The 60510-nt window shown below is 41.5% G+C and overlaps 3 protein-coding genes and 1 pseudogene across 5 annotated transcripts; 2 read left to right on the top strand and 2 right to left on the bottom strand.

Annotated features, from left to right (window-relative positions):
- Positions 1-5561: 5561 nt before the first annotated feature.
- LOC139213372 (uncharacterized) lies at positions 5562-8046 on the top strand (annotated as a pseudogene).
- An 11042-nt stretch (positions 8047-19088) lies between these two features.
- ltn1 (listerin E3 ubiquitin protein ligase 1) lies at positions 19089-31506 on the bottom strand. 3 transcript variants are annotated; one of them, XM_070843549.1, is made up of 32 exons: positions 31383-31506; positions 30996-31202; positions 30713-30811; positions 30218-30448; positions 30077-30129; positions 29789-29969; positions 29315-29488; positions 28870-29060; positions 28080-28227; positions 27727-27984; positions 27264-27575; positions 26860-27063; positions 26705-26746; positions 26409-26598; positions 26030-26269; positions 25786-25939; positions 25519-25669; positions 25133-25343; positions 24878-25034; positions 24015-24128; positions 23766-23905; positions 23555-23690; positions 23320-23464; positions 22899-23112; positions 22482-22719; positions 22205-22282; positions 21900-22086; positions 21543-21708; positions 21235-21455; positions 20684-20878; positions 20299-20466; positions 19089-19967 (listed from the first exon to the last, which is right to left on the bottom strand). In XM_070843549.1, exons 1-32 carry the CDS (start codon positions 31422-31424, stop codon positions 19905-19907), a joined length of 5310 nt encoding a protein of 1769 aa, XP_070699650.1. In that variant the 5' UTR covers positions 31425-31506; the 3' UTR covers positions 19089-19904. The 3 variants fall into 3 exon arrangements, with proteins under 3 accessions (XP_070699650.1, XP_070699651.1, XP_070699649.1); XM_070843550.1 differs by having other exon boundaries at positions 23778-23905; XM_070843548.1 differs by having other exon boundaries at positions 23555-23905.
- Positions 31507-34374: 2868 nt separating this feature from the next.
- tmem135 (transmembrane protein 135) lies at positions 34375-41852 on the bottom strand. The gene is made up of 15 exons (XM_070843916.1): positions 41701-41852; positions 40942-41069; positions 40415-40507; positions 40169-40202; positions 40013-40078; positions 39320-39366; positions 39151-39192; positions 38700-38876; positions 38508-38577; positions 38236-38403; positions 37926-37989; positions 37724-37800; positions 37113-37211; positions 36942-37009; positions 34375-36558 (listed from the first exon to the last, which is right to left on the bottom strand). The coding sequence occupies exons 1-15, from the start codon at positions 41836-41838 to the stop codon at positions 36423-36425; spliced, it is 1407 nt and encodes a 468-aa protein (XP_070700017.1). The 5' UTR covers positions 41839-41852; the 3' UTR covers positions 34375-36422.
- Positions 41853-45241: 3389 nt separating this feature from the next.
- Positions 45242-58470, top strand: hephl1b (hephaestin-like 1b). Its single transcript, XM_070843349.1, has 20 exons — positions 45242-45424; positions 47321-47565; positions 48935-49147; positions 49477-49695; positions 49998-50252; positions 50778-50946; positions 51806-51945; positions 52052-52183; positions 52309-52514; positions 52806-52950; positions 53101-53313; positions 54522-54738; positions 54856-54995; positions 55074-55199; positions 55332-55438; positions 55578-55812; positions 56273-56412; positions 56688-56841; positions 56941-56955; positions 58261-58470. The coding sequence occupies exons 1-20, from the start codon at positions 45252-45254 to the stop codon at positions 58338-58340; spliced, it is 3324 nt and encodes a 1107-aa protein (XP_070699450.1). The 5' UTR covers positions 45242-45251; the 3' UTR covers positions 58341-58470.
- The last annotated feature ends 2040 nt before the right edge of the window (positions 58471-60510 follow it).

Below are 60510 nucleotides of genomic sequence, written 5' to 3'. Positions count from 1 at the left end.
TGTGAACTGAATTTTAAAATGACTTGTCAACTTTTCCAAAGGTCGTTTATGTCCTCACGTTATGGTAAATGGACTGTACTCGTATCTTTAACACTACATTGACATTCACTATTCACAAATCATTCATACACTGAGGACAGGTTGCCAATCTGGCATCAGTAACAAAGTAAGGGCACATTTTCTGCGTAAAGCAGAATTGATGTTTAACCGATGTAATATCTTATCAGTGAAAAACATGATTGAAATGTAATTGCACGTACAGAATGTTGATATTTATTTAACTTTTTAGTCTTGTATCAAACCAGAGAATAACAACAACAAGTGCAGCATAGCAAAGATCAATCTATTTTTATTATCTAGGGTTATTCACTATCGTTTTGCTGTTTGGGTTATTGAAATACATCACAAAATCTCACTTTGTATTTAAAAACTGGAACTGTCAATCTTGCATCTTAGCTATATGTGGAGGGCTTTGAAAGATTTCTGTCGCCTGCATCAAAAAGTGGTATCAAATCAAAAGTGGTAAATGGACTCTACATATAATCTAGTCTTTTCGAGCATCAAGATCTGCCATCAAGATAATCATTCACATGTACACTCACACACCGAAACGCAGCTTCAGTGCCACTTCAGCATGAGGACTGGAGGATTTTCTGGAGGATTTTCATGTGCGTTTTGGATTGCCATTGTCTCTAAAGCTGCAATACGTTCCTCTTAATGGAGTTGCAGCACGTTCGCCCTTGTCAGCCACCACAGCCTCCTAATGCCTGCCATATTAACAGGTTCTAATTGTGCTTTCAGCTGTGAATTTGGTAAACTTATATTTGTGTTTTTCTATTTTTCACACATATCGTTTGAGCATTGTTGGAGGCAGCCTGAGATTTAAGCTTTTCATTGCCAGTGATAGCTTCATTGTAATTGCTGAGCACATGACAAATAAGGAAATTGAGCTTGAAACATGCAAGCATCCTTTGGCCTCGGGTTATGAACTACTAGTCCGTGAGGGGAAAGCAAAATCAATATAAACTTAGGGTGGACTACTTATTAATTAGCTTTGTACAGCCAGGCTGAATCTCACAAAAACAAAATATTTTCTTCAGTAATGCTCTTCTCTGAGAAACTGCCCTTCTTTTGCCCTCAAGGTTGTTACATTCATTGTTTACATACGTAGACTGTGTAACAGACGTCTATCACCCATGTCCTTGCCAAAGTCATCTGTTGGTCTGCCATCACTAAACAAACGACTGTCTTGCCTTCATTCTTTCACCTCTCCTTCCTTTTCTAACTCTACATAGATCTCTATCCTCATGGGAATAAAGCCATCTTAGCATGTCATGTTTTTTAATATCCCCCAGTGCCTCCTATAAATATTTATTAAAGATGTACTATTAAGATGGGGCAAAAAGGACCCAGTGCTAGACCGTATGCAAACACCTTCTGTTTGACTTCTGTAATACACTTCTAGTTTAGAAGCCAAACTGCAAACGTTGTAAGAGAGCAGACATGCTCCAGCATCATAAGGCATAAGGACATTCGTACCCCTTTACAGCTCTTGTGCCCCTTTAATTCTAGTCATGACTATCTTAGCAATTCAAAACTCAAAGCCATGTGAGAAGACAAAGCAATGCAAGATTTAGAGGTAAGAAAAGGAAAACAAAGTGTTCCACTATTTAAATCATTGGCAGATAGAGGTGCCCGCAGGATACATATCTTGACATAATGTGTAGACATGAGTCAGCATTTCAGTTTTAGCAATTAGACTCTTGTGGCCAAACGCTGAGGTGAAATGTGTTTCAAGGAATTTTGAAGGAGATGAAAAAGAAACCTTTAAAGTCACTATTTTTTTAAGCTAAAGTGGCTACATAAACGTTGTCCTCTTTCTCTCCCCTCTCACGTCTCTCTTTCCCATAACCTTTTTCCTATTTCCTCCTTTTTCCCCAGTCACACCAGCCCTCTGGCCCCTCCACCTCTCCATTTGGCTGCTATACTTTCTGTCCTGCTTCGTTCTTCCTCCAAGGCCCTGCCTGGCCCAGTTTAGATCAGCTGCCAAAGTGAAAGTGTGTGTGTGATTCAGTGTGCCTTTGCACCTTTGTCTGCGCATTAGTGTGTGTTTGTGTAGGTGTGTGTGTGTGTGTGTGTGTGTGTGTGTGTATTTGTGTCTGTACAGTAGGTGCTTATGACCACCTTTGCTCTGATTAGCTTACATAGACTACTGTAAAAATTCTATTCATGTTAGTAAATTATACTTTCATGCCCATACCGAGGGAACGTGAGGTGAAGCACAAACAGATACATATACAGCAGCTGCAGTGACACTGACATCAAGGTTTCCACTTTTTTGGAGTGCAGTTCAAAAGTGCAAATAGGATGTCAAAGTACCAGGCGCATAATTTTCATGTAATCCTCACATCAATACACATAATTATGCACAGTGCAGGGGAAGTATTGAAAGGCAAATGCGTCAGTGCATCCAGATTTAAAGCTAAATGTAAATCAAAAGGCATATAACACTTCTTAAAATCAATAGAGATCACAAGGGCAAAGCATCTGACAGTTTCAGTTAAAGTAAGCAAGAGTTCAGTGCAAAACTGCATATAAAATAAATGCCAAAATATTGTGAAACATGTCCTATCTTCCAGGCAACGTGAGCTTGTGAGCACTGTGTGATTGTGATGCATGAGTTTTGAGCTGGCATATGATTGAATTAGCATGGTGTTTGACAGTTTGACACCCTGTTCTTCGTCTGCATTTGCGTGTGCTTATTTTACAGGGAGGTGGTTAGCACTGATGCCGCACAGCAGGACGGCTCCACATTCAAACCGTTCGGTCTGTGTGGAGTTCGCATGTTCTTCCGGTGCTTGCGGGGGTTCTCTCTCCACTGTCCAAAGACATGCAGGCTTGGTTAATTGGTGACTTTAAATTGCCCGTCGGTGTCTGAATGTGTCAGCCCTGTGATTAACTGGCGTCCACTCCAGGATGTACCCCGCCTCTCTGCTGGGATTGGCTCCAGCCCCCCATAACCCTTAAGGATAAGTGGTACAGACAATGGATGGATGGTTGGGGTGGTTGGCAGATGTACAAAGTGAAGCATTGTCACATCAGAGTCCAGAGTTCACATCCATTCTCCAATCAGTGCTTTCATTTTGGCAACAAAAGCTCTTTGGCTAAGGTTTGAGAAAAATACAGAAAACAAATCAAACACACTGTCAGTGAACATTTTACTGATACATTCAGTATCAACACTTTCCCGACTTGCCAGGCACATTTCTTCATTATGTTCATAGAAAACGTAATTCGGCCGGCTTTACATTTCCTTCAAAACGTATTTGTTGTTGCAAATTAGTTGTATATAAATGTAATTTCTAGGAGACAGGGCTGTCATTTGACAATGCAAATAAATCTGAATTTGTATTGTAAACACAATTTACGCTCAGCACAAAAGAGTGAAATGAGTGCAAAAAAGTGCAACATTTGGGTCATTTGGGACATAAAGCAACGTGATTGTCAAAGGGCTCTTATCTCTGAGAGTTACCAGCACCCCATCTGGAAAAACAGACTTTTTAATAAACTTTAATTTCCAGTTGTCCGAACTTTAATTTGATAGCCATAACCTCCAAGAGTGACTACATTCAGAGTTTCCTACAGTGGCAGATGGCAGAACAAGTAAAAGACTGAAAGATCACTTTGAATATGTTTTCACTCTTAACTGGCTATCAAGAAACATTGGCAATACCAAAACCACGACTATGAGAAAATTGCCAAACAACCTGATTTCTTTGGTGCAAATCAATGTTCTACATTGTTACAGAGAAAATGTTGCTAAAAACTTTGTCTCTGTCTCTGGACGTCCTCTGTTAAAAATAAGAAACATCTGAGAAGTAATTTTATTGTCCAATCCAAACTGATTTCAATCTTTCAGCAAGATGAATACTAATGACAAGACTGCAAGCAAGTCTTAGATGTGTTTTACAGCCCTTCTGGTGGCTGTAAAAGAAGTTGAAGAGAAAAATGATTATCCAATCTGTCTGTAGGACATGCAAATTAGACAAGGTCGAGGGAGGGTCATGGGAGAAGGTGAAAAATATTGAACAATAATGAAGTGAAGGAAATTGTGCCCTCATAGTGTCCATAAAAACACCCAAGGCTAATTGTTTGAGCAAAGCTGAAAGTCTGGTGCAGGACCACAGCCAGCACAGACATTATTTCATCTTTGAATTTCTACATTAAGGGTAAACTGTTGGCTCTGCGGAGTGTGTTAAGTAATTAAATCAAACTAAGTAATTTTACTTAGATTAAATAAAGTTTAGAATAAAAGAAGGAAACAAACACAATAGAAGAGAGAAAAACTCAAAGTGATACCTATGATGATAATAGTAATAGTAAAGGCCTGTGGTCACACAGAGTCCATGGCGACACAAACCGTGGTTAGAGACAGTTAAAAGCTAGAGAATAAAATGGTTTTTAGTCTTTTAGGATGAGTCTTGAAGTCGGGGAGTCAATCGAATGGAGGAAGGAAGAGAATTCCATTATTTTGGAGCAGCAGTAGAGAAGGCATGGATCTTAGTCATGGTGGGGTCACTGGGTCAGATGATATCAGCTCTCTGACATTGTAATATGGGAACTGGGGTTCTGTTATGTAAAACGGGGTGAAACTATTTAACACCTTGTTAACACACAAAAACAAGGATTTTAAAATCAGTTCAATATTTCTCAGGCAGCCATCGTATGAAGGAGAGAATGGGAGTGATGTGATCTCTTTTTGTTGATATTGTCAAAAACTCCTGCTGCTGCATTTTGAACCAGTTGGGATAAACCAAAAAATAATAAATTGCAATAATGAAGACAGGAGAATATGGGGGCATGGATGGCTTTATTTGGCTCAGAAGTGCAGACAATTCATCTGACTTTGGAGAAGATGCAGAGCTTCATGAAGCTTAATTTTAGTACTTGATTGAATTCTTTGTCAAACTTTAATCCTCAATCAAATATGACTCCAAGATCCCTTGCATGTGGTTTAACAGAGGGGACAAATGGGCCAAGATTAGGAGAAATTATGCTGGTTAAATGCTGAGGTTCAAGCAAAACAGCATCAGTTTTAATGTCATTGAGCTGGAGAGAGTTTGCAGCCATCCAACATTTGATGTCTTGGAGGCAGTTGAAGACAAGTCAGTTTTCTATAGTTATTAGGGTCTAGCGGGAGGTAGATCTGCATGTCATCTACTTAACAGTGAAAAGAAATGTTGTGTTATTGGTTAATCTGACCTACCGGATGCAAGTAGATGAAGAAGAGGATTGGACAAAGTATGGCACCTTAGGGGGAGACCAGAGGACATGGCGGCAGAGGAAGAAGATGAGTTGCTGATAGAGACACTGAAAGATCTGCGGGATAAGTTTGAAAAAAAATTCAGTCTAAGGCTTAAGCAGAGACACTCAGTCATTAGTTTAACCTGTGACAGAGGATGAAAGGAGGAACTGTATCGAAGGCTGTTACCTGGGTCAGCTGCTACAAGGATGTCATTAGTTATTAGTTGTTAACGGACAACAGCAATGGACAAACGTTGATGAGTAAAGAGTGCTTGTGCGGAAAGATCTGCAAGAATGAGAAGGGCCTAAGGATCCATCAAACAAAGATGAAATGCAAAGAGCGACTGCAAGCACCACAATGCACAGGTCTAGCACCTGGTGAGAAAGAGGAGGAGACCTACAAGGTCTGTAAGCACTGTCCCAAGTTGCTACACCGGCTCTGGAAGATATTGAGGGTCATCTGGAGAAGGGGGAAGACAGCACAGCAGTGGCGCTTTGCAGAGGGAGTGTGGATTCCTAAAGAGGAGGACTCCAAGACGATCAGCCAGTTCATAATAATCTCGCTGCTCAGTGTTGAAGGGAAGATTTTCTTCAGTATTGTAGCTAAGCGACTGGCTGATTTCTTCCTCAAGAATGGATACATCGACACCTCCATGCAGAAGGGCGGTATTCCCGGCGTACCAGGGTGCTTGGAGCACACTGGTGTCGTCACGCAGCTCCTCAGAGAGGCAAGGGAGAACAAGAGCGATCTGGTGGTGCTGTGGTTAGATCTGGCCAATACCTACGGCTCAATGCCCCACAAGCTGGTCCTCGAAACACTGGAGAGGCACCATGTTCCAGCTGCAGTAAGAGAGCTCATCCTGGATTACTACGGTGATTTCAGCTTGAGGGTCTCAGCAGGATCATCAACATCTGAGTGTCACAGATTGGAGGTGGGAATCATCACAGGCTGCACCATCTCAGTGATCCTGTTCGCTTTGGCGATGAACATGTTGGTGAAATCGGCAGAACCAGAGTGCAGAGGTCCCAAGTCCAAGTCTGGGATCCACCAACCGTCAATCCGTGCTTTCATGGATGACCTGACAGTGACCACCGAGTCAGATGGATCTTGACGGGGCTGGAGAGGCTAATGGGATGGGCCAGGATGTCATTCAAGCCAACAAAGTCAAGATCCTTGGTCTTGAAGAAGGGCAGAGTAGCAGACAAGTTCCGCTTCTCTATCGCAGGAACACCAATCCCTACCATCTCTGAGAAGCCGATAAAGAGCTTGGGGAAGTTCTTTGACAGCAGCCTCAGGGATTCAGCCTCCATCAAGAACACCTGTGAGGAGCTAGAGGGATGGCTGAAGGATGTCGACAAGACGGGCCTTCCAGGAAAATTCAAGGCGTGGGTTTACCAGTACGGGATTCTGCCAAGGATACTGTGGCTTTTGCTTCTCTATGAGTTCCCGATCACTACCATCTCAGATCTGGAAAGGAGAGTCAGCCATTACTTGAGGAGATGGTTAGGACTGCTGAGGAGCTTGAGCAACATCGCCCTCTATGGAAACACCTGCAAACTGACACTCCCCTTGAAATCAATTGAGGAGGAGTCCAAGGTCTTGCATGCAAGGGAGGTGCTGCAATTCCGCGAGTCAGCGGATCCAAAAGTATCTGGGGCAGGAGTAGCAGTCAAGACTGGCTGGAAATGGAGAGCAGAGGCTGAAGTGGATCACGCAGAGTCCCGGCTACGCCACAGAGTCCTGGTGGGAACAGTGGCCAGAGGAAGGGCTGGACTAGGAACCATCGCAACCCCCCGTTTTGACAAGGCTCGGGGAAAGGAGCGGAGGCAACTAGTACAGAATGAGGTGAGAGCAGTGGTGGAGGAGGAGAGATCCAGCAGAGCAGTGGGAATGAGACAGCAAGGCGCCTGGACGAGATGGGAGCAAGTTGCGGAGAGGAAGATCTCGTGGACTGACCTCTGGCGGGCAGAGCCACACCGAATCAAGTTCTTGGTCCAGGCTGTCTACGATGTACTTCCCAGCCCTTCCAACTTGCACTGCTGGGGTTTGGTTGATACACCAGCATGCCCCCTTTGCCAGAGAAAGGGGACCCTCGAGCACATAATGAGTTGCTGCCCAAAAGCCCTGGGGGAGGGCCGATACAGATGGCGTCATGATCAGGTGCTCAAGACCATCGCAGAGAGCATCTGCAGTGGCATCGCCAGCTGTCAGAGGTCAAAACCCACGAAGAAAGCCATCAACTTCATCAGAGCTGGGAAGAAGCCAAGAACAACATTGAGAGCAACAGCAGGGCTTCTCAACACTGCACAGGACTGGCAGCTGTCAGTGGACTTGGGCAGCCAACTCAAGTTCCCCCAGCATGTTGCTAAAACCACCCTCAGACCTGACATCGTTTTGGTGTCAGAGGCAACAAAGAATGTTGTCATGCTGGAGCTCACTGTGCCATGGGAAGAGCGAATGGAGGAGGCCTTTGAGCGGAAGAGGGGTAAGTATGACGGCTTAGTCAGCGACTGCCACAGACAAGGCTGGAAGGCTAGGTGCTTGCTGTGGAAGTAGGGTGCAGAGGCTTCGCCGGACAGTCTCTGTGCAGAGCCTACACTGCACTCAGCATCACAGGAGAGAGAAGGAGAAGGGCCATCCGTAACAACACAGAGGCAGCAGAGAAAGCCTCTAGGTGGCTCTGGATAAAGAGGGCGGATCCGTGGTTGAATGCTGCTGGGGCACAAGCTGAGGCGTCATGAACCTCAGCTGGGCCGCCTGAGAGAGGGTGTCTGATCGAAAGGCCCGAAACAACCAGTGACCTCAGGTCCATCACTGATGATGTGCCCCAGCTATGCATCAGAAGATGTTTCACTACAAGTTGCAGTACATAGATTGTATAAAACAGTACTGTGATGGGTTCTGAAACCAGATTGGTATTAGTAAACTCTTGTTTTCATCTATCTTCATTAAACATGTCATAACACCCACATGTTTTTTCTCAAATTCAAGTGAAGTCAAGTTAAATTTTATTTATATAACACCAACTCATAACAAATGTTACCTATATAGAGCAGGTCAAGACCATTCACTTTAATTAAGAGAGAAAATAGAGAAAATATCTGCTAAAACTTAAAACTCCTAATTGTGCAAAGAAATGTACTGAATGTGCACAATAAAACCTCTGCGTGCACTAAACATAGAACGGATAAAAGGGTACACTTCCTAATGGCGGGCACACACACTTGAAAATAAACAGCAAGCACTTAGTTTGGGAATGCAGACTTCAAGGTAAAAGACAATAATGGAAGAGAAATAAACAGGTTAAAACACAATAATACGAAAACTTATTTTTTTAAACCATTAAAGTGGAAGTTTCTGCTTCGGCACAAAAAAACAAAAGGAAAAAGAGATTGATGTTTTAATGTCTTCAAGACTGGAAATTGCACTTAAACGTAAACTAACCCACATTATCTTTCTGGGCAGTGACCTTTAAAATCCTCCAGTGACCACAAGTGACCTTTGAGGAATAGCACAGACAAAGAAAATCCAAACCCAGTTCTTCAAAGTAAACCACTTCTCCATTCTTCCCAGCGGTTAGCATCCTCTCTGTCTTGGTGCTGCAACATTAATTGCACTGATATGCGATGGACAGTGCTCATTAACTTCAAGCCTTAGTAGAGACATTTTTGACCAATGACAATGTTGAGGAATACATTTCATAACAGCACAATCTACTGATTGATGAGTCATGAAGAATAAACAACCACTGGCTGCCATGTCTGTGTATCTGTGATCAGAAAACACACTTCCTTTAAAGATGTACTTTCTATAATAAAACTGTTATTGATCAATAGGATGTCTGAAAGCAGAATGGCCATAATGAACATTTGATCCAGTTCAATTGTACATTGATACAACTGTAGTCTGCCCTTCAAGCAGTTACTTTATTACAATCTGAATCTTGACCATTAGGCTCAGTCTTGAAGGTGCCTTGGTATTTTAGGTTTAATGTATGTATTGAATGCAAATTTGGATGTTGACATATTTTATTTGTATCTCTGAAAATAATAGTGAATGTACAGCGAGACTCGCCCTGTTTTGTTATGGAGCTGTTAGAATCATACGTTTCACGTTCATTCATGATAGTCTAGTTTCCCATTGGCCTATTTTTCAAATGTTTTGCAGCAGGCCTGGTGTCAGAAATGTTCAAAGCCAATCCTCCTGACTTAATGTGATACCCATATATAAGCAAGGCATGTGCAGTGAACAATGCGCTGGGGTTCTTGTCAGAAATGCTCTCAGTCACTCTTTGGGACTTAATGTGATTGACATGACACACAAGGTCACGGTGGCTCTCGGCCAAAACGGCATGGCAAACAAAAAGCTGCTTTTGTTGCATAGGCTTAGTATGTTATCAACAATATAATTGTGTCATACGGCTCACAAAATAATGCTGTATGGGAGTCTTTATCTAACTTTTACCAACACAGATGCACCTTTCCTCCACAAAAATATCTCTTACAATAAATCAGACAGGGAGGAAGGAGACTCTAACAACAAACTTGCTTTTTATTGCCTCACTAAGTGTGTGCTGACTGGACAAGATAAACTGCCTAAAAAGGAGAACATTTGGGACTGTTTGCATTAAAGCACTCTATTAAGTGATTTAACTCTGACAAACAAAAAGAAAAGATTTACACAGTTACAGTTTAAATACTCCTGCTATGATAGCTCTTTGAATATACTTTTGCTATGATAGTGCAATGAAATTCACATTATCACAGACTTTGGTTCATATATTCAGGTTCAAAGAAATAATTTGGCAAAGGTGACAGACTGATGTTGGAAGTGTATATATGTGCAGTCTGCATGCATGTACTTGTGTTTGTATTTGTGTATATATGCGAGTGAAAGAGAGACACAAAGGGAAGAGGAGTATCTGCTTGCGGTTTTGCCAGTGGCCATGCATTAATGCATGTGTGCAGAGTGTGTCTGTGCAGGCTTGCATGTGAATCTGATTACATACGTCTTTTGTCTTCTGCAAGGAAATCAACAATAACATTATAACCCAAGGGAGCCTATTAAGGAGTAGGTCTCTCCAGTGTGTGCGTGTCTGCGTGTGTGTGTGTTTAAAAATAGGAGCCACGTGTTAGAGTGATGGGTGAACTTCCCCAGCTTACTCGGGGGGATTCAATTAAAATGAGCATTTTTTTGCTACTGCCCTCACCTGCAGTACAAGGGCTCAGGTGCAGGCCTCAAGCATGGCGAGCGTGCGTGTGTGTATGTGTGTTTAGTGTGTAATCTACCCAGTAAAAGTACTGAACATGGTTCTCTTCTTCCATTCTTGATGTAAAATATGTTATTGATTGTAAGAAAATGGTCTGTGCATTACAGTATGGCCCCTTACATTCAAACAGCCAAATCCCAACCATCCAATTGGTCAATTTAACTGTAGTTGTCATCACTGAAGATACGCCTGTACATTTTCTATACAAAGCAAAGCAAGTGTTCCTAGTCCTGAAAAAAGGTGGCTGAAATTAGGTAATGTCACACTAATTTTTGCAAGAAGCCCTCAGAAAAGCCTAGAAATTGAATGAAATTAACAATAGTGGAATCCAAATAAAGCTAAATTCAGCCTACTTCACTACAAACCATCTCACATGTTTTATTGGCATTATTATGATCTTTCAACAGAGTGTGGTGTGCTATCACAGTGGGACAGCTGTGCAGTCATGTCGCTGAGGCATACCACTACAGTGACACCATGCTAATTCGACTGTCAGCATGTTTATTATGATACAAGAGAAAACGGAGGAAGGACAGGGATACATTCTGTTCTGGTAAAATCCAACCAACATGTCTGGTGTAGTGGTAAGTGTAGTGACTGTGACTGTGTGTGTGTGTGTGTGTGTGTGTGTTCATCTCCAGTTAAAACACTTTCTGTGCTGAAAGGGAAAATATCCACTCTGAAAAAATGTGCAAACAAAAAGATGTTTTGTGCAGTGTGCAGTGAAGTGAAGCCAAACGATAATGATAATAAGGGCACAACTTGTTTTTTTTGCATAGATTGCTGTTGCCAGTCCATACAAAATCCATAATCTGATGATGATAACCTATTTATAGCCTGTATCTTACCTACATCTGGACCAAATTCTGCACACACCTTTCTCTATACTTCTCTGTTGAGGTTTGATAAAGGTCTTTGTCTTTACCAAAATGTGACTTGAGTGTTTTAGGGTTCAGAGAGTGGGCTGGGAGCTATTTTGTCTTGTGTTCTTTGCCCTTTCAAGTATTGCATTTCCACACCTTAACTCAGTGTGTAATATGGCAGGCATTTAAATGGCAGGCAGGTGAATTGATAAATACGTGAGGGATTTGGGGTGATTGTTTACTCGAGTTTCAGTAGTCATGAAACACTAATTAAGTACTGATTTGCATATTCTGCAATATCATATGATATGAATGCTTACCGAGCTGGCTAGTGTCAACATGATTTGACAAAATTGCAAACACAGCAAACAATAACAAGTGTAAACCATGAAAATACATTATACATGTTGAATATGTAATGTCAGCACAAATTATGTGAGAAATGTTTTTCCATATATGCCTTTTTTTTCTCCTTTTTTACGAAAAGCTCAGTTGTACCATAAACATTATAATATGTCACAATAAGTGAGTTTCCCATGTTATCGTCGTGTGACCACTGACTTTTAAATCTGTCTGACAGTTCGTGCAGACAGAGTCACAAAGAGAACGGTATCTGAAATTAACTACATCTCAACATTGACATTTCTTCCAGGATTTGGAGAGCCTGCTGTGTTGTTTCCATCAGCTGTTTATCTGTGCACAGTAAGCAAATGATCTAATGCGTTTGTCTGTTAGATGCCGAAGCAATTTTGCTTTACTTCCTTCTCAGCAAACAAAAACACACTTTACTGCAGTGATATAATCTGTGTTTTATGAAGATTCTATCAAAAGAGATTTAAGTCCATACTACACTGGCTTAAAGAAAATATTTCAATCTATTGGAATTTGTATCCCCACAAACAACTTCCTTATTTATACTGTTGATGCAGTCGAACGCATTATACTGTTCATTTGGAGACAGAAGCTTACAGCAACCAGTGGGACACCACTTTGTAGCTCCCACACTTGAGCCTCAAATGGCATTACTAACTCTGTAATCTAATCACTGGCCAGAGTAGTAATGCGGTCCACAGCACAAGCCCCAGGAAACTCCTGGGCATACAAGCAATTAATTAACTTAATTGCACAGTTAACTTAATTGATTACCTTGTTATTTTTCTAGCCTTGATATGGCTCTATTGCACAGTGAGATAATGTAGACATAATGTGAGTATTAGCCCACTGGCACCATTGGTTTCAGGTATCTTTCTCTCCCCTCTGTCTGCTCTTGACTCAGTGAAATGCCAAAGTGTCCTAGTTGTGCAGTGAGTGAGTAATTGATGTCGAATTATCATTCCATTATCATAAGCTTAATTAGTTTTATTTATAAGCCATTTGCTGAATACATCCAACCCAACACCAAAATGATAAGCAGGGCATATGAGTGTACATGAGTGCTGCTGACTGGTGCCAGCATGGCTGAGTCGCGCTAATGTCACTAAGATAAAAGGCCGTGTACGAACACAGCACGAGAATGAATAATGTTTCAGATCAGCCCATAATGGTGTTCATAATGATAGCTCAGACATAAGTTATCTGAAGTGTTACGAAAGAGTCGTTCTCTCAGATAGCGAAAAAGAGGGGGGAAAGTGGTGCGCATGCATCTCTCAGTGTGAAGGTTGGTAAAGCCAGGGGCATTTATCAGTGGAATGAGTTGGCCTCAGATCTGGCCTCAGACAACTGTCATATCAATGCTGCTTTAGGGTAGGGCAGCCAACTTCTCTCTTTTCCTCTCCACTCTTCATCCCCAACTCCCTGCTCCAGTTCTCCATTATCTCGTTGCCTCTTCTCTGTGTCTTTCCTGTCTGACTTGTCCTAATCTCCCATTCTCCCCCTCTGCTCACTCATCTCCATTCTTTCCCCGGTCTCACGCTGTTCCTCCCTCCTCGCTCTCCTCCAGTTCTCCGTCTGCTGTGCGTATGAGGGATGACTCTTCCTCTTGGCCTGAGTATATTAGTTCCCCGGCCTCACTCTTTCCTGACAGTTCCGACCTTGTTAGAACTGTAGACTGAGACGTCCAGTTTTACAGCCGTAAAAGCTGCAAGGGCAACTTTTTTTACCTCTTACTTTTACCCTTGGAGATGGGTGTACATAAACACATCATCAGGGGATGATCATTAAGAAGAGACCTGCCAGGACCAAAACATCTCACTTCAAAACTCCACGTGTGTCTATTTTTATCCAAAGAACCACAGCTGGGGTTTTGAGATTCTTTCCTGAACTTCTTTTGTGGAAAACTTTCTCTTAATGCTCCATAATAGCTTGGCAAATATGTGGCACCACCCACCTCACAAGCACACCTTGATTTTTACACTTCTTATAAAAACCAATTACCATACTCTATCATGCTCCATGGCACCATTAAATGAGCTCATTAAATACCTTTAGGATTACAAATCAAAGTAATTGCCAATTAGGATTTACCTAATTGTGTAAAACTTAAAGGATCTGATGCCTTCTCACTTAGTTTGTGGCACTGCACCGAGCTATGTCTTGCCACATTCTTGTTTATCAGCTGAGCCATTGTAATGATTGATGCAGACAAGCAGAACTAGCCTGGATCAGATTTTGATATACTCACCGCAGTAAATACTACAGCCGAGGCAGAGAGGGACAGCTAGTCCAGTAACTAACAAAAAGGTAAACTTGTGCCTCCATCTCTTTGAATGATATCAGCAAAAACATCAGCGCAACCTTGATGTCAAGATGAGAAACTGACAAGTTTTGTTTGAGCTTCATGTATTTTTCTTACAGTGACTCTCTGCAAAAAATGTGTCATTTCTTCTGAGATAAAAAGACTCACAGTCACAGTCACAGCCATGCCTCCAGCACTGTGAGGCTGCCTTTCTATGAGCTACATGTCATGGATGTATCATAGGGAATGCGGTGGAGGCGAGTCCCCGTTAATAAAATAACCCAGATCATCCGCAGTGTACGGCCCATTGAGCAAATGCACTAAAGAGTCCTGCTGGTCAAGCCAGCTAACTTCTGGTTTAGCCTTCTACTAACTTGAATGGAGATAAAATAATTCAATCATACGGCTCTTTTAGACTTACTAAATGTTGTCAGACCAAAAGGATCAAACTCTGATGGTGAAATGAGTCCATCTATGGCGCAACGTCCTTTTGGGCCCAATAACATCACATTGTTATGCATTCAGGTTGGCTACTATGCAAATTTGCCTAAAAGCCTGACGCTCTTCTTGGGGGACATGTTGGAAAAATGTTTTCCAGATAATGTTCACCATCTGCATCATCTTAGTTTAGCGTGCTAGCTTGATAGCATTTGCTAAGTAGCACTAAAAGTACAGTTGAGGCTGATGGGAATCCAAGCAACCTACATTGCTATACCCTAAAGCCACTCTGCTTGCCTGGCAAATATATATATATATATATATATATATATATATATATATATATATATATATGTACATATATATATAGCAGTAAAAAGCTTGAAATTTGCTCCTTGTAAACAATAATAACTTCTTGTATTGATTAAAATGGAATGTTACAAATTTTGTGGCAGGAAAAAATGACCTAAACATGGCCAAAATGTGAGATTCATCTGTATGATTTTGGTGAGGTAAGTGCAGTGTTTTCCTCTAAGTGTATATTCTGTGCTTTAAGTTACAACCACCTTACAACCATGTGAGGGGTAGACTATATGCAAATAAACAATGTTTAACTTTACATCATGTCACTTGCACCAAAAGCTCCCAGCAGCTCTCAAAGTCTGCCAAGTGCTGCAAAACGGCAGAATTTATGCTCTTGGCAAAAGGCTGCAATATTACACATTTTGAGAAAGTTAAATACTATTCATTTGCACATGCTGCAGACATTGTCGTGATACAAAGCTGGTTGAAAATCTGTAAAGTACCCCTTTAAATGTCTTGTTACTTTCCAGCAGGATGTATCGAAACATCCTTTGAGCTTAGCTAAGGAAACACCATTCTTTCAGTGTGGCCATTTAAATAGCTAACAGTAAATCAGATTTTGCCACAGGGTATAGAAGTCCATTTTCTTAGCCTCCATCACAAAATATTGAGCATTTGTACAATATATGGGCATGCCTGTGGGTTACTCTAAATTTGGGGAATGGGGTGTGATAGAGGTCTGCTTTATGTGAACTCTTGGTAACTAATTGCTACCCCTGCATTGTGAGTCATAAAGGAGTGCACAGTAGATCCAGCCTGGGTACTTTATATAACAATAACACTGCAAAACACAGTGAGCTACTGCTGGACGTGTTAAGCCTTTACTATCCCTATTCCCTGCTTCTATCTGGCTCATGTGCAGGAGTTAACACACATGCAAAACCTAAAATATTCAGGAAGTACCACTCAAGTGTTTGTAACAGTTGGATTTAAAAGGATTTGGTCATGCTCGGATTCCTGTGCTGTTATTTCCATGTAGACTAGGGCCCCACTTTGGGTTTGGTTGGCTGAAGACACATGCAGAGTGTTTTCTGGTAGGACAAAAAGTACACCGCCAGTGTTATTTGTAGGCAGACTTGTGCTGCCGGTGCTTGACTGTGAACTTAGGCAGTGCTTCAGAATACTTAAATAGCCCTTTGCCATGCATTGCCCCTGGGCTGATAAGTTTCATCATGGGAAAGAGCTAGGTCAATTGGGCTCAAAATGCTCCTTTAAAAGTGTTTGGGTGGATTCGCAGTAATTCTGATAAAATGTTTTATCATCATATGTGTATATTTAATAGTCTAGACTTGCGGTTTTTAATTTCTATAGTCTTAAATTATAGAATTTGCTCTTTAAATCTTCTCGCTGTGTGGTTTAAAACAGCCCACTCAGCATGTACGTGGCGTACTCCACTGCTGCTATAACACGGCAGTGGTAATAGAAAACCATAAAAGGTCTGAGCGTGATGACAGAGTAATAACTGTAGATTTAAACTGTGGCGGACCAGGCAGCCTTTCCCAGCAATAATGACTAATACAAATGCATGTCTATGAGCCAATAGATTGAGGTCAATAATCATTGTTTATTACATTCATTATATGAAAACAGCAAATGTTAATATAACTGATAATTTTGCTTTTGAGTGCAGTTGAGAAAATAGTTCCCTGCTTTGGTTAAGGATAAATGAGCCCAATAAATTCCCAGGATTACGTTGAACAAATTCAGATATGGATTGTATGCTGTGTGTAATTTCATGGTGTGCGATATGATGGGGAACATGGGAGAGAAGAACAGAGAGAGAGAGAGAGAGGGAGGAGGTGAGGGAAACATACGCTACAGAGAAGCAAATAAAATGACTGTGTGGGATTCATTTCAATGAAACTAATATCGGCAGTCATACTGATAGGCACATGCACATCTACATGCACAAAACACACACACATACACACACACACACACACTAATTCAAAGCCATTTCCAGAGCTGAGCAGTTGCCTGTAGTGTTGAGAAGTGGCATGACTGGGACCAGCCTCCTACAAATGGCTTGGAATGCTAATAGGCTCACAAATGGGTCAGGGAGAGCTAAATGAGAGCTAACTAGGCCTGGCTAATTATGAAGTAACCAAGCCTCCACCAATCAGGTTCGGAGGCCACAGAGGCCGGTGAACTGACTGGTGGTAGACAGGTTGGCTGCTAATTAGCTTGTACTAGTACAGCGGTTTTCGTGCAAGTGGGTCAGCGTAGGATGGCTGATGGAGGGACAGCATCTCAAGCATTTTCCGTCTTCACGTGTAGAATCTGATCTGAGCTCTTTGTCTTGTACAGCAAAAGAAATGAAATCTTTACCGATCAATGCCAGTTCTGCGTAGCACATAATTATATTCAGTTATTAAACGGATTCAGTTACTTCTAATTGCACAGTAGTTGGCTGCATAGTTGTTTGAGGTCACTCAAAGTCTTGAATGATATTGATCTGTTTTCAGCTATTTTCAGAATGGTTGAAGTCACTGATTTCCATGTTCACTGGCACCCATCATTAGAAAACTATTTATATCCTCATGGTCAAGTATGTTGGCCACATTTAACCTGGCTCTCCGACTGTCAGAACAGATAGGTTCCAGCATTGTGACTGAATTTATTCATCAAATTCATTTGAGTAATTAAAGATGGCACATTAATAATCCCTGTGGGATCCCTCTAAAAATTTCCACTTAATTATTTGGATGAGCTGGCAAATGATTTGTCTGGAAAGCAACATGAGACAGAAAGTGTAATAAATAAATTAGGTTTTTGTAGGTAATTTAACCTCCCTGGAAAGTCCAGATCAGTAATCTCTTTTCTTTCAGGTTAATATATACATATCTCCTGAAATGGTTGCTTTATTCCTCAGAGCCGTGCCTTGTGCTAATGCTGCCATCTTCTGGTAAGGATTGACCTATATTATGATAAGAACAGGCTGCACAGGGGGACTGTACTGTAGTTCATAACATTTGCACCACTGCTTAATCAAGCAGATAATGAGCAATAAGATTTGAGGCTGTCTGTGTAAGTGTGTGTGCATCAAAACTCATGAGGGAAGGGGATTTCAGTATAAATATTTATGCCTGGCAAACAGATCAATGGCTATTAAAAAGGTCAAGGGCACATGATGATGGATGCCGGCTGTATGTATTGATAAAATTTGACCGCAATAATGAATTACAACTGCACACCAGCTTGCACACTCACACACAAACAGACTAGACCAAATGATAGGGATTAATTCATTGATCATGCTTAATCTGTCATAATTAATTCCATAGGAACAACTGTGATAAGAGCAAGCCTCCATTAAACAGATAAATTATTCAACATGAGGAGGAGGTGGACCCAAGATAAATGAGCATGGGAGACTGGTGCCAGCAGTCACAGGCTGAGGCTAATTACAGTCTTTTCTTGGAAACTAGCACAGGTTAACCTACAGTAATAGTTAATATGGAAATACCGCATAACTGTAATTGGAGACTCGGGTTAACATAACAGTTCCCTTTGAGTAAAGACGAGGTGATATATGACATATCATAAATGGCATATTTGTTGACCTATTTACCTTTAATAGTCAGTTGTTCATTTTTAGCAGAGAGGGAGAGCTGGTCCCAGTTGGAATCATATCTCTAACCACGTGTTACGTCCCAATAGGTGTATCCTTCCAACTAAGTATCCATTTTTTCTTTGTATCCAAGCCAATGATTGTTTGTCATTAACAAATAAAATAGGCTAGTCTTGGCCAGGGGATTTTAATGGATCATGAGTGTAACAATGCAGTTGGGGCCAGATGTATAAAACTTTGTGGATTCTAGAGTAAAAGTCTGTGTATGCATAAAGTAAAAATAGTCTTTGAGCCAGATTTATACATCCCTGCATATGCATTGTTCTGCATTACACAACTCAGTCATTGGGAAAATGTGTGCACTGTGTTTCTTACTTTACTTGGTCTGGTAGCTATATCACTCTGTAAAGCTGTGCCAGATCAGCCTTTAGCATTGTTCTATAAAGTCATTACAGATGGATACATATGTAATATACACATCTATAAAGCACTGACATTATTCGCTGTAGTCTATCGCATTCAGATCAGCAATCAGCAGTCAATATATTTGGAAGTAGTGTATGGCATGCATGAAGTACACATCAAAGATAAATTGCACCAGCTGATAATATCCATCCAGTTGTGTTTTATTTACTTTCCAGCATCATATACAGCTGTATGCAGGCACATCAGAAGACACATCATTAGGTTTTGATATTTGTGAGCACTAGGATTTTGAAATTAAAAACCTAAACCCTAAAGGGAGTTCCGTTCCCCTGTTTTTCATAGGTGATCTCACCATGTCATAATAGTATAAGGCATGTCACTGATCAGACATAATCGCTTTACACTCCTAAATATTAGGAAATATTTGTGAATCCTGTCCTGGGCATTTTTTTTTGTTTGTATATTGATTCATTTCAACAGGTCTTAATATATATGTATATATATGACTAAAGCACCTGGCAAGCTTTGGTTTTTTCCAACTTTGTGATTCAGTCTCTTATGCACATTTCACGTCACGTTTCGAAAAGATAAAAAGTTATGTCTGCAAAAAAGATAAAAACTTAATAACAGAAAAAGCAAAAGCAGGGAGCTACTGATGCTGGGATTCTACTATACAGTAAAGCACTGGTATTTAAGTGTTGACAGCTAAACCCATAATACTGAATATGGAGATAAAAGCTACCAAATCACAATTCTCACTAGATTTTACTGGACTATAGATCAGATTTCTATTGAGCACACGAAACAGGGTTTTCTGAGCCAGTTAGAGAAAGCCTCTGAGAAAGAATCTCAGCCCATAGCATGACCTGATAAATTAGGCCTTCATGTAGATGAGTTCCTTAATAACCTTATTCATGCTATCACAACCACTACTGATCCAATCCTGGTTGACTGAGGTGCCGTCAAACCTTGACGCCATGGGAACAGGCTGTGTGTTAGAAGAAGGTTTCTCTGCACAGTGGACAGGTGGACTTGTTGCTCGAAGTGAACCATTTGTACTGTAGAAAGATGAGGGAAAAAAAAAAAATAGATCAATGTAAAACCCAACAACATACAATGTCAAAGAGTACGTTCAAATATCTTGCGGTGCGTTAAATTGTATTGTATTTGTGAGATTTAACATGGAGAGTGTATGTGACATAGCAAGTAGTGGGCTGTGGATTATACACAGACAGGCAGTTTGATGCCGAATCTCTCTCTTTTCATGATTGATAAAAGATGAAAAAATAGTTTAATCAATGTAAATAGCTTTTTAACATCTGCAGAGTAGGCACTGAAAACCTTGACAGCCCAACACTTGATATAATATCATCTTGACACAAATCTCACCAAGCACGCTGAGTGGAATTTCTTTTTGCAGGTGCGGCAAGCCTTCTTGGGCAGGGAGTAGTTGGAGCCGTGGATAACAGAGAAGCAGATCATACAGTCCTCTATTCCCTCGAAACGCTTATCCACGTTGTTCTTCCACAGAGCCAGGCCCTCCATTATACTGCCATTCTGAACACGCAAGCACATATTTACATCTTTCTGAATTTTATTTCATCCTCTTTTTCTTTACCGATTCTCACAAGGAAAGCATCTTCACAGCCCTCTTGGCCTGCACTGCTCCAGATAACTTCACTGGTAGTGAGAGATTCTGGCTACAGGGCTTCAGGTTGGAAAGCAGACAGTACTTGCAGCACAAGCGTCTTTCATTGTGTGTTAGTGTTCCTACCTGATGTGTGAGGTAGGTGCTCAGCTGCAGCATCCAGTTCCTCCACTGCTGAACGGCAACGCCCACGCGTCTCCCACTCTCTACAGCGATAGAGCCTATAGGGTAGTTCTGTGGTAGCTGAATCACCAACTCGATGAAGATATCATCCACAGAATAGGTGGCAATCACCTCCCGCGCAGCTGAGCGGGCCTTCACCTGGGGCAGTAAGATAAGTAAATAAATGCGTTATTTGCCTTTGCTATCTGGGTTTTTACAAGTAAAATAGTGAGACATCTGCTCTGAAATGTATTATCTATCTATTATTACTGCATCGTTATATTACAAATGCGATGCACCACAGGTTTTATTCAATTTAAATAATAATTATACCCCTGTTTATTATTCTTTTATTAATCTTTGTGCAGTTTCCTGGAGATTATCTAGCAAATGATCAGAATTAACAGGAGGAACACAGTATTCAGATATCCTGGGCTCATGAAGGAAGTGGCATGTTTCACTGCAGCGCGTAACCTCAAATGAGAAAAAGTTGTGCAACATATTTGCTGACTTACGGTCATGCTGTCAAACATTTGAGTGCTGGAGTGGACCGATGAGATCTCCTGAGCTGAGAGAACAGGACTGACGTATTTGATAGTGAACTTTTCCACAGCTGCGCTCACTCTCTTCTCCTGGCTGTTCCACCAGAGCCGCACCATGGCAGGCAGGTCCTGCACTGTGCTGTAATAAACGCTGCAAGCCAGGTGAGGGAGCTCCCACTCAACGCTCTCGCTTTCTACATGCAAAAAAACAGGAGGGAAATCTAAGCTCGTTTACATTTGTAGCCATTTACAGACATTATGTAGGTGTCTGTGCCACTTACTGTCGACAGCCAGAGACAGACTCTCTGTAAAGAACGTTTTGGTCTCCTTTGTCTCGGCCACTTGGCCCGGGTACACAGGGCTCTCAGGCATCAGTTTGAAGAGGTGAAGGAGGAGCTTGTTAAGGGAGCAGCTTCTCTTAAGATACTGGGCATAATGGGCACGCAGCTAGAGATAAATCAGAAGAGCAGTCGATACTGTGAGAATGATCAACATTACTCTTCTCAAACATCAAAGTGTGCTCTCTCCATGGAATTTAGAAATCTGTTTGCTTATATACACTCATAACTACAAGTCAAAACTGGCAATAAAGAAATACATAATCAATCAATTACAGTCCAGGATTTATCATGACTCACATGGGAGGGTGAGGACTTAAAAAAGGTGAGGAGCAGCTTCCATGCCAGCAAGTACCCCAGGATGCAGGAGTACTCCACGCTGAGAGGCTGGACCACTGCAAACTCTCCTACTTGAACCCCTGCCAGGATACTATCACACAGCTCCTCACAGGTTGACAGGATGGCCATCAGAGACGCGGGGGGAGAACTGAAAGCCAAAATTAAACATTTGTAAAAATCATTTCGAAATATAACCTAGAGTAGTATTGTAGTTCAGTACTGCAAGACCTTGTGTGACAGTAATACGATCTCCCCTACTGACTTACAGGGATGGCTCGTCTCTATCATCATCGGACTTGCTGTTGTCTCCTTCTCCATCACACTCAGGCAGCTGAGGCATGATCCTGCATTGACAATAAGGAAGTACGTTTATTTTCATATTATGGTAGGCACAAGGTGATCGTTCCCAACCTCTTGTGGGCCCCTAAAGATAGGGGTAACACTAATTATAAAACATTACAGCTTGTAAGAGTTTTTTTTCTGTTCATTTAGGGGATTACACACATTTGCACATCGATACACGCTCTCAAACAAAATCCTTACTTTTCTAACAAGTGGTAGACAGTGATCTGCAGAGGCCTGGCCTTAAACAGCAGCAGAGGACAGAAAGTGTTGAGAAGCGTCTGGAGGGGTTCTGGCAGGTTTGTATTCTGGTCCACTATGAACCGTGGTGGCAGGGAGTTCTGTTTTAGGTGCTGCACAGGCACGTATGTCAAAGCGACGCCAACTGACTGCAGCACCGCCAAGGGGAACACAGGGTCGTCGGGTTCAGTGAAGGCATCTGTATTTAGGTGACAAACCGAAAGATACATTTGACTTAACTGCTTGTATATTGAAAAGGCCGGACTGTGACGTAGTCAAAGTTGCGTGAATGTTCTTCATTTAGCGACTAACGTTTCACCTTGTGATGTGCTACAGGAAAAGTGTCACAGCCTCCTGGAATAAAATCCACACACACACCTGTGATAGCGATAGGCAGAGGCAACAGCAGGTTGTAGATTCCCTCTACAAAGAAGTCTGTCCATTCACCAGCCAGTTCTGACGGCAGCTTCTCCACTTCATCGGGTGAGGGTGATGTGAAGAACTGGTTCAGCTTCACTATCAATGCAGCGTTCTCACACACGAACAGCTGCACCCATGGGTTCCACTGACTGCACACATTGTAGCTGGCAGTCTGAGATTGGAACCAAGCAAATAAAGTCAAAAATAGTGAGGGACAGGACATGTGAACTTTAAATAAAGAACTACAGGCGAAAAGTGTATGACCAAAGAAGCACACAATGTACATTGTGTATTTTCTTAGAGGCACTACTCTGTAGTTGACGCCGGCCTCGGACCTCAAAGTCACAGACCAGCACAATGTGTATGGTCAATGTCTCACCTCCAACCAGGCTAACATAGAGCAGAGCAAGAAGTCCCACTGGCTGCCCCCGAGAACTGTGGGACAATGAGTCACCAGCCAGGACAGGAAACGCATCATCTCCACAGCAAGGTTCAGCTGTTCTACAGTTGTGTTTGACAGGTCACTGAAATAAAAGGATGTGTCAAATGTATGCATTTCATTTGAAATACACATAAACATAAAAAGTGTTTAAATGTTTGTGTGATTGCATTACCTGCCAAAGAGGAACCAGTCCTCCTTGCTGTTCCTCCACTCCATCACGGTGGCCAGGATAGCCTGCATGATCTCCTCCTCTACTTGTGTGTTGGCTTTCAGGCAGCACAGCAGCACCGCCAGGCACCCGTACACACCTGTGACACACAGACCAAAATGAGTATTTCTTTGGTTCAAGTCCAAAATGTCCATTTGTGTGTGTCTGCTTATACGTGTATTCTCACTGTCGTTCTCTTGCCAGTTGATTATTCCAGCAGTGGCCAGAGCAACGAGAGTCTCTCTGTCCTCTTTGGTCATAGTGGGGCAGAGCACCTGGAGCGTGCTCAGTTTGCTTTGAGACACCGGGAACAAACTGACCAGACACACAGTTTTTAAATACACAGGACAATTAGTGGTCATATAACAGCTTTCGTTGGGAAATTAAAAACATTTAAAATTGCATTAACAAACAAATTATCAACCTGTCTGCACTGCCGTAAAGCTTCCTCACGGTTGCACTGTGCGTGGCTGCCAAGTTGTTGGTGTGAATGTAGTTTTCTAGAGTTAGAGACCAAAGACCTCCATCCTCCAGTGACCTACAGGGTAAAAGTACAATACACATATATAGTTAGTAGATGTTTCACATAATAATCTGAGTTTGTCGTCTTGTTTCTTTAGAAGCTGATACATTTAGTTTTAGCTTTAGTAGTTTTTTGTAATCAGCTATTTTTTTTTGTTGATTGCCAGACAATGTTTAGTCCTTCAAATGAATCACATCCATGTCTTTTGAAGAGGCTCCATAGAATGAGGATTTGAAAGCTCTGTTTATGTAGCAAATCGTTCCATGTGTTGATCTTGTGTGGGTGTGTTTCTGATTACTCTGCCAAGTAGTAAATTAATTTATTTCTTGTTCGTCAAAACTCGATGCAGTGGGTCCAGCAGAATGACAGTGTTAAATCAAAGTGCCTATTGCAAACATTTGAAAGAAGGCATTACCCTATTTCTGGTATGTTATTTCTTATTTCACCACCTTATTTCTATGTAATTTTTCACCTTATTTTAGTATAATCTTTTCTATGTACAGATAAATAGTTAAAAAATAATGTTTGTCCATTCAAGTGAAAAAGAAAGATATGTCTAAAAACCCTTCTCAAACAAAAAAGGAAGGGTAGAGCAAGGGGATGCTGTCTACTAGTTAATCGATCGCAGGTGACACTGTTCTCTCAGACAGATTAAAAATAAAAAAATGCTAAAATGGGTCGCCTCATTTGTTGGCCGTTACTATATCTGGAGTCTGCCCAAGTAAAGTCTGTGTGTGAGAAACACTGCAATGAGTGGAGCTCACCTTGAGTAGAGTGTCTCCAGCAGATCTTTCATTGGAACCTGGCTGTGGAGTCCTTCTGACAGCCCCCAGTCAGTCAGCAGGCTGTGATAGGCAGACACTATAGTAGGGCTGTACTCGACCTCCTTACACCACTGCAGAGCATACAACAGCTCCGAAACTGTCAAAGAAAGAAAGAAAATATTCATATACAAACATATTAAATTCATATACAAGCATATTACAAACACAAATAAAACAATGAAAAACACAAAGTACCTGTGTACTTAAGGTCTGGCAGGTGGGAAGGACCTTTTGCCTCCTTTTGGTCACGATGTATAAATTCAACAGTGTGGGCAACCCTCCCCAGCAGGGCACAGGCACATAGGTGGGCTGGCAACCTGGCTGACACCTTAAACTTCCACATGTCTATGGTTGGGTTTTCACAAACGCCTCGGTGACGGCTGGAGAGTAAGGGAGTTTTGACCCACTGCAGAGGACAGAAACAAGGGAAAGAACAACCCGTGAATGCCAGGTGGTTTATGTTATGTTAAGGATACAATTAAAGCACAATCAGTCCATAGAAAGTTCTACATATAGCAATGTATGGTGGTGCCTGAATTAGTTCTGTTGTTTGGGAGAGGCTTATGGAGGAGCTGGCTTACCTGAGGAGGTAAGGCTTGTCTGATTTTTGTCCATTCTGCCTGGGTGGGCATCAGCTGGGTAAAGAACTGGACGAGGAGGGGGGAGTCTTGATCACAGACAGACATGACTGTCTCCACTAGGCTCTGTACAGCCACAACTAGAACCTGTAAACTGAAACATTACACCAAGAAGTTAGCCAGAATAGAAACAAAGCACTGGGACAGATTTTATAGGAAATAAGGGGAGGATTAGAGACAAAACTACACCAGAAGAAGGTGTTTTGTTACCTTTTAATGTCCATAGAGACAGTGAGTAGTTGGTTTGTCACCCAAAGGGCTGCACTGTGCAAGAAACCACCTTCCTTGACCTCATATTCAGGGTGCTGGACCAATGACTGGACCCCAGCAACACACACTTTCCTCAGTTTATCCAAAAGTGAGTCTTTCAAAGTAATAAACAAAAATGTCTTATTTAGTTTTTAGTTTTGTATATATATGTTTATAAGTATACATGTAATATTTGACTACCTACCAGACAGGTGAGTGTGTGTTTGATCTTGGGCGGTGAGCTGGAAGACGGTGAGCAAAAGTTCCTCAGCAGAGAGGAGTAGTAGACAGTCTTGCACAGACGAGAAGAAAGTAGAGGCCACATCACAGATGAAGGTGATGAGCGGCTCCATGTTGCCTGCATCTGACAGACTCTTTGTCTCAGACAGAGTCGCATGCAGCTTCTCCAAGATCTTCTCCATGTATACCTCCCCTATCAGAGGCTCTGCGCAAATAAAAGCAGATTAAAAACGTGACTTACTGACTGACAAGAAAACCCACAAGTGATGTGTATCAACACTGACATAAATAATAATAAAACAGCCACTGAAAATGAACATCTGCTGGTGTGAGTTTGTGTTCACCATTGTTTTGGTGCTGAGAGAGGACCAGGCTGATAAGGGTCCAACTGTGGTTGCTCGTAGAAGAGGCAGTACTGGGAGAGCTGTGTCCCACCTTGCACAGCTCCTCAGTCAATCCCAGGAGGTGCTCACCCAGAACTGAACCTTTCAGCCAATCACGACAGCTCTTAAGACTCTCAGGATCTGCACATGCCTGACAGGATGGATGACAGAATAGCACAGATGTTCATAACAGTGCACATTTGATATATACGTAGAGATCACATTACCAAAGTCTGTGTGAGCAGAATGACACATACCCTCTGTATAATTTGCAGGACAACTCCCCCTTGCAAATCCATCTAATGAGCAGAGTGAAGAGAATGAAAGTCAGCAGAGAAACAGCAAAATTGGAGTTGAATCTACACAAAAGAGGGCTCATCACGCTGCATGTGAATCGACATCTGATTGTTACCGTTGTGATGTGGTTGAGGATGCGAGTGGTCTCCTGCCAGCTGCAGCAGTAGAGTGAGCTAAAGACCATCTCCACCAGGTGCTCAGTGTCTCTGCGCCCCTTCTCAGCCAGCCACACCACCACCTGCTCCAGCAGGAACTGCATTGCTGGATTTTTCACATTCGCCTCATCTCGCTTGATGTTTTCATCCAATTCAACCAATGTCTACGACAAGCACAGTTTAGGTAATTAATTGCACCAAAGGATTATAAGAGCTGTTATAATGTTTCCATTGTCCAAGCCCATTAGTTAAAATACTTAGCAAACACTGCAAATAATTTTCCCAGGTGTACCACAAGTTCCCGTTTCAATTCACAACTGACACTGAAATAGACTTTCAGCTCTAATCATCAAATATGACTTACGCTGAAGACCGCGGGCGTGTGGAAAGACCGCAGGAGAAGTGAGAGGAAAACGAGATGTCTCTCCGACTTTTTCTCATTCACATGCACCAGGCACAGTTGTGCCAGCTGGCACACTACATCCTCAAAGTGCTGGGTTTGTGGGGATCCACATGCCTTCTCATTGACAAGCTCCACCACTGTATGCACAGGCTTCTCAACATCATCCCCCTCTACTCCAGTTTTCTCATGGTCTTCTGGCTTAGAGAAGCAGATCTTGACAGATTTCTTCTTTTGGACGTGCTTTCTTTTTACTCTCTCCGGGTAACGCATTACCTGAATACATAAGAGAAAGTGAGATTAATTTACGTATTATTGTTTTCTTTTTCACTTTGGTCACTTGATCGCTGCATCTTGCTGCTTTGTGTCAACGTGGATATTTCAGTGGGGAATGTGTCTGAACCAGATTCTCTGAAACCAAACTCACCTGCAGCAAGGTGGCGATCCCCTCCAAGGCCTGCGGATCTGCTTCCTCGTTGTCGGCATAACGCACAAACAAAAGACCAAGGCCTTCCCAGAAGTCTGCCAAAAGCCCTTGAAAGACCTCCCTGCTGTCATTTGCTTCAGCTTCACTATGTAAACCTGCCCTCTTCTCCCAGGAAACAAGCATTTCAGTGACCAAAAGGAAAAGAGGACCATTCTGAAGGGAGGGATTTCCGAGAGCCTTTTCCAGTAGTGGTAGGAGCTACAAAAGGACAAACAACAAAATAATGTAAAAAAAAAAAGTAGGGACTTGAGTTGATTTGACATGATGGGAAAAGTGCGCATGGTTGATCCCACCTGCTGTGAAATAAGCATGGCCCGTATTCGTTTCTGATCCTCCTCTTCTTCTGCATGCTGCAGTATGCAGTACCTCAAGCACTCAACGACAGAAGCCACTATAACTGCACTTTCTGATGGGCTTGTTGCTGCCCGCTCACTAGACACACTGAAACAAACACACAGACACTTAAGGGGTGTGACACGGGAATTATGATTAATACCTAATAACAGTAGCTTTAAGTGCATTGAATTATGTCTATATATACACATATATAAATAACTGCTCAGGGCAATGAACTGTGTTCCACTGTTATCATTGTTTAAATCTGATGAATGGTAATATTGAGTCATCATCCACACCAAGTGTGCACATTAAGAGGTTACTTTTGTGTCTTTATTATTCAATCAAAAAAAATGATTTGAGAGCAAAACAGACACTGCAATTAACAGAAATGTTTTGTTGCAAGTAAAATTAATTTCTTATGAAAAATATATTAATGCAAATCCAAACGTTTTACTTGCAAATCCAAAAGTTTTGAATCCAAACATTGTGCTTGTTTTGAGCTGAATCTCTCTGGCGAGACCTGACGTGAAAGATGCAAGACACGTCTTTGTTTAGACTCCCAAACAGAACTTTTGGTTTTGTAAAAAAACCTTTTGGATTTGCTTTAATAAATTTTTACCACACATTTATTTTACTTGCAATTAAACATTTTTTGATTGCAGTGTCAATAGTTTTTTTCTATTCAAGTGCATAATAAAGACACGAAAGTAACCTTATACACACACATGCACACACACAAATTACCCTTGTATGGCTGAAGCGAAGAAGGTGGTGTAGAAGTCCAAGATCGGATCAGTGACCTGCTGTGGCAGTTTGCTGAGGAGCGGCATTAGATTCGGGTGGAGTGCTTTAGCCATGCCTTTGCCGCCCTCTTTTAGCAGAGCCCAAAGTTTAGGTAAGAAGCCCTTCTTGGCATTCACGTGTGTCCAGCAATCCTGAAATAGGTACAGGAAAATCTAGGATTAGATGCAACTCAACCAAAAATTTCCACAAAAAAAAATAGAACGCATCTGTACAAACACATTAGTGACTCAACTAATGCTGGCTAATATAACTTAGCTTTTCACTATCTGTCAAGTCTACTGTAATAACACAGTAGACTGTTGGTAAACCATTACAGAACAGCTTACAATACCATGACATTAGCATATACATTACTGTACGTGTGATCCTTTAAACACAGGCTTACAGGGATTGTAGACACAACATGAAGAAGAGCCTCCCACACAGGAGGCACCACTACGGGATCTGTGTCGTCAATGCTGAGGAGAACAGCAGGGCAGACTCGTGCTGCCTCAGCCTGGACCAGTCCTGGAGTGAACTCACACAGAGCACACACCATCTCGAAAAATGCCCCCCGCACCTGCAGAGAAACACAGAGTAGTAATTAGGGAAATATCATCTTCACAACAGATTATTGCGTGTATGTTAGGGGGCATTTGGCAGCACAAACAGAATTTGACAGAATTTTTACCTTCTCACACAGTTTATATATAATTTTATGATGAATATATAAAATGCAAGTGGAAGAACAAACACAGAGTACTTTATTTTAGATGAGCTTGAGCTTACACCAGGCGAACTTGCTCAGAAAATCACTTAGCACCTGCATGCGCATTCAAGCGTCTGTTATAAGCAGAGCAGCACTATTCACTGCCAGTACCTGCGGTGTCTTGTGTTTGCTGTACTTCCAGAACTTCCCAGAGTCAACGAGATGTGTCAGTCTTTGCTCCAGGGCCGCCCTGTCATTCTGGGCCAGCAGGGAGAGCAGCCTCTTCACTCCCAACATAGAGCTGGTCACCATGCGCACATATTTGGATTCTCGCTCCTCCTCTGTCACACTTCTAGAAAACACGGAGAAGCAGTGACTGTGACAGAATATATTATCATTGTACCAAAACGGTGAGAGGAAGGGACACAGAAACTATAATGAGCTCAACTGTTAACTTACTGTGGATCGCTCAGTGTGTCTGCCGTCTCCTTTAACAAAATATCTTGAAGCACCTGCGACATAAAAACAACAACAACTGATTGAATAATTTAGCTCATTAGATCATATCCTGTCCACACACAAGCCACCGCTACTACTCACGTTGAGGATCTCATCCTTGCAGAAGCTGAGAGCCTCAGGCTGTTTGGTGGCTGAGAAAGCAGCCTGGAAGGCCTGGCATGCGGCAGAGGCTGCAGGTGTGTAAGTGTCACATTGGGAAAGTATCCAATGGCCCATCAAGCTCTTCAGAAACGGCGCCAAGCTGCGACGCACTTTCAGCACCAGCTGCTCAAAGGCCTGCTGGGTGGCCTCCCTGATCCGGCGATCATGGTCCTGATGGATATAATGAGAAAATTCCTCTAATGCAGACGCACCTCATCCACGTGCAAAAACACATTAGAAAAACCCATTAAAGTGTTATACTGAATGTTAGTGTGGGTCAAGGCAACCTTCACAGATATTCCCAACCATTAATTTAAAAACATCTTTTGAAATGGATACGGCAGTGACCAAACATCCACGATGGTAGTCGCAGTGCTTAAATACAGAAGCACTATCTGCAGATTGTTAAAAGCAGTGTGACATTAACCAGCTCACCACTGATATCTTGCAGTAAATCCTCGGCCAGTATGGCAGCACCCCTTTCACCTCCTCAGCGTCCCGCTCCTGACACATGGACCCAAAGTCCTGCACAGCCTGAGAGGAGAAAACAGGATCAAGACTCACACCTGGACCAAAGACACCCATGGGTGTTACCCAATCAGAGATGGCATTTCATGAGTCATGTACACTGTATTTTACATTTCAAGAGGTAGGTTTAGTGTTATATGTGGTTGGCTGTGCACACATGACCATAAAGTTAGTTCATGCTCAAACTCACTTTCAGTCTGGTGACAACATCCCTCTTGGAGAGTTTCCTGAGCACCAGGCGGAAGTCAGCATCCACCAGGTTGTCTATCTCCTCCGCGCCATGGACAGCTGGGACGTAGCTGAGCTCCGAAGTCACCGACGAGTCGAAGCCCACGAAGCCCGGGATGACACCACCTTCCCGGGTCAGCACCTCGGCAGCTCGGCCGCTACTGGACGGCTGGAGGAGGGAGAGAAACGCGTGGTTATAGAAAAAAAGCCCATAACAGCAGTATCGTTAGCCAGACGGAAACACCGTGGTTATGAAACAGTCGGAACAACACAGCCACACGTAGCGTTAGCGTGAAGTTTACATTAGCCTGGTCTTTGGACACCGTATGTTACAGAAAGAGTTTCTTACCCGGACGTTTCCTTTAGTTCGCTGTTTATTCTTACCCCCCATGAATACGCTGTTATCCTAAAAGTATCCGTTTTCTACAGTAAGTTAGGAGTTAGTGGCGTTGACAGTCTTGAATGATACGGAGCGAAAGTCACGGGTCATGTTTGAGTCACGGAACTGAGCACTTCCTGTCTGGCTCTTTCAAAATAAAGCGTCATCCTCGTGAGCTTGAATATAAAGTTTTTCTTTGGTGTACACTAAGAAAAAAAAGCTTCTTAATACTGTACAATGGTTTCGTTTGGTGGTAAACCTGTTTACAATTTCCCCTATTTTTATCTGGAGTAGAAAATAAACGGTACACATTGTGGTCTGTGGATTATCTCATCTAAATTCAAAAGTAGTTTATGGATCAAAATAGACATTTAAAAAATAAACTTGTTAATTAAATGACAAACTGTGAATAGGATCAGCTAAATGGATGAGTACATTCAATATGAGACTTGAAACACAATAATGCAAGCAGGGTGGTTTTGTCTGAATCTATTAAAGGCTGAGAAGAAATTGGTGGACACTTTTAAGAGTGGACTGTAGACTTTGTAGGACTTTGCACAGTAAACTGATGCTCAAGCACAAAATCTCTAACCAGAGTGAAATTGCTTGGTGTGGGAACTTTCCTTAAGTGAGTCTAGTTTCTTCAAAATAGTCAAGGAAGCTATTCCATGATCTGATGAAGTATTTGTGGTTTTGTACTGACCTTTAGTCATGAAATGATATGATTCCATATTTGATATGTGTTCTTTACTAGTTTCTTTACTAGTTTTAGTATAAACACATGTATTTGCTTCCCTGTGTATTATGTTTTTTTTGTTTTACACATATATGAGTAAGTCAAAAGCATTTACTTTAAATGGGAAATCACAGAGCAGAAGTGCTTACACATGTCAGCTTGACACACAACATGCTTTCTTCCGTTATGGATTTCTTCTTCTTGTTGTCCATTTGGAGTAAACCAAACACTTTGTGTGCTCACGGCTGCCCTCCATGGACACACTGCGGCCACTGCAACCATGTAAAGGATAAACTGGTTTGTCCGTCAGACAAGGGGAAGTTCATTTTGTACTGAAGGTGATGGAGGAGCAAACCTGTCCTCTGAAGTGTCCTCATTTTGTCACTGCCCGTGACATTCAGCCCAACAGCAAGCAAAACCTTTAGATTTCCAATAATTAACACAATATTCTTAATCACAAATTAACTTTATTTGCAATAAAGCATTTTTTGATGCGCTCTAACTATGTTTCCATTACAGTGTAGAAAGTTTTGCTCTTAAACCTGTTTGATGGCAAAATAAAGACAAAAACATAACCTCATAAAGTCTGGGACTAACATGTATCAGAACAAATATAAATGCTTTGGTGTGTACATTATTATATCATTATTTCCCTGAAACTAAGTGAAAACAAAAACTTAAGATCTGATAAATGACAAAATGAATCATATTTTCATTAAAACTGATAAATTCTCCATAGAAAGAGGCGCACCAGCTCCATACTAACAGCTAAAAGCTTCTGTAATTTCAAATCCTTACATTAGATGTCAGTCTCTTTCTCTACAATCGAAATTTGCTTATTTGAATTGTAGTCTGCAGCATGAATACACGGCATCCGTACAGCCAATAATGTCATGTGTAAAAGCAGATCTGTTTCTTATACAGGGACGTGGTGAGGATGGATGGATGGGTGTACGTACGTACTTTATTGATCCCAGATTGGAAAAATATGTGACCCTGGTGTGTACAGAGACAGTGTGTGTGTGTGTGTGTGTGTGTGTGAAAACGCTCTGTTTAGATTTGGCTCCATTTATTACGTCATAAGGGGATCTGTTGAACATGTGACCTCCTCCAGCAGGCCGACTGTCTGCGCACACTGAAAACCTCCTGGATCCACCTTTCTGTCCTCCATGGTTCTTTCCTCACTAACACCAGCTCCCAGTAACGAAGCAGCAGATTGTTCTGTTCGACTAAAATGGAGCGTTCAGACAGAGACTGAGAACAACGGCAGCAGCCATGTCTGTATCAGAAAAATAATGGACTTTTTTTTAACATTAAACCATGCAAATGTATTCTAGTAGGACCTCTAAATACAAGTGTGAAGGTGAAATGAGAATACAGGACCTTTAATAGTTGAACAATTTCACAGCACTGCCAGTGTGCACACACAGTGAACAAGACAAGGGTTCATTTGAAACTTTCATTACTGTTTAGAATTAGTTTTATCAGTTGTTTTACTGCTGATGTTTCCAATCTTGAGACCCTGATATGTGCAAAAATACCACAACATCTCAATAAGCAGCATGCAGGTGTGGATTGTTTCTGTGCTGTGTGTTCAACATCTGCAGCAGCGCTTGAATAACTCTGTCCTGGATGAACATCAGAGTTTGCTCTTTGGAGATGATCCCCATTAAATCATTTTTCTTAACAATAGAATTGTATGCGATCAAACTCATAGGACACACAAAACAAACCAGTCATGTACTTGGAATCCAAAAATAATTTAATATATACCCTTTTCACATTAATCAAAACATTTGAGAGTGGTATTTTAAGTCTATAGGATAGAGTTAGTTAATATATCACTACTCTTTTTAACACCTGTACTTCGGTCTGATGATATTTGCACTGTGTTCTCTACAATCATGGCTTCTGGTACGGAGGTCATGTGTGTCTAAAGGTGGGTTGGGTTGTAGAACTGAATGCAAACTTTGAAGCAAACAAGTTCAAATAACTGCCAGAAATAAGAGACAGTAAGAGATGTTAAATTGAATGGAATCGTTTCACGTCTGAAACGAAGCTGTCATGAACGGTCCCCATTATTCAACTAACTGCAGAACCACTGCGGCCATTTATCACTTGGTAGAACGTGAAATTCATCTATTTCAGAGAACAAGAAAGATTTAAAACTCAAAATGTGTTTTTGGCAAACATCCTTATCTCTCAGCAACAAAAAGCAAAGGCAGATTGAGCTGTGTGCTTTTATTCACAGAAACAGATTCCTTGTTACCCACAGGCGCTTCGATGTGGCAATCAAATTCTTCAGTGAACAATGTTTCAATCAATGTGGATTTTCAGCAGTCAGGTTCAACCTTGGAAAATACAGTGCATATTCATTCAAATGCAATCAGCCAACACCATTTTTTTTGTGATGTCGTGAGAAATAACCACATACTTCATTCAAAGCCGTTTGGGTCTGTGTCTGACCTGCATTAGTGATTATTAAAAATAGAAGTAAGTTCTAACTTCCTCCAGTGAATGACGAGGGTGGATCAGGATGACTGTAGCAATGCTTTTTGGAAATATGAGTGTATTTTGTGTTTCAAAAGTAAAACCGATTTTAAAAGATGATTGGTGAATTATTCACACTTCAAATCATATGGATCTGCATCATGTCACAGTCTTGGCTCTTTAGTAAAGCACAGCGATGCAGCTCATGTAATACATTTGTAAATAAAAATGTAAACTGAGAAGCCCATTCTCTGACCAAACCCTTTTCTTATGATATTCAAACAGTGTTTCTACATTAAATGGAGGGTAAATGTGCGTTTCACTGTAAACCAGAGGTGGAACAAACACCAGGTATCTGACTACGTAGCATCACTGTGTCCGTGTGACCAAAATAATTTAATTTCAAACTAAAATAAAGTCTGAAAGAGTTAGTTTGCACAGTTAAAAGCAGGCCATGAGTGAACTCAGACATATGCGCACAGTATGGAAACTGTTCAAATAATATCTTCAAGCTGTTGAATATAGGACTATATGTTTCTTATACAAAATTAACTTTTCAATACACTTAAAATATATATATTAAAAATACACTATGGGAGAAATGTGATTACTGACTATTGCAAACTGTGAATGCATGTTCTAAAGGAATCAGGTTAGAACGCATCCTCTGATTTCATGCCTCAGGCTGACTCTTTGTGTGGAAGTAAATAAACACAGAGGGTGTTTACTACTGAACAAACAATGATTTACTGCATGGTTCTTTAGCTGCATTTTCTGTGTCTTGGAGGTGAAATTATTTCTATTCTTCCCACTTAATTAGCTGTAACAAGATACATTAGAGCCTTATAAACCTATGTATTACCAAACCATTTGGTTCAGGTTTCACCATCTTCCTGGTCCTTGATGCTTTCTTTTACCCCAGTAAGTCTAGATAAGGGGGAGCCGCTCCATTGTAATTGTTACTGTCAAGTGTAGTTGGAAACTCTAAAACTCTAGTGTGAGTAAAGCTGGAGATTTGGGGGGAAAATTTTCTGAACTACACTTAGAAATCAATGAAGTTATGAAAGAAAAATCAATTTAAAGTACTGATTAACAATGGTGACATTACACCTCAGTGTTTCACGGAATATTTTTTTTTCTTTTTTTTTTTTTTTTACACATAGGCCACAAAGTACACATTCAGAAATGATCAGGGAGTAATGATCTTGAATCCTTTACCTATTAAATCAGTCAAAATTACACATCACTGTGTATATTCCCCCAAAAAATTAGTTTTAGAGATTTGACCTCCGACGTGAAATTACCCACCTATACAACCAAACAGGGTTTAGTCAGTACAAACCTACAGGTAACTTGCAAAATGAAGAAACATTCAAATTAAAGGATAAAAAGAACGATGTTGCATCTGAAAGTAAAATCTTTTTTTTTTTTTCTTTTTCCAATAAACCAGTTTCTGGGTTTATTTGTGATTTAGGCAAACGGACTGAAAGTCCTTTGTAAAATGAGGTGTTTCTTTATTTTACCAGTTAACTGTAACCGTACAATCTCACTCAGTGCTTGTGCCAGCCACAGCACATTCGACATTCACGACACCCTGCTTTGGACAGATCTTAGGCTTTCGCATCTTCCAAAGCATATCCTATGTCATATCACAACATCACTGACTCTGAGCCATTAAAAACATCTTTTTTTTTCCTTTTTTTTTTTAAACTCAGAGAGAACAGCCAGACTGTCCAATTCCTATTGAGGTAACCCTAGAGCCTCTCACAGAGCCTGGTCCCAGGTCATCCGAGTTGGATGTCCGCTCCTGGTGGAAGCACAGTGGTGAAACGAGGGTCCAGTTTGGGCACAAAGCCTTTAAAGTCCCTGGAGGCCTGAGTCCCAAACACATCTAGCAACTGTCTGTTCATCAGAGCGAACCTAGGAGAGGAGACGGAAAACTGATCGGTACCATCATGAAAAATACAACGCTCGCTGACAGATTCCTCTGACATGGACGGGAACAGTCCAACTATGGACAGGCTAAAATGGTTTTGGGATTTAACAGTCTATATGGGACAGCTACTACCTCACATACTGTACATTTTAGTTTGCTGAAGTTTGACAATGTCTGAGGTTACTGGCCATCTTGTCCCCAGAAACATTTAAGTAATGTTAAATTTGTCGCCTGTACCAAATGATGTAGCCATGGATGCTCAAAAACACATAAAACCCCTCTTTAAAAGGCAACTGATGTTCTAATCATGACTTCTGAAGCCAAGTATTGTTTGACAGTGGACAGTTTGCACACCACACATTCATACCTGCCCTTGGTTAAACGCAGCAGGAACTTCCAGTATGCAGGTCTGAGGTTCTGCACTTCCATCACAGCCTGTGTAACGGTAATGAATCATACATGACATCCTCACTCAACAAAAAACAAAAACGGTGTGTGAAGCGTACTTATTTGATACATCTGTGTATGCGTTACTTACAGCTTGGAAACAGATGGCAGTGGAGATGGCATATAGGATCGTGTCCGCATGAGGAAAGTAAGGGAAGCGTCCTGCCTCAATGCCCTTGAAGTACATGGTCTAAAGACAGAGATGCAGACACGTACAGTAACATGTTAATAAAATAAGTCCATTTTCTGTCATGTGTTTCGGCAATCTGCTAATTTAGGAACCACTGCCATTTCTAAAAGGCTCTAGTGTGAATAAAGTAGCCACTTTGCCACATGACTAATGCTTTACTACTGACCTGATTTACAGTAACAGGGCTACACCACAACACGTCTTTTCAGATTTCGTCAGTAACCTGAATTCTCTGTGTAACCTGGTTTCTTCTGTGTGTGTAGACATAATGGTACACACAGGCGGGTGTTTCTGGATCATGATGAAAATGCCGTATTTGTTGGTAAATCCTTACACTGAGTTAGATAGACGGTGAGTTGAATAAAACTCTAAGTAGGTTTTTAGATGGGAGGTTAATTTTGGTGAGTATATTCTCTTAATGGTGTGACTTTCATTCTTACGGTCATCAGTAACACTTGTTTCTCTGTCGCAGCATGTAAATCTGCTTCGTGCTCAAAGGCATTTTCTTTTACCTCCACCAGCTTCGTGAAGAGATACATGGATATCGTCGTGCTTTTGTAGAAGAACATTGAGATACCGGCCAGGAAGCCTTGAAAGACGGGAAGAGAGAGAGACAGTTTGTCGGAGTAAATCGGCTGAGACATGACGACACCCGGGGGAGGATTGATATATATACGGGGATTTTATTTGACGGTTTACACATTACTGTCTTACCAGCAATCAGTGCGTGGAGTTCATCATCAATGTTACGCACCCAGCGCAGCAAGCAGCTTGTTCCCTGAGTGAAGAGGAACGCATTTTTTAAAGAATGTGACAATACTCGCACAAGATAACACAAGACAAAGTAACATAAGACCAAGACGGGAAAGGTCAATGACAATGACCAAATGTGGGAGGAAACATTTGAGAAAGAATTCAGAAATCACAAATGAAATGTGTCTTTAAGGACATGAGAGAGAAAATTATACTGTAGAGTTTATATATTCTAATTTTATGGCACAACCTCAGCAAGTATGAAATGTACCTTGTAGATACTGACGAATGATCCTAAAAAGGCCCCTAGCTGGAAGTTCTCTTTGTTGTAGAAGAGGGAGGGGAGACGTGAGGGTTTGGAGAACATCTGCCTGAACGTTGAGGGCACTTTAAGACAACACTGAATCAGGTAGCCCACACTGAACATCCTGACAAACCCCTGGACAATAAAAGGAGAAGAGAAAAGTATTAAATAATGTATTATTATTGTTATGATCAATCGTTGAATTTGAGAATTCACTTAAAAGTGTCTTGTTGTCTTACTTTAACACAGTAAGAAATGCAGTTGTCTTGATAATGTTTACAACATCTGTGTCTTGGGCCCTTTTTGCATCTGGATGATACAAAAAAAAGTAAGTAACACACACACACACACACACACACACACACACACGTCATCACTGAGCACTCTGTGCCGCCCCGTATGTGTCTGTGTAAATGTGTGTATTGTCTCACATTGATTCTAGCAGCTCTCTGGTGTAGGCTATCAGAGTTTTCCTCCTGGAGCTGGGCCTTTCTGCTGACGCCTGCGAGTCCTCGGCCTCTATGGCAGCTGTCCTCTCAAGGGGTCTCGCGCAGATGTGTTCGGCCGTGATGGAGTGAGTTGGAATCTCCTCTTTCCCGATGATGAACCTGTGACGGAAGATGCACGCCACCTCTGTGAGTTTAACAAAACACGGTCGGCAGTCGAAATCAAGATGAAAAACAGAGTGTGCAACACTTGATTAGACTGCCATGACCATTTTAGCCCTTCTTCAGACTGAAGAGATCTAAAGAAAGGCAGCCTGCAGGTGGAAGAAGTGTTACGTTGTAGAGCGAAATGTTGCATGGCTGCAATAAATCTTCATGGGAGCATAATCGTGTGTGCAGACGTGTGTGGGCATCAGTAGGAACGGGGACAACTTACTTTAAAGCAGAGAATGTGAAGCCTTTGAGACCATCTTTACTCCTGCAGTAGAAAACACAAAATTTAACTCAAACTCTAAACATTGGCTCGTTTTTAATATTTCAAGGTTGTCCTTAACAACCAAGAGACCAGAGTTTCACATGTCAGTGTAAGAATCTGCCGCTCTGACCTGAAGAAGAACATGTAGAGCGACGCAGTTATGCTGAACAAGAGGACCTGACGGGGGAAAGAGAGACGGAAAAGGGGCATCAGGACAACAGCTGGAATGTGAACATGTGGCCAAAAGATTCTTTCAGAACCACGAGACAATCTGGCAAAATCTGTGATGAAAGTCATCAGTGGTTGCTTGCTGACATATGGTCAAACTAGAGTAAATGATCACACTTTTAGGAAAATATATCAGGCTTCGGACAGATTCGTTACTTCGCATGGCAAAGGGCCCACATTCTAAGGGCTGAGGCGACTGTACTGTCACCTGGTGACTAAATTCACCACAAGACGAGATGTGTCAGGTGACTCTGACTGATTGATCACGTGCTGTGTGCAGAAGCATAGTGTAAACAGGCAGCTTCCCTGCGGCCTGTCCGCGTGGCATTTGTACTGAACTCAAACAAGCACTCATAATCGGGCTTTGCTGTCGTGGTCATGTGAGCTGCCAGCGCCGTTTGAAGAGAATAATCCCACTCAACAAACATTTTTAAAATTGAGATCAGGGGGATGTTTTGCATCACCTAAATCTAAATCATTTCATTCACACATTAGTGCAGACAAAGATAGCGCTGTATTAATAGGTGCTGTATCATTTATCCCCCAACCCCAATTTATTTAGCTCCCTTCCCTTCCAACCTCCCATTCATCGTACCTCGCCGTGTTTGATGGGTCTGATGACGCCTCGTGTCACTGCCATGCGGAACAAAGTCTCAATGGCCTGACGACAAGATTGCACGGTCACACATACGTTGCATGGCAAAAGCAGATAGTGGAACAATTAATGTGAAATGAACAAAGTAGCTCTTACAAGATTTGTCATGTATATCGTCAGCAGCCCTCTCCTGGAGGTGGGGGGGGGGGGGGGGGGGAGGGAAAGGCATGCAGATTATCAGTAAACACAGAGCCAACATTTACAACGCCATGCCCAATACCAAAAAGTAAGTGCCATATTTGTGCAGGGTCGAACCTGGAACATTTCCTTTAGTTCAAAACATGAAAAGACTTTCAGGAAACCAAGTCAAATCTAGTAAGAATAAACGCACAGTAATCTCACCTGCTCTTGCGCTCCAGGAGGATGGCGATGTAGGAGGCGGGCAGCGCCGAGCCAAACCCGGCAGACCAGGAGTAGAACCCACCCAACAGTTTCCTAAAGTCAGAAACATGCAGCAGAAAAGGGTTGGACACCGTCTCTGAGTTTTTAGCCTCTAGTAGCGATATGGAGAACTTTTTAACGTGGGTCCCCGTTTCATTTATCTCGCTTATGCACATCCTGACACACACCCCTGCCAGCTGTTTCTCACTATTCCACTGATGCTCAGGTGTCAGTAATACGCAAAGAACCAAAGCGACGGGTTTATGAGGCTTATGACATCTACAGCCAGCCACCAGTGGTCGATCGAGATGTTTTGACCTCCTTGCATACCGTCTATGGTGTTGGCTACTGAATCTTCAGAGTCAGCGACACTAAACTGAACATGTACTCTGACACAACTTAACCTCTGAAACCTTTGTTTATCTTAACTTCAACAGAGCTGTGTGATTAACGGTGTGCATCTGTGTGTGTGTGTGTGTCCTACTAACCTGAGAATGCAGAAGAAAACAATGTAGAGACCTCCATTGGCCGTGAGGAAAGAGGTAGACCACAGGATCTCTGGGAGAAGCCTTTTTAAATAGTAATCCTTCTTCCTTCTCCTTAAAATTGCTGCTATCTGCAATACACAGAGATGTGAGCCACTCGCTGTTAACATTTGGTTAATTTACCAAATAAGTGTGTCAGTAAGAGTTCCGATCACATAAAAAACGTTTTGCATTTACTCTCTACACTGGACTACACTGAACTTTCCCCTCAGGGTGTTGAGGAATCCTTGGACTGCACCAAAGTCTGCAAAGACATCAGGGCTACCAGCTGGTCAAACGAGTTTGCTCTGGATTTGGTCGGTTTGCAGAACTTATCAGATGATGTTGACTGCTGATTAGCTGACTGTGGTTTTTAAGGGGCAACGTAGCGCCTGCGATGTTTAAGTCTTTAGTCAAGTCAGGACAATTGTATCTATGTAAGGTAAAATCACAAACCCTAAATCACTATCAGCCTCAGGGGGGCTTCACAGGCTGCACAGCACAGGACACCCTCCATCATTAGGGCTGGAGATTTAGGAAACCCCCCTCCCCCAGAAAACTTGCACACATGCACGGACTTGAACTTAGCCCCGGAGAGTGAACTAGCGACATGTCAGCTAATCTTTACGACGTTTCTCAGAGCTGGTTAGCCCCACTTGGTTAGCTAGCTCGGCTTAGCTTCGCTTCACAGTCAACTGTTTCAGCCGAAACGGGGAAACGTACCAGGTACAGAGGGAAGTATATTTTGAAGGAGACCTCTAAAGCGCCCCTGGTCACATCCACAGCACACTGCATACACGACGGGTTCCAGGTGTGCCCGATCTCGTAGCAGCTGTGCGGTATTTTGCTGAAGGCGGCCATGTCTGCGCTCTGAGCTCCAGCCTGCACGGAGGCGGCGGCGCGCAGGTCGTGCGCGTTCAACGTGATGGGAGGGTGAGCGCGGGGACGTGGAGGAAATGTGAACGCGCACGGCGGTGTCGGGGCCGGACCTGATCAAATGAGTTGTGAATCAATGATTTATTGATGATCAATGAGGTGTTGTTATTGTGCAAAGTGTTCAGACTGTTTTTGATTATTGAATCCTTAACTCATAAGAAGCCTTTTCCTCTTTAAGTAACATTATGGGGGATATAAAACGGACTAAATGGACCACAAGGAACACATTTCTGAACTTATTGTTGAGATACTACCCCTACTGTCCAAGATCTGTTAAATATATGTCACAGCATTATTTTTTTCTAAGTCGTTTCATATGACACTTTTTCATAAAATATGGTCAGGACAGGTTAATTGTAATCTAGGACATATTATTACAGATTGCAGTTAGATTGATTGAAACTTACCTTTTAATAACAAAAACAAAACAATTCAAAGTTAACTAGTTGTGTCACAGGTTTTAATCAGACAGACCAACAATTTGGAAATGGTGTTCTGGGTCACATGACTGCACCAGGATGTTTAGTAGCTGTCACTTTGGGTTCTTATGGGTTCATTTTGAATTCTTGAATCTTTGGGTCTTTCTCTCTAGACCTGCTCTTTATGGAAAGCGCCTGGAGATAACACCTGTTATGAATTGGCGCTATATATAAATAAAGATTGATTGATTTGCTTGGTGATGCGGTGTGAGTCAGTACTGATTTAAAATCAATAATCTGATCATTATAATCGGCATCAGAGCTGCCAAAAAAAAATAGTAAGAGCTGAAAAGGACAACTGGCACAGCTACGATTTAAAAATGATAAGACAAAACCAAAAATAATGTGGCCAACCATGCATTAAATCATCAGTAAGTATTGATTAAAGTCTGTTTTTGATGTTAAGTTTCAATTTAATTTGAAAACTTGTAATTGGAGACTAGATTCAACCTTCAATGATTTTGCTCCCCCAATATTAGTTCTGTTAACCTGACTCTCAACATTCTCACATTAAGAAACATGGGGGGCACTTGAGCAAAAAAAATCCCTTTTTTTAAAAAAAAAAACTAATTAGCCAGATGGGTAGCTGTGTGACCAGATGTAAGAGGTTTGTTCTTTGAAGCAATGCTACAAACCTGTTGACCAGTTCAATTCCCCACCTGCTCACTGTGGATAGAACTACAGCTGAACACGTAAATCTGCCTTAATCTTCAACTAAATGCCTAAATCTGGAATCAGATTAGTCTTAATCTGATACAAGATTTTAGTCATCACCTTAAAAAGTCCTGTTAGTGCTCAAGCGGTGGCGTGTGAATGTGCACACAGGCATGATTTCTTTCAAAAATGTGGTGTTGGTGAAGATAATTGCATCTGTCACACAATATTTTGCCTTTTTTTGTCAGACTTTGTAACATAATGATGCAAACATTACAAACCAACACAGTTTAGATTCAGCTAAACTGCAAATCATTGCTCTACTGTTTAGAGTAAGTAATACAGACATGAGGAGCAGGCATCATGTTGAATTTCAAGAGTTTTTTTTCTAAATGAGAACAAACTAAAGCTCAGGAGGTCTTGAGGATTGATGTGTTCTCTCTCCGGGTTTGGATTTCAGGGGGTGCGATGGTTCCACAAGATAAAAGAGAAGACAATCAGCCCCTGAAGCGAACTGGACCCTGCTGACCTGCAAGCACATAACAGATCGATGCCAATTCAAGAGCACAGGACTTTTTTCAGCCCTGCTGCTTTAAGGACCTTATTTTCCCGTAGAAAATGCATTGCATGCAAATGCATTTGTTTTTACAGCAAATCACTGCTGTGCTTGCAGTGCAGATTGTACTGAGAGATTTGTGGGGATTATCAGAAATAGGAATCTCAAGGATCACACTCAGCTATAACCAAATGAGGGGATCGAGAGACCAGAGTGAGTGGGATACGGTTGTGCTGTTTGTGTATTATCAACATGTCCCTCATCTGGTATGTGAAGGTGAAGGCATCAGTTCACCCACCTTCATGTCTACAGCTGTACTGCTCAGAGTTGGTCAGCAGGTGTCAGCCTCAACCCTTTGATGCACAGACTGACAAAAAGCTTCAGGTTGATAGATGCAGGGATGAATTAGCTTTCAAAATGTTCACTAACTTTCTATGTGAATCTATTTTGTTTCCACAAAAATGTTTACAGGGACATTAAGACTACCACTTAGGAATGATTTGTAAACTGTAACTAATTGCTTTATTCATGGTCAATCATCATATGTGAGAAAAATTCCTCTGGCAGCTGCTATATTATTCAGGACAACACCCAAACATTGTGCAGACCAAAATACACTTATTTACTTAACTTATTAGAAAGTGTGAAACCTACAAGCATGTATCGATCTACTTATAGATTATCAACATTCATATATGAATCATTAACAAATTGCTGTGGTTAACCTGTTGTTAATCTGTTGTCAACTTGTTATAAAATGCCTGTATTTGAGCTGTTGGGCTTTATTCAGTAAAAACTAATTAATAATTTACAGTATTTCAGTTATAAGGTTGTGTATCCAGTGCTGATAACAGACAGCATATCTGTCCATGCACTGACAGTGTCTGTCTACTAGTTACAACAGAGTGTACAAAGTTTAGAGTTTTTCAGGCCACGGTGCATCAGTTTAAATATTCTGGGCCATTTGTGTGTTTCTCCCCTTAAATTGAGGAAAGTAAGTAATAATACAAGCAGAATATTCAGTGTGAAACTATCATTCAAAAATGAATTGAGAGACCCCCCCCACACACACACACACATAGTCTATACTATGATCAGGCTTTCTAGCTCGCAGGGTAAATCATCAGTGGAACCGTAATATTGAAACCATGATTTAATTCGGTTTAGGAGCGTGAAAATCACTTGTAATTCTGTGATTGTCTCATAAAAACCAGCCCATCATTAAAACAAATAGCTTCCACAAATATCAAAATAACCTCACACGTATACCAGCTGACTAACTTGCTTACTCGTCACCTCTGGAAAATTGACAGCCCATTCAGGCGACCCAAGGCGCTTGAGTCTGCATTTGAGCATAAGTAGAACAATTACCCTAATTTCCCAGGAGATGATGTCAATAACGTCTTACAATAATTAACGCGAGGGCACTGAGTGGTTATTATCCGTGCACGCCTGACACCACAGGAGGCGGTCACACCGGCGCTGCCCTCCGGCTCAATAGACCAACTGTTTTCCCTTTGCAGAGTTTCATAAGTGCTGCAGTCCCGGCGCGCAGTGTGCACTTGCATGGAGGAGTCAGCGGAGGTTTCCACTTGTTCCTCTTGAACCAGAAACCCAGCTGGACACCCAAACGGAGCGATCATCCGAACATGGCACGGACTTTGGGGCTGTTTGCGACCGGGTTGTTGTTTCTTCTCCCCTCCGGTGCGGAGGGGGGGCGCAGCCGGGAGAGAGTTTACTACGTGGGGATCGTTGAGGACTCGTGGGATTACGCGCCCGGTGGAAAAAACCTCCTTAACGGGAAGGACGTCGAAAATGATGAGTGAGTTGTGATAGTTAAAGTTGCTTTAAAAGTATGTAGGTTTACAGATGACGAGGGAAATTAAAGTAATGCTATAATCTACTCATTTTCTGATCCACCTCATATGAAATTCACATACGTGTTAAGATTACTTTTAGATCTCAATTGAAAACCCCTGCAGATGACCAATTCAGATTACAAAAAACAAAAAAAGTTCTAGGTCAAAAGTTGTCCAGTATGTCATCTCGCCAGGGTGTGACAGCGTCTAGACCTCCACAGGAAGATGACAGTCCTCGAGTGAATAACTGTCCTGAGATCATTAGGTTAGAGCCTTCTTTTGCTGTGTGCTACACTGACCAAAACAGGAAAACAAGAAAAACACAGACAGGAGACTCTCATATCAATCAGAGAAATGTCTATATCACAGCACTAGAACTGTGATTATTAGGCTACATAGATGTAAAGAAAGCATAAAGATGTAAGAGGACTACTGAACACTTCCTCATTTTGACTATGACCCTTTAATGTACTTGCCTCAGACCACAAATAATACTGTTAACCTCATCTTTCTCTGTTCAGATAGCTGACCATGGCTGATCTCTTAGTTAACAGGGAACCTGATAGCTTTTATTTGACCGTGTTCATAGTGATGCTTCAGCAGTTGACTGAGATGTGACTTATGCGATGATGATTCACAGTAGTTGCAGTCTTGCATAATGCTGGAGTTTCCTGACTTCAATGGCAAATAAGATGCAGTCATGTAAAAACACAACACTGGTTGTGCTCAGATTAAGTAATTTAGCACATATTAAACAATAATCCTCAGATGTCATAATGCCTACTTGTTCCTATTTTATTGACAATTGAATCCATAGGAAGTCCATTTCTACTAATTAGATTAGAGCTAGATTAGATGAAAAAAAAAAGTAATAACAGTCAATGGAAAACCAAGATGTAGTGTGTTTTATAATAATTGTGATGCAGTTAATGGCATTTCAATAACAAGGGTAGATAGATAGCAACATAAAGATGATTGTCTCAAAACTCATCAATATTGGAATAAACCTGCTTACATTATGTTTCATACATAAAATCCAGTTTAATGTTGATGAATTTATGAGAGGTGGAGGTTACAGATTTGCACTAAATTGCTCTGATCAGGTGCTTTTTATCAGACTAACTGCTCCGTTATCAGTGCAACCCACTTGTGGATCTAGTACACGTAACGCTTTTCGCCCTCCCTGTTGCTTTGGGCGTGAGCTGGATATACAGAAGCAAACTGTCTTCGCCACAGCTCCAGTAACTGGTTATCAGCCCACAGAAGCGTGTAATCATAATAATGACAAGTCTAATTGTTACAAAGCTGCAACCAGATGCAATTTGTTCTGTTGCATCACATCTACAACTACAGTTAAACAATCTCAAAGATAAATCAGAGCCTTTTGTGAAATCTTACAGTGCGCTACAATGGCATCACACTTTTCCCCATATTTGCACTTTGGTACTTTTTGTACTGGTTACTATTTTTCTGATTAATTACCTACAGTTGTTTAGAGGGTTACAGTCATACAGGTTGTATTTTGATAGCAACTGGCCACTTGCTCTGTTGTCATGGTGTTTCCATATAGTGGATGTTCTGTTTTTCCTTCTCATTTGTATAAAGACAGTCACAAATATCTTTAGTCGATTGCTTATTTGTGCTTTAATGTTCCTTACACTTATTTGTGCATGTAGCATGATAGGGAGATTAAACAGCACATCCTGTATTGCTTATAATGACAGACCTTGACCTTAAGAAATGCACAACAAAGTGGGAGCAGTAGCTATGTCTTTCTCCTCTCCTCCCCCACCCACTCTCCTCCTTGTGTGTAACCACTGCTCTGTCTGTATCTCCCTCTCTGTGTCTTCTTACCTCAGACATGCATCTGTATTCCTGGAGAGAGAACCCCACCGTATTGGCAGTGTTTACAAGAAGGCCATGTTCCGAGAGTATACAGATGCTACGTACAGCCGCCTGGCCCCCCGACCAGTGTCGTTGGGCTTCCTGGGGCCCATACTGCGAGCTGAGGTTGATGACGTCATTGTTGTCCACCTCAAGAACTTTGCAACCAGGAACTACACCATGCATCCCCATGGAGTTTTCTATGATAAGAATGCTGAGGGTATAGTATCACATTATACATGTACTGGAGGTGCACACAGAAACACACATACTGTATGTACGCACAGAAAGACACGCAAAATCAGTTTGATATCCCTCAGATAGAAGGGACAGCTGGTCATAGAAGATGGTACCCAGTATTTGCTGTAATAACAGTAAGCATGACACAGTTCCATACATGAAACATGTGGGTTTACTAATGGGGGTTTCAAGAACGATAGCAATGGGGATACCACTACAGATGTCTTAGATAGATTCTTTTAAGTGAGTGTTTTTGTCAGAACATGGCTTGTTTCTCTTGGAAAAAATGTAACATTGTTTTTTTATATATAACAGAATGCCGTAAAGGAGCCATTATCAAGAGACTTGCCTCATTGGACACTCTTCAAAGTTTTTGGCATAACTTCAAAACAGCGGGACACTATATGAGGTCTTGTGTCTGATTTCTTTAACCAACAGCTGTGGCTTTGTGTAATTCTAGTCTGAAAGTTTTGCATCTTGGCATGTCCCGCTCCTCGGCTTCAGTGCCAGACTGAGTCTGATAACAGGATACTAGCAGACAAAAAAGAAAAGCATTACACGGACTAAAAGAGGCGAGTTAGACTGGTTTAAGAGTGCAGAAAATGGTGCAGCACAATTGAAATCCTCCTGTTAGATGTGTCTCCTAAGTATTCACACCATTGCGGTTCTTTGTTACGCAACAAGCCTCCATCCCCCACTCATTTGTGGAGACGCATCCTGCCTCTGGAATCTTTGGCTTTACATGAACTAAAACTGAAACAGAAACTTTGTTTTCCCTAGTAAAAGCAACATGGTTTATAAAAGGACTTACATCAATGTGTGTGTGGCTCAGAGAGAACAGTTCTGTTAAGTGGCCAACTAGGTTTTTATAAACAATTCCTTGTGCAGGAACAGACAGACGTGGGGGTAGAGGAGGAAGAGGGACTGGTGTCAACATCTCAAAAGATAAAATCAGCTAATTCTATGTTAAACTTTGTCATATGATGAGTGCAAATTGAGTGCCGTGAGGTCAGTGTGTCCATGATATCTCTCACTAAGACTGAGGTGATATGTTTAAACATCACACATATTTAATGTGCCTGAAAGCTTAACAGAGATAAGACCTTTAGAGGAAGTGGATATGACCTCAATTTGGGAAACCTCCAGCAACGGATGTGATTTGCAGTTGACAAACAGTTTTTTTCCTGCATAATATTTTCCACAGCACTGACTTAAGGTGGAATTGTGCTTGTTAAGGCCATAGTGTTAAGACCATGTCGTTCTTTTCTACTAACTAAAGTACTAAAGTAACATAAACCTCGGAGGAAAGAGAATCATCTCAGCATAAACATCTTGTGTTTGTCTACCAGGGGCGCTCTATCCAGATGGGACATCAAACAAGTTGAAGAGGGATGACTCTGTTCCTCCGGGAGGGAGCTACACCTACCGCTGGGAGGTCAGACCAGAATTTGCCCCCACAGATGACGATGCCAACTGCCTGACCTGGGTCTACCACTCTCACTTGGATGCCCCCAGGGACATCGCCTCAGGACTTATCGGGGCTCTGCTCACCTGCAAGAAAGGTATGAAGATACATAACCTTATTGATTTCACATCAGAAGAAATATAATATAATGTGTCTGCATATTTCCTGTTGGACTACCTCTCTGTATGCATTATCTTTACGCCACATTACATCAAATTGAATTCATAAGAACGCCCTGTGATTAAAGTTGCGAGCCCCAAGGGCTTCTCCCCGCCCATTTTAAAAAAGTCAGTTAAACGAACACCGCCCAACCTTAAGCCCTTAATGACTACAATAAAATGCTGCCAAAGAAACTAAACAAAAGATGGCAGGAAATCACCAGGGAGAGATGTATACAGATTCCCTCCACTTTCTATATGAGCGCAGGGATCTTGAAGGAGACGAACGGTCCAGTCCAGGGTCAGACAAAGCCAGAGTCTGTTGTAGAGTCCGCCCGAAACGATGTGGACCAAGATGTCTTCCTGATGTTCAACGTGGTGGACGAAAACCTGAGTTGGTACCTGGAGGACAACATTCAGAACTGCTCTGATCCAGCAGGAGTCGTCCCAGAAGACCCAGACTTTGAGGAGTCAAACCTGATGCATGGTGAGAGATGAGTCTTTCTTATTTCTTTCAAATTTATTGTTAATGACAAATAAATAATAAGTAACTCGTTAACTCTTACACTCTTGCAGTAAAGTCTACAAAAAACTACATTACTTATTTTATAATGAACTTCTTCACAAGATTCAATAATACTCACCTCAGTTTTCTTTCTTTGCCACCACCCCTGCATCCTTTTGCCCTTGCATTCTTAAAATTCCTCTCTGTTTTGTTAGTCACTACTCACTAAAAAAGGTAAATTTGTCCTTTCCTCTAACCCCTGTTTGTGTTTTTCTCTGTGACAGCTATAAATGGGTACATGTTTGGTAACTTGCCCGGAATCGAGTTATGCCAGCACCGTCCGGTAGCCTGGCATTTATTTGGCATGGGCAACGAGGTGGACATTCACACTGCCTTTTTCCACGGGAATACTCTCCTGGACCGCGGCCACCGTACCGACGTCCTCAGCCTGTTCCCTGCCACATTTGCCACAGCTGAGATGGTCCCGAAAGCAAAGGGAAAGTGGCTGCTGACCTGCCAGGTTAATGACCACTTGCAGGGTAGGGCACCTGACCTTTGACCTCTGTGTCTCCTCTTTGCTCTGAGACTTTACTGCAGAGTAGCTGACAGGATGGAATACATTTTTGTGAGGTACACCCTTGTTATTTTGATGTTAACACAGCTTGTGTTTCTTCTCTCAACATGTCAGAACTTGTATTTCAAGGCTGTCCAAAGTCTAGTGAACATGAAACTGAATGAGGCATAATGTGCTCAGCACACTATAAATAATGCTGACAATGTGAAATGCCTTTCCTTTATATCACGTCTGGCTTTCCGGAATGGCCTTTTCATATCTCTATGGCTTTAAAGTGACATATAAATATACTTACTATGCAAACACCTTAGGTAGTTTTACAGGTTTTTGGTAGGTTTACAGGTTTACTTGCTCTTTTATATATGTCTCATTTTAAATCTGACCCTTTAGACTTAAGATTTCTAGTGCAGCTTCACAACAGGTTTTGATTTTATATGTATGAATTATATTCTGTACAATGTTTGCCTTTGTGTCTGTTTATCTTTTCCAGCTGGAATGCAGGCCTTTTATGAGGTGAAGATATGTGGCAGTGAGGCCAGCTCTACAGTGACTGACGCTGTTGTGAGGAATTACTACCTGGCAGCAGAGAAAGTGCTGTGGAGCTATGCTCCCTCAGGAAAAGATCTGATTAATGATGTATCCCTCACTGAGCCCGACAGGTGGGCCGACACCTTTTCATATTATGACTGACTTGCTTCTGTATCCAACCTAATGATTATTTAGCCCAATTTTATTCAAAACAAGCTCACTGCCAAACACAATGAGTTCGGCCATTGTGGTTTCATGCCAGTTTTCTCCCAACTAAGAAGGTTATCAGGGATCATGTCCATTTATCTTATTCTGTTGCCTACCCTGGTCTGTTGATCATAGTCAGTCTGCCCACATGTGTTGTTTTACTGCTATCTGTTTTGGTCCTTTTACAATTTACAATCCTGTTCCTGTAATGTTTAGATAACCTAGGATCCTTAAATTTGCACGTTTTTAACAAACTATCAATATGTCAAACTATGAAATTTGGATAACAGGAACAGATTTTTTTATTTTTTACAATTGTAATAAACCCATTAGATATCCATCAAATGTCTTAGAATAATCCCTATATTTTATAGTCATCGTGAGTGGAGCAGTTTTGGTGAAAAAAGGAAGAGTGGTAACTTACTCTGAAGAGAATCATGGGCTAGTGAAAGGGTGAACTATCCCTTTAAAGCTTTGCAGAGCCTCTGAATAATGTTGCCTACACGTGAGCCGATTGTTCCTGTGGTGAGGCAGCTCTGTGGTGTCTAGAGTAAATGGTGTGGATACTGATGCAGTGGCTCCATTGTTTTTGTGTCTTTGTTATTGTTCCCTGACCTGACACAGTAAACCCACCTCTGACTGGACAGCTATTTGCTCTGTTTACTTTTTCTGTAGTAAGATATCAAATACTGCAGCTTCTTCTTGGACACATATTTATTTTGACCCCAAATCACTGACTATTTGTTTGTTTCATATCCTGCCTCCCATACCCACCTCTCATAGTGCATCAGAGGTGTTTTTTGGCAGAGATGGTGGAAGGCTCGGAGGGCGCTACCAGAAAGTGATATACAAAGAGTACACAGACAATACCTTCACCACCACAAAGCCACCAACACCAGATTCTCAACATTTAGGAATCTTGGGTAGGTTTCAGATTTGGCAGAAATATCAGAGTGGCACAATGGTGTCTAGTCGTTCACCTGAGATCACTTCTTGTTTTAGTCACAATGTTCTTTTGTATGTATCCAGGCCCCGTCCTGAGGGCAGAGGAAGGAGACACTCTCAGGGTGACTTTCTTGAATAAAGCTGATGGAAACTACAGCATCCAGCCTCATGGCCTGCACTACGACAAGCACTTCCAGGGAAGCAGCTATGAGGATGGTGAGGAAGCATGCAAGTTTCACTGCCACACATACAAGTTACACAGCCAAGAGCAGCTCCACGGATGAACAACAGGACAGGACAGGACATCTGATTATTTCAGTTCTTTGTGTGCAATACTGTAGGTGTTGACAAGCCAGGCTCCCACGTTGGTCCAGGCGAGAACTTCACCTACACCTGGCAGGTGCTAGAAGGTCCGTCCTCATCTGATTCTTCCTGTATCCCCTACCTGTACTACTCCGCCACTGATCCTGCCGAGGACACCAACTCTGGATTAGTGGGGCCTCTGCTCGTGTGCAAGAAAGAAACGCTGGGAGTGAACGCAACCCAGGTGTGGCTTTATGATCCAGTCTCACACAGACCTATACAGAAAAGCCTCACATTTTTAAGGCTTTAACCAGTAAATGTTTGTCTCTCCTCTGTTAACAACCTCATTAAATTCTTCCAGTCGATGAATCAAATAATTGTCTCAGTGCTATTGGGATTAGATTGCTTGAATGAAACTTTAATGATCCTTGTCAGGAAATTAGGCCCTTGCAGATAAGATAGATCAGATGAGAACATGTTCAAAGGTGCATGTAAGAGGTGAACCTCCTGTTCCTGTGTGCACACTGTTTAACAGAATGGTGTGGATAAGGAGTTCTTCCTTCTGTTTTCTGTCATGGATGAAAACATGAGCTGGTATTTGGAGGAGAACATCAAGATGTTTGGCAACAATAAGACAAATCCAGACGACGAGGACTTCGAGGAGAGCAATAAAATGCATGGTAACCATTGTGCAGTTTTACTTTACTGTCTATATTTGATATAAATGTTTGGTAATGATCGTAGCTCACATACCATTTGACCAAATTTTGAATACCATTTTGGGTATTTCTTTGCACTGCAATTTTTCTGTTTAAATCTGCTCATTTCAGCCGTAAATGGATTCATGTATGGGAACCTGCCCGGGCTGGACATGTGTGCCGGGGACAAAGTTAAGTGGTACACCTTTGGGCTAGGAACAGAGGTGGACATCCACGGCGTTTATTTCGAGGGGAACACCTTCAAGAAGCAGAGCACAACGCGCGACACTATCAGCCTGTTCCCACATACCACTGCTTCTGTAGCCATGCAGCCAAACACTCCCGGTTAGTTACACACACTCGCACACACACACACACACACACACACACACGTTCACAAATACACAGAGCTGCCACTCGAAAACCACATTGTTTTTCTCTCACACATATTGCCAGAGTTCATGCGTACTTAGAGACAGGTTCTCTACAAACATGCTCCGATAACCTTGTTTTCCTGTGCCATGCAGACCTCTCCCCACACTTGGAAACAGGAAACAGGAAACAATGCTAACAGGAAAAACAATGTGGATTATTTATACTATTTAAAGTATTTTGGGATATGCTGATATGATATTTTTATTTACTTAAGTATCACATTTTTAAGTTTAAGAAAAATGGACAAAAAATTGGTTGTTTGTGGAATTTTACAGTTGAATGACTTGTAAAGTGCAGTCCTTGCGTCCTTAAGATGTGTGGTTATTTCTGTAATAAAAAGATCAAAGATCAACAAAAGAAAAGTGGTAGGCCTTACTGAATGTAATCTTCAAAAATCTCCTCCACACATGTTTTAAGACATATAATAATATTCTGTTTGTTAACTATTTGTGTGTAAGTTTTTCCAGCAAAAACCTCCTCCCATGATACATGAATATGTGTATATTTGCCATCTTAAATACGTCACATCATTCTGCGTAGTGGAGCTCAAACATTCAAATGGATAGTAACAATTAGTAAAACACCGTGGAAAGGGACTGTGTGTTTTGTGCTATCTGAGCTACCTCATTTCAAAGCAATGGATGGTGGTAAATATTGTTTGGTTAGTGACCATCAGTTGTACACTAGGATACTGTAATTCTCACTATACATTTAGACAGCACCATGAAATGTGAGTGATTTTGGACACAGTCACACACACTCTAAATGCGTAGAACACAGCAATGGTGTGATAATAACCCAACATGCAGACATTTAGAGCACATGGAAACCACAAGTCAGTGCAACGCAGAAGACAAATAAGACACTGGGTTATTTTTTAGCTACAATTTGCAAGTCACAACACTACCATAACAGTATATTACATCACATTTGTTTGGCAGATGGTTTTGTCCAAAGCAGTTTACAATATGTGCATTCAAACTCAATAGAAATGAGAGCTAGATGTCATCAGAGATCGGAAGTGCAACCCTCCCAAATAAACCAATAAAATCTGAGCTGAGAGCTAAAGTACAAATGCACGTATCCATTCACGTGACCTCTTTTCATTCACCTGACAGGTGTGTTTGAGGTGAGCTGCAGAGTAACAGACCACTACTCAGCTGGCATGAGACAGGAGTACAGAGTGAACACCTGCGCGCAACGCAAAGTGAAGCACATGCACACAAGGCCAACCAAGATTGTGCAATATTTCATTAGTGCTGAAGAAATAGAGTGGGACTACTCACCTGAGAGACACTGGGAGCTGGAGAAGCACCATACCACATCAGAGGACAGGTGTGTGAGTAAGATGATTGCAGGATGATGTATTTCAGAGTTGTAGCCGGAGCCTGTGATTAGTGGCATAACTTATTACTGTTTGCTAATGGAAGCAAATTGGCGCATGTCTCCCAGTCCAGGCAATATATTTGTGGAGAAAGGGGAAAACAGAATTGGCTCGCGCTATAAGAAGGTGGTGTACCGGGAATACACTGATGACACCTTCACAGTTCGGAAGAAACGGCAGCCCAGCCAACAGCACTTGGGAATTATTGGTAAGCTTAGCTGCTCTTTATGCCAATTTTTTACACGACAAATGCTGAAGAAGACATGGGCTTTCTTTTCCCCCACAGGTCCAATAATCAAAGCAGAGGTAGGAGAGCAGATCGTGATCACATTCAAGAACAAAGCCAGCCGGCCATACTCGATTAGCGCGCATGGAGTTAAAGCCAGCGGCGCACACGTTCCCGTCAAACCTGGTGAGGAAGAAATTTGTAAAAAAAAAAGAAATACTAACTTTTCATATTTGCCAAAAGCAGCTACAGAACTCTGGCCTCTCCTCAGAAGCAGCAGGACTGATATTTGTATGTTTTATGTTCTTCCCCCTTCAGGCTTAATTCTCGAGTTGACGTGGGACATTCCTAAAAGCTCTGGACCAGGTGTCTCAGATCCCAACTGCATCTCTTACGCCTACTACTCCAATGTTGATTTTATTAGGGTACGTATTCCCTGTGTACAGTAACAGTCACATGGAAGCACACAATTACTGGTGTTGCTGTTAAAAGAACGTTAACTTGCATGTTTAGGTTGGAGTTAAAGATGTCTGTGACAGAGCGGGTTCATTTGTTTATGTTCAGGATCTGTACAGTGGTCTCCTGGGGCCTCTGGTGATATGCAGGCCTGGTACATTGCAGCCCGATAAGGTCCCCGACAGACAGAGGGCTGACGTGGAGAAGGAGTTTGCTCTGCTCTTTATGGTGCATGATGAAAACCAGTCCTGGTACTTGGACGACAACATCAGAACGTACCTCGGTGTTGACCCTGATACCTTCAAGGCAGACGAAGACTTTGAGGAAAGTAACATGATGCACGGTAAGAGACAAGAAGAGAGAGAGGGGGAGGCACAGAGAGTAAAACTGTCTTACCCATGAAAGAATTAAAGTAGAGATTTATTGGTCTCTGTGAGAAACCTGAGGCCAGAGAAAGGCTCGAGGATGAGACTGAACATAAAAAGGGAAGATAGAAATGTGTTAACAAACAAGAAACTAACTGCTAACCTAAGATCTAAATATGCAATCTATGGCTATAGAGCACCAGAACACAAAACCCTGCAAAAGTTGAACCAGAGTTAAATTAACTTAATTTAAATCCAATATTGAATCTAGAATGACTCATTCATAACCGGTATAAGTAAGTATTTAAGTATTTCAAAGATCCTACAAGGTTTTTTTTCCACTGCTGGCACAACAGGAAGTCTAAATTGTGGTTTTCCTGTCACACTTGTGTCTGCATGCCTGGTGTCTGATTCTATGTGTGAATGTTTCTGTTAAAGGGATCAATGGTAAGCTGTACGGTAACCTCCATGGACTGATGATGACACAGGGCCAGAAAGTTGACTGGTATCTCCTGGGAATGGGCAACGAAGTGGACATGCACACCGTTCACTTCCATGCTGAGACTTTTACCTACAAGGTAACCTTCACCAACACAACTGAAGCTTATTATAGCTCAGAATAAAAACAGCACAGTGCACATTATTTATATACAAGTTACAGCATCACTCTCTGATAAGACAAGATTTCTCATCTCTCCATATTCACACAGTGACTATTGACCTTGGCCTGAAAACATCTCTGTGCTCACACAGGAAGTTTCTCTGGCTCAAGTGCTTATTTCCCTTACTTTATTTCTTTGTTCCCCTTTGTTGCCCTGTATGTCCTTTGTGTGTGTGTGTGGGTGTGTGTCAGACGGACCGCGTGCACCGTGCAGATGTCTTTGACCTCTTCCCCGGGACTTTCCAAACTGTGGAGATGGTGGCTGGTAACCCAGGTACTTGGTTGCTCCACTGTCATGTGACTGACCACATTCATGCCGGAATGGAGACCACTTTCACCATCAAAGGTGTGCATGTGCATTTACAAAATCAGTGTATGCATGGGTATGAATATCTCTTTAAGATGATTTGTCTAACATCTCACTTTTTATCTTTTTCAATTGCAGAAAAGTCTTCACATGGTAAGATCTGTTTGTTTTTTTTTTCAACCAAATGATTGGAACACTTAACAGTGCACAGCCTGGGCCAAATCTATTTGAAATATTAAATATAATATATCTAAACTACATCATTACATTGAATTCTACATATAGTGGCTTTAATAATTCATATTGAGGAAGGTTGAAAGAAATATTTTGACTTTAAGTGTAACCACTGACAACTTCACTGATTATATGAAACACTTAATCATCTTGTCTTGTACTATTGTAAAGGACCATACTGTGCATTTACAAGTGTCATTCCATTACTGTGAATGATGTATGTTTAAAATCTGCGATGACCATTTTCAGCCATTTTTGATGTATTTTTTGTCGCAAGCAGGCATTAGTTTCCATTCATCTATGTGTAGTATGAAAATGAATTAGCAGACCCTGAAACTTGCTTATGTTGTGTACTCCATCATGCCTGCATTAGTGTTCTGGTCAAGCTTGCATTATTATTTCTATTCTAATTATATCGTAATGCAGTTGAAGTTCAGTGTGATATCAGAAGTCAGCACTGCATCATCTTTCACAAAAGCAATGTACTCCTATCAAATGGAATAATAACAAAAAATATTACAGACGTGTTGAGTGTCACTAGCAACACTGTATACATCGTAATAGATTATTAGTTTACAACTCAATCCATTTTTAGAGTGTGCCAGTAGATTTTTAGACAAAATACTGTACAACTAAATTCCAAACACAGAGCAGCATGGTTTGTAAAATTGTTGCCGTGATGAGAAAATAGGCTAAAACATGCATAGACACTGCAGTTCTATTTATTGGGATTTTGAATAGTTTAACTTGGCCTGGTCACACTCAGAGGTCATAGGTCTTGGAGGTGCAGGTATTGGAATTTCTCTGTCTGTCTGTGCTTTTATGTAGTGAGTGAGGACTGTTTTGTTAAACACCATCTATCTTTGCTTTGTTAGCATTGGTTATAGGAAAAACAATACCATTGGGGTCAGGCGTTCCTTTACAGCCATGACACGTGAACGATGTAGCGCAGCAGCTGAATTCTTGACAGCTTTGATGTGCATGAAGTCAAAATCCATTGATCATTTATTGTATTAGTGCTAGCCCTCGTTAGAAAAGTTGTGGAAAAGTTTTAAATTGTGACATTCAAGGCCAGAATACTAAAGAAATAAATTCTGCTTTGATATAGCAAAGACACACAGGTTAGGTTTTGGGTCAGGGTGTGCATTTAGGGAATCAATGGATTTTAACCCGTCTCTGACTTCCTTTTCCACTCCCCTTACCTTGTCATCTGTCCCGTTGTAGCATCAGGAACAGCAGGCTCCACAAATTTGCTGCTGCTGTCGCTGGCACTTGGTCTGATGGTTGTAGGTGGACTGCACTAATGAAGGGACACTGGGCTGTACATATGTTACCACAACAGTGGTCATTAATGCACTAAAAAAAAATCCAAGGACAAAATCACTGTTGTATCTGTATTTGCTGGAGGTTATGTATGTAAATATCAAGCAATGACCAGGCCAGTCAAAAATATAGCATCGACTGTACAATTATGTGTAAAGTTCAGGATTGCTTTATTTGTTCAGTCTAAAAGAATCATTTGTGGATTTCTCTATTGCCGTTTTCTGGCGTGTTGCACTATGTTTGTGTTGTTTTGCTGGTTTTGCAAAAGCACTGCTTTACCAAATATTTGATTTGCAGTTATGATTGTGCAATAAAGACATATATTCAAATGTGTCGTGATATCTGCGTATCAGTCATCGTGTTCATTGTTGTTTTTCCTCTCTTGTGCTGGCTTCGCCTAGCACCACAAGGTGGCGTTAATTCAATTTGAAACAGCAAGTTGCCAAGTTAGTGGGTAAAGGATGGATCATTTTCTTATTGTGTGTAGCAAAATCTGTAGCATCTCTTTTTGTAGCTTTTTTTTTTTATAATTAAGCCTACATTTTGTGGCAGCAACTCAGAGAGAGATTAACAAAATCAACAGAATTTAAAAGTTGAAAATTTTACAGTGAGATACCAGGGAATTTGTATCCAGGTCCGTCTCAGACAGCTGATCAGACATGCTTTTGTTAAAGTGTGGGGAATAAAACACTGAGCTGGTGATTGTTTGTTTGATGTGTTTTATTAAGACTTTGTTAGTAATTTACTCACAGTTTGAGTGATTAATCTGGGATCGATAGGTCAAATGGCCCATCAACAAGAATGCTTTTAGAAGGTGCCAGATTAAGAGCCAATTTGAATTTCAAACTCTGTGCTTTTTACCTTTAATTTGAGACATTGATCACAGTAACAGCACAAATTATCATATCACTGTTTGTTTAGATAGGTCCATTGTTGTTGTCACACAGTGATTGATTTGCATATTGATCGCAGTTTCAACTGCAAGTGGGCAACCAGTAGCCATAGTCTCCTACCTGGAAAACAGGTTTTGCTGCTGATACATTCCCCACTTTCAAACATGTTTAATGTAAACTTACCTCCATACCAAGAGTCGAAATCATTAAGGTCAATGATAGTTGCACAATGAAAAAAAAACACCACTTAAAAACAGAACTCCGATAAACATCCCTGTTGCTTTATTTGTGTGAACAAAAACAGGGCAGTCAGCAGGAAAATTATTGATCATGCAAATAAATAATAATGTGTCACATTATTAACCAGAAGTGACCTCATTCGGGCATTTATCGATGCAACTGGCTTGATGGACTCTTCCAGACTGACCAACTGCTTCCCTCACTGTGTGTGTGGGTGTGGGTGTGTGTGTGTGTGTGTGTGTGTGTGTGTGTGTGTGCGTGTGTGTGTGTGTGTGAGGTGTATAGACTTCCACCTCATCAGTGGTTAACACTGAACAGTAAACATCAGTTAACAGTTTACGCAAGAACTGAAACAGGGGGGGTGACCGCTCCAGTCTGTCTCCTGCTCTCTATCAATACCTGTTATTGATCCAGACAATAACACATCCTTATCCTTATCTGCAGAAGTCCATTATGTTTTCAACAAGACTTTGTTTGGCTTGATTAATCCTTTCCACTCCAGCTCCTCCAGGCCTCACATTGCACTTTGATAAAATCAAACTATTATGTCATTCTTAGTACAGACTTTACAGTTTCTACAAAAAATAATATTATCTGTAGCCCTACAAACTGACTCCCAAGCTGCAATTATTACAAAAATGTCAGTGTTATGTGTTAATATAAGTGTTCTTGTGGTCTGTATGCCTGTATGCAATGCTGTTGGGTGCTGGTTGACTGAGGTGCAGACATCAGGCAGCCAGTGGACAATAGGGGGCGCCATGTGAGGACGCCCGAGTATATAAACCTTAATTTTCCCAGACAACTGGTCATTTAACTGATCCAGAGCACCACAGGAAGTTTGGAGCTGGATGGTGCCGCTTACTGCCTGCAGAGGTAAGGGAGTCTGTGATTTACCTGGACAGGTAATGGTGAATAGATCTATTTGATTAAATGAGACAACAGTATGAGAACAGTGACACATTCAGTTCATTTTATTCATTTTTCATGTAATCTACTAGTATACTGTCAGTTAATTCTG

This window comes from Pempheris klunzingeri, chromosome 14, assembly GCF_042242105.1.
Source record: "Pempheris klunzingeri isolate RE-2024b chromosome 14, fPemKlu1.hap1, whole genome shotgun sequence".
Classification (NCBI taxonomy): Eukaryota; Metazoa; Chordata; class Actinopteri; order Acropomatiformes; family Pempheridae; genus Pempheris; species Pempheris klunzingeri.
The sequence above is the reverse complement of the archived record's forward strand: the minus strand, read 5'-3'. Positions and strand labels throughout refer to the sequence as shown.

Excerpts from the sequence above, each read along its gene's own strand:
- tmem135 (XM_070843916.1), bottom strand. The coding sequence starts at position 41,838 with ATGGCCGCCTTCAGCAAAATACCGCACAGCTGCTACGAGATCGGGCAC. Across the intron at positions 41,070-41,700 it reads TATACTTCCCTCTGTACCTG|ATAGCAGCAATTTTAAGGAG; the intron begins GTACGTTTCCCC and ends TGTGTATTGCAG. Across the intron at positions 40,508-40,941 it reads GTTTTCTTCTGCATTCTCAG|GAAACTGTTGGGTGGGTTCT; the intron begins GTTAGTAGGACA and ends TTCTGACTTTAG.
- hephl1b (XM_070843349.1), top strand. The coding sequence starts at position 45,252 with ATGGCACGGACTTTGGGGCTGTTTGCGACCGGGTTGTTGTTTCTTCTC. Across the intron at positions 50,947-51,805 it reads TCCCTCACTGAGCCCGACAG|TGCATCAGAGGTGTTTTTTG; the intron begins GTGGGCCGACAC and ends CACCTCTCATAG. Across the intron at positions 52,184-52,308 it reads GGGAAGCAGCTATGAGGATG|GTGTTGACAAGCCAGGCTCC; the intron begins GTGAGGAAGCAT and ends GCAATACTGTAG.
- ltn1 (XM_070843548.1), bottom strand. The coding sequence starts at position 31,424 with ATGGGGGGTAAGAATAAACAGCGAACTAAAGGAAACGTCCGG. Across the intron at positions 30,812-30,995 it reads ATGTTGTCACCAGACTGAAA|GCTGTGCAGGACTTTGGGTC; the intron begins GTGAGTTTGAGC and ends TTCTCCTCTCAG. Across the intron at positions 21,456-21,542 it reads TCTGTCTCTGGCTGTCGACA|AAAGCGAGAGCGTTGAGTGG; the intron begins GTAAGTGGCACA and ends TTTTGCATGTAG.